We start from the raw sequence: 72,089 nt of genomic DNA on the forward strand, positions 1-72,089 counted from the left end.
TCAATAAAAGGGTGAAAACAGAGAAATCAGGGCAAAAGGCAGAAAACTGGACAAACCGGGGGGACCCACCATCTCCTTGCGATTTTGGGGTGCTCCCAAAATCGCAGGGGAAGGGGTGAGGGGTCGGGTGGCTATATAAAGGGGAGGGGATGGGTTATTTTCCATCCCCCCTCTCTCTCTCTCTCTCTCTCTCTTCATCCACACTTTCTCTCTCTTCCCTTTTTCAATTTTCCCTTTTATTTTTATTTGTTTTTCCTTTTTCTTTGCACTTGGTGGTAGCTGCTGCCCTTTTATTTAGCAATCACGCTTGGATTTAGCATTTTGACTTGGATTTTGCCTCTGCACTTGATTATAGCTTTCGTACTTGGGTTCAGCTTCTGCACTTGGCCTTAGCCTTTTCTTTTGGATTTTGTTAGTTGACTTCTTGGAGTGGTAGATGACGCGATGATGACATGCGAGAGGAGGCCGGACGTGATACGTGATCGCCCACAGCCGAGAGATGCAGATGCGAGTGCTGCGCCGTGGTACTGGGGTACGCTTCTTCATCGTACGCAGGTCCACTTATCATACTACTTTCTCAACCACATGGTGAGTTTTTACATTTTGCATTTGATTTGTTTATTGCTTTATTTGGAGTTTCTGAGGGATTCTTTCCTTGGAAGATATTCAAAAGGAATGCTCGGCGAGGCGCTTCTCAACCATTTGCATTTATTTATGGACTGTGATATTTGCGATCATATTTTGTAGTTGCGATTGCAAAGATTACGAGTGATCGAGGGTTTGCTATCATCTGATTTGCAAAGGATGGTTTATCCATCGGGATTTTGCGAACCATCTTTTTGTGAATAAGATGATCACAAGTCCACGATTACTAGGATCCGACACTCGAATTGATTTCATCACTTTTGCAGACTATGATAGTGGTGACAACACGTGGCTCAGTGAGAGGGGCTAAGAGAGTATGGGATTCTCTCTCTCGAGGCCCAGTCGATTATCACAGCTACGGGTCTCGGGTGCTTGCTTGACCTTGACCTACGACGTTGCAAGAGTGATATCGTACTAGCTCTGGTCGAGAGATGATGGGATAACACCCACAACTTTCATTTTTCGATTGGGGAGGTGGGTATGACTCCTCTTGCATTTTCTACACTCTTGGGGTTGCCAATGGGGGGACAGAGGATCACGCTTACTCCGATCTCCGAGGATGATTTGAGGCAGATATTGGGAGTGCCTTATGTTGACGCAGATAGAGAGCCCATTAAAAATGACTATGCTTCTGGACCTTAGATCAAGTTGTCCTGGTTAGAGAAATATCTTGATCGACCCACAGTTCCTGATGCCTTGCACCATCTATGTCTTGCGATTGGTTGTGTGATGTACCTGCGGCGGGAGACGATGTTCTCTTCGAATGGCAATTTGATTCGCCAAGACTTCTTGAGCATAGCACGCGGTGTTGAGACCCTTGACTGGTTTGATTGGGGCGGGGCTTGTTATGCTTAGCTTATCAGAGATATGAATCGGTTGTCCCGCGGCGACTGGAAGTCGATATGCAGCTTGTGGTACCTTTCGGGGGTATGTCACATTCCTTGTTCCAGTTACTTCATCTTATGCATTCGATTTTCTTTATGCTTATCATGATTCTTCTTTCTGATTTTTTTTCTTGTAGTGTTGGGCATATGAGTCCTTCCGACTATGTCACCCTCCTTTGGTTGATGCAGAGAGGGTTTTTTGGCCAGCTCATGTTCGGTGGGGAAAAGGGAATGCTGAGGCATCAAGGTGTCTCAGAGTATGGCTCGTCGGTCCATTGATCAGATCCGACATGAGGATATGAGTCTTATCCTTGTCTTTCCTGTCTTGCTTTAAATATGTTCTCTTGCTTGACGCAAAGTTTTGGACTTTCGTAGGTCAGGTGGAGTCCTTTTAGTGACCACATAGATATCCAGAGTCAACGATTTGAGTGCTCCCATTGGATCTTGAGGCGATTTGTGATTTTTCGATGTGTCGAGGGTCTATGCTTGTATTTGCCGGACAGGATTGGCCGACAGTCCCTTGGATATACTGCACCATGGATTCTCGTGCATCTAGGTGGGAGTCTCATCAGACCAGTAGATTGGATTAGAGCCTCGGAGTGAGATTTACTGGAGAGCACCGGGTATGAGGTGAGTGACAGGTTCTTCTCTCTTCGAGATTACGCTGAGTGGATGCTGCGAGTGCTTATGCCTCCTTTGACCACCAACGAGGTCTTCTTCCTTTCTTTGTCTTAGTTGGCTATTTTATTATTGTGTTTGCATGGATTTTGCTTATGACTCTCATGATTCCTAGGACAACATTGAGATGAGGTAGCAAGGGACATTGATGAGGAAATGGACGCTGATGCCGAGCCGGCGGATGGTGCAGACACTGCTTCCGGAGATCTTGGCGAGGAGGATCCACCTTCGACATCTACAGAGGCTCCCTCCAGATCTTCGAGGGATGAGCATGTTGATATGCCATGGATACTCCATCCATTCGGTAGTCCACCGATCAGGGAGCCTATCTTGACATACAGAGACCTTTGTCACATGGAGGAGAGCGGAGCCGATGTCAATTATCTCCTTGAGGATGGGGAGTAACAGAGCAGATCATCAGCTAGTTCTTGTCCTATATCACCTCTCTCTTTCAGACCTCCTTCATACTTTCCAGGTCCGCCCCAGCCATAGAGGTCAGTTCAAGACCCTTTAGCTCATCCCCTTTGATCAGGGCTCCCTGAGGATGACACAATCCATTCGTCGACTTCCACATCGGTGTCCATCTCAATCTGAGACTTGATCACCACATTCCATCGGATCGGGGTTTCCTTTGATTCTAGATCATCGTCCGATGCCCGGTTGGAATTTCTTTCTCACCTGTAGAGGAGTGCGGAAGGAGGTGATTTTGGAGGTGCCAGAGTTTGCGGTGGGGTACACTATTCCAGAGTCCTCGCTGGGAGTGAGTATCCTTTTCATAGATTTTATTCTTTTCATTTGTACTCTTGCTCTGTACTTGTAGGTTTATTTGACTGAAACTTCTTCTCCAGCTTTCTCGGAGTCAGGGGAATGACTTGCTATTGCAAGTCGGGTTCTTGGGGACTCTTGCGTACAAAGCGCTATCTGAGGTATAGGCTTTCTCACGGTTAGTTTCTTGTTTTGCCTATTTTATTGCAGATTCTTCTCACGTTGGTTTTCCTGGGTTTCATGTTCGGTTTTGAATTAGAGACGTTAAAAATGATGAATCGACGTCGACTATAACCCCTAGCCTTCCAAGCTAACGATGCGGGTTCGATTCCCGCTACCCGCTCCATATTAATTATTATTATTATTATACGTGCATCGTTAACTAATCGATTACGATAAATTGGATCGGATTTTTGGGATTGCCATAATAATACGAGTTGCTCTTCGCAGTCGTTTCCTTGTGTTCTGGTTGCTTTAGTCCAACCTGTTGTTTAAGCTCCGTCATGGCTCGTTCCCAAACCCTCTTTCTGCTTTTAAAATACTATTTTCCCCGCTTAATGGATAACCATTTGCTACCAATGGGGAATTGATTTTCATCTCAAATCGAGGTGATTGGATTTGCAAAGAGGTATGACGGGGATAAGATTTTCAGTGTTAGACTAGGTCCTGTTATGCCAAACAAACTGGCCTGTGGTGACTGCTCGATGGAGCCGTTGCCCCTTCCTTACATTACTGGATTTCTTGATTACTCAAACAATCATTCGATCGAGCAAGAGGCAGAATCGGTGGTACCGTACAACTAGCTAATCGCAACTCTTTCAACTCCTAGCTTAACCATGCCTGTCTAGCTTGCTACCAAATAGACAGATAACCGATCCGGAGTCACAAGCCTTGGGTTCGACACTAGTGGGCGAGTACAAGAAGATTTCGCAGAACGGAAAGATAGATTTCCACCATTCAAAAGCGATCCCTCATTCATCGCATCTACAACAACATGACCACATCCAGGTCTCAAAACAGAACAGCATTGGAATTTGACATAAGAAAGAAAGCTCAAAGTAGCCGGAGACTCAAAATGAGTTATCAGCCACGTTACAGGAGAATGGAAGGCAGGCAAAAGATGAAAAGCTCATCCCCTATCTAAAAATCGTTAGCGTGTCTTGCAGCGACAGGGGTTCTCGGATTTGTTCTCGGAGGCTCAGGCTAGAGTGGTTAAGCTTGAGCGGGAAGTTTCAGAGAAGGATTGTTCGAGAGCTTTGCAGCGCAAGGTTGCTAAGCGAGATATTCGAGTTGCGGATCTGGTAAGCTTTCACTTCACTTCCCGATTTTCTTCTCCATTGTTTGTGTTTTGCTTAGATCTTGAAATGCAATTTGCATGAGGAGTCCTTGAGAGAGAGAGAGAGAGAGAGAGAGAGAGAGAGAGAGAGAGAGAGAGAGAGAGAGAGAGAGAGAGAGAGAGTTCTCCACGACGCGTGCTGGTCCTTCTTTGTTGTTGGGCCATCGTACGAGGACCGTATCCAGAGGGAGGGCAATAGATGCATATATGATAGTTTAGGGCAGTGGCAGATCCTATGGGGTTGTTCAGACTATGAGCGGGCAAGCTTTTGTCTCAGGCAGAGCCGGCTCTTCTTCTAAGAAGAGGGGAAGGACAGAGTCTGGGGACCCTCGATTTTCTCTTAGCGACATCTTTGCTCCTGTGGAGATGACAGGTGAGTCTTGTGGGGGCTTTGATAGGCGCTTGGAGAGGATGGATACTTCAGTCGAGTATTCTTCCGTGAGGAATTTTCTCAGAGTTGAGCATGGACATGGGTTCCTTGGAGACGCCTTTTCGGGAGGAGAGACATCAGTTGTTGAGGCACTGACGGAGCCAGAGCTTCCGCCGATAGTGACCGACTCAATGATCCCTCCTGCTACGAGCGTAGAGTTTCCACATTTAGATGTAGCGGATCCACCAACAGATCCTTCAGCCATAGAGGCTTGATGTTTGCATTATATTTTTTTCTTGCTTCAGGAGTTTTATGTGACTATAAAATTCCTACCAAGTTGAAGGGAAAGTTTTATACGGCAGTAGTGAGGCCAGCCATGTTGTACGGCTCAAAATGTTGGGCCACCAAGAAGCAGCATGTGCAGAAGATGAGTGTAGCGGAGATGCGAATGCTTAGATGGATGTGCAGCCACACAAGGTTAGATAGAATTAAAAATGAAGACATTTGTAAAAAGGTGGGGGTGGCACCAATTGAGGAGAGACGAGAGAGCACCACTTAAGATGGTTTGGACATATCCAACGTAGGCCTTTGGATGCTCCAGTGAGAAGAGGCGACTTGTGCCAAGTTGATGGAGTAAAAAGAGGTAGGGGCAGACTAAAAACAACTTGGGTAGAAACAGTGAGGAAAGACTTGATAGCTAGGAACATAACAGAGAATATGACCTTGGGTAGGATAGAATGGAAGAAAATGATCCACGGAGAAGAACCCAACTAGATCCAGGATTAGAACCGGGTAGATTAATTTCACCTTCTTCATGAAAATTTCCTAAAGGATTCATTTAGCCGACCCCAACTAGTTTGGGACTGTGGGATCCAGTTTTTCCCGCCTGCTCACTTCTCTGGGAGTGAGGGATCACCATGTTGGGTTTTCTTTTGAAGAGTGGGGGTATTTGTTTGTCTGTGTTTCTTGTGAACTCGGGATCGGGGTCAGGATTTCACAAGAGAGTTTTATAGTCGCCACCTAGGTTAACATCTTAGGACCCGTGTGTGCTTTTCCGATGAAACGAGGATAGAGATCTGAATTTCATTGAAGGAGCAGTAACCATAGTTGTACTCTAGGTCGGGTGCCTAGAACCTGTAATTTTGCTCTGTTAGTTAAGGCTTGGTCCTTACGGAAATCTAAGTAAGGGTTATGTTTACATTCGGGGAAGGTGTTAGGCATCCCTCATGCCCAGTTAAATCCGGTCTCTTGACTTGATTTGGCATTTTTGAAGAAATTTATCAGAAATCTTTACTTTTTGTCCTTTATTACGGTTAGGCTTAATTCCTGTGCGTAAACGAAGTGGATTTGCAAAGAAAAGAAGAAAAATTGGTTTAGGTGTTATCCTGATTGAAGGCGTGTACTGCATATTTCGAGTCCTGGGATCTTGCAGTTGACCTTAATCAGGATAACTAAAAACAAACGGAAATGATAAGACATAAAGGAAAGAAAGCAGTGGGTTTCTGATTCCCTCCATTTGTTCAACGCCGTGGACTACCAGGGCTCTCGTCTCTGTCTCTTTTGGCTATGGTGGGACCAGAGACAGAGTGACAGGATAAGGAGAGAGAATGTACCGCTATTTATAAACAGAGGTGAGGGATTTACGTTACATGACCCAGGGCAATATGAGCCCTAGATCCCATAACTACCCTGCACTGGATTTTATAACAGAAGTGCAGAAAGCAGGGAAATAAATGTAATTTTACCAAAAGAGCGAGGACGCTTTCCAAAAATTCAGCAACATAACGACGCTAGTTGGATGATGTAGCTTCGCGTTCTCTGAAAATTCGGTAGAACATTGGCGCTATTCGGACGAAGGGCGTTCGGGTTCACTGAAAATTCAGCAAAACAACGGCGCTATTTGGACTAAGGGGCTTCGGGTTCTCCGAAAATTCGGCACTATTCGGACGAAGGGTTCTTCAAAAATTCGGCAGAACAACGACGCTATTTGGAGGATGTCGCTTGGAGTCTTCAGAAATTCAGCAGAATGCCGATGCCCAGTGTGAGCTCCCTAAGAGTTTCTCTATTTTCTCTCTCTCAGGTAAAGAAACTAGGGTTTTTGGGTAGAGTCTTCTTTGAAGAGGGTTTGAAAAGCAAAGAACTAGAGGTTTTATATCTAAAAACCAAATTCTAAACTAGTAAAAATGTAAAACCAAATTCTCTCTGGTTAAAATCTGATTTTTCATTTCCCCCCTATTTATAGGGTTCGAAGGGAATTTCGCAGATTGCGAATCCAATTTCACAATCAGCGAAATGGTAAAAACCAAATTGCAAAATTGGACCTGACACATCGGTGTCAGTGTCAGGTCAGCAAGAATTTCACAAACTGCGAAGAAATTCTATGTTGGCCAAGGAGGGTATTTTGGTCCAAAACTTGGTTTCTCGGGGTTTTTTTTGGAACTTTGAAAGACCGTCTCTTGTTTGTTTGGACTCCAAATCGTACGCGGTTAGATCCGTTGGATTCCTTATTTCAAGGAGAATCCAACGAGCCTAATCCCATGAGTTGGTTTGGGTGTGAAGTGTTTTTGGGTAAAAACGTAGGTTTTTTACTCAGACTTAACTTCGGGTTGAAATGCCGTGTAAAAACTAGCTTTCAGCAGTGCTGTAAAAGGTGGGTGCAGTGTATAGATGGGCTTTTTGTTGTAACTCTAGTACAAATTCGTTTTTGAGAAATCTTTCCTGTTTCGTGAACCAAAGAGACAGACCGAGAGAAAGAGAACAGGGGCTCTGGGATTCGTCATGAGACTCTTCCTCGCGACAACCTATCATTAGTACCACCTTGACAAAATTGGGTGTGGACAGATGCCCCTCTTTGGTAGAGGGTGCAAGGCAGATGAATGCCAAAGTAAGGAGACAATAAAAATTTGTCACCAGGGACTAATGATAGAGTTGTGAGACTCACGTCAGGTCATTAGGCGTGCAACCTTCACCGAGGAATCTTGCTGTCAGGTCCTTGAGTGGAAACCTCTCACTGACGGTTTTGAGTTTTGAAAGTACGGCTGTTAGAACAATTCTTGGGTGAATGTAGTTTTTAACAGCCAGGAGGATCATCTGAAGGTAGGTCTAATGCCTGACTTGGGGAGGGACCTCTAAGGATGTCGTTCTGACATCTAGTGCTGACACCAATAAAGGGGCTGCCTGTGCGGCATCCAGTTCTTCGATACGACGGATCGTACATGAGACTTGATTGAGTAGAGCAGATGCATGATCGTCATTTGTTCTTATTTTTGGATGGGTGGTTGGATTGGATGTAGTACCACGTTTTAATGGGCTTTTTGACTTGGGAAGATGCCTTATCAGTATCTAGGGTTGATTGTCTTGAGGGTTGGCCAAAAGACTAGTGTTCGAATGGATAATGTTAGCCCAAGGGTTTCCCATGGGTTCAACTAATCACCTTGTTTTGATGACTAACAAACCAAAATTGATTAATCCTTTATGGACTGACGAGTTGCCTTAAGTGTTGTGCTATAGACAGGTTTCACATGCTGAAATATGCTAGCACATCACCATACATGGCCTATGCTTGAGGATGAACTGAACACCAGTCAAAAGAGCTGGAAAAAATATGATTCATCATTCCTTGGAGGTACAACCAAGGAGGAGCTCTATCTCAACCATCCCAAGCATTTAATGAATTAAAGGAAGATCAATGAAGGCCAAAGTCGAGGATCAACATGCTTAAAGGACAAAGAAGCTTGAACACATTGGTGACATCATCCCACAAGAGAAGACCTTGAAGAATGGAAGATGTCAAGCAATCAAGCTCAAGATGAAGATCCCAAAGGCAAGCCATGCATTGAATGGAAGATCAAGCAATGGCTAGAACAAGAGTCATTCAAGAGAGTGAACAAAATGGTTGAATCTATTCCTCTCTCTTGGATTTATTCTAGATCAAGGCACACTAAAAAAATACCCCAAATATTTTCAAAAGTGACCCAATACCAAGTGGCCCAAAAGCCCAAGTGCTAAGTTAAGTTTTAAAATGGAAAGACATGAAATTAGCACTTGAAAAATGGATCCAACACATAAATTCTGTCATAACTGGTCCAAAACATTTTCAAATATTTTTGAAAATATTTTTACTAGAAATATCTCATCATTTCTATTCAAATCGAGTATAAGAACATCGAAATCCGATAAGAAACGAAGGAGATATGAATTTTACAAGATTCAAGCTAAAATCTGAAAATCCAGGTACGAAATTTCGAGGGATCCCACGGAGTTCCATGAAGTGCGAAGGAACTCTAAAAATATAGCCGTTAGAGGTCTAAAAGTTGCATAGTATTACGGTTTTGCCCCAGTAACGGGTAGTTTTGTTTTTAGCTATATATATGAGTTTAAATTTACATTTTAACAAAAGAAAAAGTTTTTCCAACATATCTAAGGCCTATACAAACACTTACAAACCTTCTTTGCCTTGAACATCTCTCTCCACCTCATTTGTGCCTTGATCTGGATTAAACCCTTTTGAGAGTGGATTAAGCTTTACTTGTAATCTTTTAGAGAGATTTTTTGTGTAAGCTTCAACTTGTAATCAAGCCTACATAGAGGCGATACATTCTTCTTATTTCTTCAAGATTCTAAAGAGGGTCTTCCATTTGGCCCACTAAGAAAGATGAATCAAGATTGTAAGAGGGTTTTACGCTTCAGCCCTTGAGAAAGGAGAAGCTTGCTTGTAAGAGGGTCTTACGCTTCAGCCCAAGAAATGTGAAGCGTGTTGATTGTAATTGACTCATTGATCCGTCCATTTGAAGGAGGATCGAGATAATGGATACTCTTGAGTATGACCTCAAGAAGAGTGTACGTAGGCCTTGGGTTTGAAGGCCAAACCACTTTAATCTTGTGTGCAATCTTCTTCTCCTTCTTGGTGCAATCTCTGTATCCCTACTCTTTTACGTATGTGATTATTGAAGATATCTCTTGGATTTGGCCAATCAATTAACTAGTGCGTATTTGGGTAATCAAATTACATTGATTAAGTTAACGAACTTAAAACTAGTGTTGAATACTTATTGATTACTAATCAATCTTCCATTATTTAAGCTACTAAAACCAATACTAGAAATCTAAATAGCAAAAGTTTTGAAATCCCAGGGTAGATGGCAACCCAAGAGGGGGGTTGAATTGGGTATTAAAAAATTCTTGCCAAAAACAAATGCGGAAGCGAAATCAAATGGCAAATAAACAATCAAGCCCACGAAGTAAAAATCCAATGCACAAAACAAATTAAAGAGCAAGAGTAAAGAGAGAGTGCACCAAGATACAAGATGTACAAATTGAAGCTCTAGATCTAATCCCTTTAGATATATTCCAAATAATGCACAAGGGTGTTAATCACTCTTCACAAAGATTAAAACATGTTTGGGAAAGTAAGAGTTGTTGCTTAAGAGGTCTTAAATGAGGTATATATAGCTCATTTAAAATATGATCGTTTGAGGGCAAAAGGGTAAAAAACTGGGTTGAAAAAGTCAAGCCCCGCAGGCTCCAATGGCTACATTGCCAGGCTGCGGCGGTCGATCGGGCTGTGGCGGTCGCCCGCCCTTATCGGGTTCACCTCTTTAATTTTAAATTTCAAACCACAGCGGTTGACCGAGCCATGACGGTCGTCCGGGGAGAGCAACTTGGACATATTTATTTTCGTCCAGAATTCTATCCGCGGTCGTCCGGCCCTATGGCGGTCGACCGGCCCGCTATTGAAACCCAAGTCTGGATTTCCAGACTTGCTTCCGCGGTCGTTCGGAAAACCCAAGTCAACTGGCCCTAATAAAAATTCCATTTTAACTTTAAAACTTCAGGGGCTTTTGGGCCAATGTCTTTGGGCTTTTCCCTATGCTTTCACATATATTTTCAAATACATTTTCAAGATTATTTCAAATATATTTTCAAGTTCATTTCAAATATATTTTCAAGTTAATTTTAAATACTTTTTAAGGCCTTTGAAACTCAATTACTTATGCCTCTAAAAGGGATGTCTAAGTGGGATTAGACTTACATTCTAACACAAGACAATTACAAACAAATCTTCAACTTTGAAGCTCTTCATGTCTTGGTCACTTCCATGAATTTTCTCTTGATTCTTTGGCTCTTCAAGATGTGTCATTGATTTATCCAAGCCTTCGAATTCCGTTGGCTTCCAATGAAATGTCTTCAATTGGTTCATGCCACGATCCATGCTTCATTGACTTTGGTGTTTGATTCTTTGATTTCCAATACATGCACTTTGAAACATCAAACACATTAGATAAACAAAACACATCAACTTGTGTTTAGAATCATCAAAACAAGAAGGTAATGCCAAGGTGGGAACCATTTGGCTTACATTCTCTCCCTTTTTGATGACGACAACACATAAGGTGATTGCCACATCTAAGCACAATAAACCTAAAACTTCTCCCCCTTCGTCATCAACCAAAAAGGATGGGGTGAGAGTTTAAGCATAAGGGTATAAGATATACAAATAAAAGTCCCCCTTTGTCAATGAAAGAAAGAATCTAAAACTCCCTTATTTGAGCAAAATTCAAAACAAGGAGGGTTTAGAAACATAAATGGGGTTTTAAAAAAAAACATATAATGCTCCCCCTAAATTAAATCTCCCCCTATTTGAAATACAAATAGAATATATGGGGATCATCAAAATACATTGCCAAGGTAAAGATACATCAATATAAACAAGAACCTTGGGCACATAATATCAAAATCATAAAGATATTCAAGTTAAACTACAAGCCCCTAATCTAATGCAAAGCATAGAAAACTATGTAGGGGCATTTGAAAGCCAAACCAACTTGGTTCCAATTGGTTTAGATTTACCTAAAATGTTCTTTTCAATCCATACCATTTTATTTTTAGGTAATAGTCTAAACATATATTCATTTTTAAAATGTCCAATTCTACCACAAAAATGACATTTTGCACAACATGTAGAAGGACATGTAAAATCACAAGAAGATTTATGATTTTCAAAAGTTTTCTTTTCTTCTTGTAAACCTTGGTTTTCAAAAACTAATTTTTCATTTTCTTTCTCAAATGAATTACATCTTTGAATCAAATCAAAATTAGCACTAATCAAGTTTTGATTCATTTGATTCAAAGCAACATTTTTTAGCGAAAAATTATCAATTTCCATTTTTAAAGAATCAATATCTTTTTGCATGTTGGAAATTAAATTGTTGAAATCCTTTTCAATATCAAAAGACTTTGAATGCACATTAGGATTCACAACACAATCATGTACATGAGATGCATTAGAATTTACAAATGCAAAATGACAATTATGAGATTTATAGATATTTTCAAGTTTAGTTCAAATTTCATGAGCATTTTTACATTTTGAAACTTTCTCAAATACATGAGGAGACAACGAGCAACAAATAATGATTAAAGCTTTAGCATTTAAATCAAGCCATTTGGAATCAATTTTCCCCTTTTCTTTTTAGAAAGAGATGAGTCATTTTCAAGCAAATCCAAAATCTCATAATCTAATTATTCTAAAAAGAAACTCATATGAATTTTTCATTTATCAAAATTATTTTCATCAAAAATAGGTGAATCCAAAATCGATTGACCAAGATGAAAATCCATGGGTTTTTTCCCACAAAGAAATCTTTCCTCTTTTAAATTTTTGAAAATTCAAAAATCCCTAAATAAGAGTCTTGTGCTTTGATACCAAGTGAAATCCCAGGGTAGATGGCAACCCAAGAAAGGGGGTGAATTGGGTATTAAAAATTTCTTACAAAAAATAAATGCGGAAGCGAAATCAAATGGAAAATAAACAATCAAGCCCACAAAGTAAAAATCCAATGCACAAAATAAATTAAAGAGCAAGAGTAAAGAGAGAGTGCACCGAGATTTTTTTGTGGTTCGGTCCCAACCTCGGACCTACTCCACTCCACCAACAAAACCGTTGATGGCTTCACTATGGATTCCTTTAATGGTGAGGAATCAACCCAATTACTACTTGGTTCGGCTACGGCTCGCAAGACTCGCCATGAACCGGAGAAAGCTCCATGTCTCCAACACTCGCTCTTGGGGTGGCTCTGCGTCCCTTCGCACTCGCCGAATATAAAAAATGAATGTAAAAAGAAAAAGAAAATACAAAACCCTCTTCAAGGGTGGATGAAGCTCTCAAGCTTTTACAAATAAAACTTGCTCACAAGATGTACAAATTGAAGCTCTAGACTAATCCCTTTAGATATATCCCAAATGAGGCACAAGGGTGTTAATCACTCTTCACAAAGATTAAAACATGTTTGGGAAAGTAAGAGTTGTTGCTTAAGAGGTCTTAAATGAGGTATATATAGCTCATTTGAAAATATGACCGTTTGAGGGCAAAATGGTAAAAAACTGGCTTGAAAAAGTCAAGCCCCGTAGGCTCCAACGGCTACATTGCCAGGTCACGGCGGTTGACCGGGCTGTTGCGGTCGCCCGCCCTTATCGGGTTCACATCTTTAATTTCAAATTTCAAAGCACAGCGGTCGACCGAGCCATGACGGTCGTTCGGGAAGAGCAACTTGGACATATTTATTTTCGTCCAGAATTCTATCCCCAGTCGTCAGGTCCTATGGTGGTTGACCGCCTCGACCTTACTGGAATGTTTCTGGATTTCCAGAAACACATCCGCGGTCGACCAAAACACCTCGGTAGACCGGCCCGCTATTGAAAGTCATGTCTGGATTTCCAGACTTGCTTCCGCGGTCACCCGGAAAACCCAGGTCGACCGCCCTAGTAAAAATTTTATTTTAACTTTAAAACTTCAGGGGCTTTTGGGCCTAAGTCTTTGGGTTTTTCCCTATGCTTTCAAATATATTTTCAAATACATTTTCAAGATTATTTCAAATATATTTTCAAGTTCATTTCAAATATATTTTCAAGTTAATTTTAAATACTTTTTAAGGCCTTTGAAACTCAATTACTACTTGTGCTTCTAAAAGGGATGTCTAAGTGGGATTAGACTTACATTCTAACATAAGACAATTACAAACAAATCTTCAACTTTGAAGCTTTTCATGTCTTGGTCACTTCCATGGATCTTCTCTTGATTCTTTTGCTCTCCAAGATGTCTCCTTGATTTATCCAAGCCTTCGAATTCCGTTGGCTTCCAATGAGATGTCTTCAATTGGTTCATGGCATGATCCATACTTCCTTGACTTTGGTGTTTGATTCTTTGATTTCCAATACATGCACTTTGAAACATCAAACACATTAGATAAACAAAACACATCAACTTGTGTTTGGAATCATCAAAACAAGAAGGTAATGCCAAGGTGGGAACTATTGGGCTTACACATTTTTTAAAGGTAAAATTTTATAAGACAACCAATTCACCCCCTCTTGGTTGCCTAACTGAGATTTCACTTGGTATCAGAGTTTGGGCTCTAGAACATGACGTGATGAGGCTGGACTCTTAACTCTAAGACACCCTAAAATCTAGAACACGACGTGACATAAGTGTTCCTAATCAGCTCTAATGGTTCATACGAGGTGATACCGTTATCCAATGTTCCAAAAGCATGGATCAAATGAATTTGATTTGTTAAGTTGCTGATTTTTTAGTTTTTAAAGGGGTTCTTAATATCTAAAATTTAAGAAAAACCTAAGGCTCTAAGGGCTGATATATTCTTATGCATAGGTTGCCTTCATGGAAGGGAATCGTGCTTTCCACTCTTATACAATTTAGCATATAAATTATAACACCTTGTTGCCTGGCATGTTCTCAGGATTTTCGTGGACAGAAGACCTCGGAGCCAACAACATGCTATAGTTTAGATGCCTAGACTATACAAAATGGATGCAATTAATAAATGATTATGAATTCAACCTTTGCACTTAGAATAACCTAACACTCTAAATTCCAAAGGAAACTACTAACATCTATGGCTTCTGTTTAAATGGTTTAAGAATTACATTCTTACTAAAACTTTTAGATGTTTTAGAAATTTTCATAATTTTTTGGAATTAAAATCAATTTTTAAAGGATTTTATCAATTTGAGGCCAGATTGGTGATTTACAAAGCAACACATAACAAATCTATTCCAATTAAGCTCAGATTTTTACCGTAACATGAGGATCATAAAATAAGCTTACTGTAAAAAATTTAATTAATTTTTATCATGATTTACTATTAATTTTCCAATTGTAATAGCTTGAGTCCAGGTTATTGATTTACAAAGCAACCTATAGCAATCGAATTTTAATCATGTTCAAATTTTTATGGAAACTTTCTCCTACCCAGAGAAGGTTACTGTAAAACTCTCACTAATTAATAAGGTGATTTACTATCATAATCTGATTTTATTAGATTTACTCCAGATTGTATGAATTACAAAACAACCCATAGCAAAAAAATTCCAAATTAATTCATAACTCTATAGTATCAAGATAATCATGACAGAAACTATTGTAAATATTTCATGACTTTTTATTGTAATTTGATATCAAATAAAAGTCACATAAAATCTGGATATTTTAGAAGAATCATTCAAAAGGCATACTTAATGACATCCTAAAATCAAAGAAAAATTAGAGTAGATATAATATATATCATGATATTTGTCTGCCAAATTTCAGAACTTGAAAATTGAAAATTCTCCAAGAAACTCAATTTTTAAAAAAAAGTTCCCTTGTTTCATAGAAAATCAAAACCTGCTTTATTAAAAAATATATAAAAAAATTATATTAAATCTTTATTAAAATTATGGGAATTTTTGTAAGACATACCAGTAATATATATTATTGGTTTGTAAAGACCAATTTCAGAATTAATCGATTTTATCATAAGAAATAATTATGGCACGTAAAACGAAGCTTGGGTTGGAAAATAATAAATAAAACTTATTTTTCGAAAATTTATTTCATGAAAAATTCTATTTATATATAAAACTAATATATGGAAAGTTTCATGAGTTTTCAAATTGGTTTGATATTTATTATAAATAGTCCAAATTTAAAATAATTTAAAATTGGATTAAAAATATTCTAAAAAATCTAAATTTTTTTGAGTGATCTGAAAATCTAAAAATCGGTTTACGAATATATTCGCATCTAATTTAGATTTGATTTGACTCATTTTTTATTTTATTTTTCGAGAAATAACCATTTTTTGGGTTATCTTTTGAAAACTAAAACGGAAAGTAAAACAATCAAACCGTGGTCAAAAATTATATTTTCCAGTAGTTTTTAATTTTATGTTAAACTCAGAGAATATTAGGTTTTGAAAAACACAATGATTTGGAGGACTTACTTTGAAAATCTCATTCAAAACACATATTGAAGAAAGATCGAAGGAAATCAATATTTTAATGAAGAAAAATCAATTTTCCAGCAAAAATCTGAAAATTAAAAGATCATAATTTATATTATATCATACTCAAATTTCATCCAAAAACTCCATCGTTTAGATCATATTTGAAAATTAAACCCTAAAACATCCTAAACATGATTTCTAAACAAAAAACTAAAAAGTGAAAGAACGCCTACCGTTGATCGCGAATCTTTGTCTCTAGGGCTGAAATTCTGAGATATACGCGTGGTCCAGCCCTTATAATCACAAAAGAAAACTCTGAAGACTGATTGTATAACCTCCAATATGTTGAATATATGAAGAAATATGGGAGCACTTCGTGTAGAACAAAGTGGAGGGTATGAGCACCAAAGCACCAAAAGAGGGGGAGCGAATTCCAAGGGGAGAGAGAGAGAGAGAGGGACGATTTTTAGGAGCCCCTCCGAGGGTTGGGTTGGTTGTTTATATAGAAAAAAGTTAGGTTTGGAAAATGAATAGTAATTTCTAATGTGAGAGCTCTTACCTTTAGCTAGCTTCCAATTTTTTTCTTTTGCTTTCTTTCTCTTTAGGTACTAAATTAGATTAGCTTCTAATTAGGATTACTTGCAAAGCAAGGCATGCCATTTTTCATAAGGTAGATCTTTCGAGACTCTTCTAGAAGCTCTCACACAATGGAAATAACATATATATATATATATATATATATATATATATATATATATATATATATGAAAGATTCCCATCCAAAAAAGACTGCCCAACGTTGGAGCTCATTTTCGACATATTTAGAGACAGAATTAGGAAACGTCGTAAACTAGAAAGTTGTAGATATTTTTGAGTCGTTTGAAACAAGTTAAATAGAAAAATTTTTAGATGAGAAGGTAAAAAGTTATGGCCATTTTAGTAACCTGGCCATACTAGCCCTTTCTAATTATAACTCTTCATTTATTTATTATTTTTTTCAAAACAAATATGATGTCACCAACCACCTCATCCAATGTTGGACGTTTTTGCATGTGGCCTCCCCATGTGGGGCGCCCACTTATGTGGCCGACCCACATGGGTGGGTCCACATGGACCACCACCTTGTGGGCTTTAGTCCAATGAGCCTTATGACATGTATTTTGGTTTTTTTCAATGAAAATTCAAAAAAATCCTTTAAATTCAATTTTTTATTGATGAACCAAACCCATATGATATTTATGGTGCACTTTCGACATATGGTCGAATCATCTCCTTTAGAAAAAATAAATTTTCAGACCAAAATGCCCCTGTTTGATCCTTACGCACCCAAAGGCGACTAAAATGACCTTAAATTGGATTGCCCCCAAAGGGGAAAGTTAAAATAAAAAGTCTTCATGGTCAAACCTTAAAAATAGAAAGTTTTTAAGTTTGCTTCTTTTGATGGGTGATATCAAACAGGATCACTTGGAATCCCCTGAAAATGCCCAAAATGCCCTCGACACACGAAATTTTCGAATTAAGTGAAACCCCTGAGAAATTCTAAATTTAGCAGGTTTTTCAAAATTCATGTAATGACTCAAGATTTCTCAGACACAACTCAGGGATCAAATGAGACACATTGGAAATGACTAAAATACCCTCGAGGTGTAAAATAGGCAAAAATGAGGGAAACCCTGAGAAACCAAAAAATAGCAGGTTTTCTTATTTGATTGGAAACTTGAATTTTCATCTTCCGAAGATCAATGACACCCCTGAGACTTTTAAGATTGCGAATCAACTTCAAAATTCATAAAAATGAGGTGAAATTTACCTTAAAATGCAAGAATACCTAATGTAGATGACTGACACAAACCAAACAAACCTTTTGCTTTTTAAAGCGTAGCAAAATGAGGGTGTCTACACGATGCTGAGGATAGGGATGATGCTTCTTTTCTTCCATTTGGAGGCGACTTTGCTGGCCTTCCACTGGGTGAACCCAACTAGTGGAGAAAATTGATAGAGGGGGCGACAAACTTCCTGCTTGGATCCATACTGGCACATGATGCGATCCGGAATATAGAAAGAAGTTCTTTCTAGCGCCCGAATTTTGACATGATTGGACTTATGGGTGGTTAGAGCAGCAGATGTGTATCCGTCTAACTTCTAAAATATGTCTCCTATAGTGCGGGTACCTAACCAAGCAATCCACTCGGACTCGGTGTCGAAACGATGACCAAAGGCCCAAGCGTTGAAGTTGAAAATGGAAATGTTTATCCTAGACTCGGGATAAAAACTCCAAGTTTGAGAGTAAGCAAAATGTATAACAGAACGGGACATCCTGGAAAAAGGAGACTCAAATCTACAGAAATCGCATCTAGGCCATTAAGGGTCTCCCCCAAAATAACAGAAACAGGATTGGCTCCATCTGGGATTTGATCAACAAGGTTGAGGATGCTAGGAGAAACTATCATAGAATTTTGAGCAGTAAGGTACTCAGCACATACACAAAACAGAAGGGTGTTGTATCGGTGCATCTGATAGATGGAATCTCCCAATTCTCCATCTGGGGAGAAGGCACGGATAAGGAAATTGGTTAACACGCCGTCATTATTTTGAAATGTGGAAGGGTCAAAATGACCCTAGCAGAACAATCGTATGACGGATGATCGGTATCGGCCCGTGATTGTAGGAGTGATCATAGGCCCATCAGGTGGCACTCTTAACAAATTATAAAATTCTTCATAAGTTGGACACATCTCTTCTGTACCAAAATGGGAAACATGATACTGAAGGTCCCAAAATGTGGCAGCTGCCTTAAGAAAATTCATGTCTACCAAGATGGTGGGTAAGAAAGGGATGAAGTTTTCACTGGGATCTATCATCCATCCAATGTGTCTAAGACTTTCGGGAGAGTAGAATCGCTGCATCCATTCAACCAGTTCTCCTGGGTCCATGATCTATTTACGCAGAAGACAGAGTACAAAACATGGCAGAAGACAGAGTACAAAACATGGTAATACAATTGTAAAATGCTCGGTAAAATATTAGTTTTTGTATTTTTCTTTTTTCTTTTTTTTTGTAATTTTTACAAATTGAGGAAGGATCGTGAACAGGCGAGGGGTTGAGAGAAAGGTCTACCCCTATGGCCTGTGACTTGGGAAGACACCCCTAGAAAGATTGTATTTGATCAGGGTTTAGATAAAGATCTAACCTTGATCTCGAAATGACAATTGGACAGAGGTCCGACACTTTGATTATGACAAAAGTTGAGTTGGGTATATCTTCTCGTGAGAGGATATATTCATTCGAACGGAGCCCTAATGCTTTGACGATATAAAGTGGCCGGAATAGGTTTGTCTCCAAAGGAGAAGACTAGTAGGGAGTTAAATTAGGAATGTTAAATAGCCAAAATAAATGGGAATCTGTAAGCCCAAGGGTCTACTCTCCTATCTTGTTTTGATGATTCTAAACATAATTGATTGTGTTTTTGAATACTAATCAATTTGCTTCGAAGTGTTGTGTTTGAGATAGGATTGATCATTGAAGAAACCAACACACAACATGGTCATGCTTGGAGATATCCCATACAAGAGTCAAAGGAGCTAAGTGAAGCTCACCTCATCTCTCAAGCAAGCATACACAAGATGGAAGATCAATTGAAGACCAAGACTAAAGAGAAGTTGAAGATTGCATAGGTATCATTGTACATCCTTTCTCTTTAGATTTCCAAGTCAAGGCAAAGTGTTTTCAACTTGTTTTTCAAAGAACACTTAAGAACTTAAAATGCATTAGTGAATGGTTATGTGGTGGACCAACATGTTGGGACCCTCATAAACATTCCAAAATAACCATAGGAGTTGAGTTCCAAAAGCTAAAAATCAAATTTGCAATAAAAATCAAAAAGTGCGGATTTTTAGGCTTCTCGGAACTCCGAGAATTTTTCTCGGAGCTCCGAGCTCGGAACTCCGAGAGTTCCCTCGGAACTCCGAGAAAAGGTCCAGTAGCATCTGGACACTTTCTCGGAACTCCGAGACAATTTCTCGGAACTCCGAGAAATGGTCCAGTAGAAATTTTATTTCTTCTGGCCGTTGTCTCGGAACTCCGAGAATATTTCTCGGAACTCCGAGAATGGTTCTCGGAACTCCGAGAACCTCGCGACAGACTAAAAAATAGCCGTTGGGATTCAAATTAATTGTTGGTTTTTGATATGTCCACCCCCAAACGGTCATATTCTTTGGTGTGGTTATATATACAACATGTAGAGAAGTTTTTCACTCTCTCTTGATCTTTGAAAAACATCCTTAAGCATCAAAAACATTTGCAATCCATTTTAGCTTGAGTTTTTGTTTTTCATCCCAAACTTGCCTTTCACTTGTGAATCTTTTGAGTTTGGATATAGTAGTGCTTTCACTTGCAAATCACCATCTTTGAAGAGCAATCAAGGGTCTACAAAGAGCATCAAGCTTTCAAGAAGAAGCCAAGCTATTCTCTTTCAAATCTAGTGTAGGTGGCTAGGGCATTCCCTTTTTAATTCCCTAGAGAGCAACCGCTTAGAACTCGGCGGAGAAGGAGAGTCTTTGTAAAGGTGTAAGGGCATCCTTGTTTAATATCCCTTGGATTTGTAACCGCCTCGGAGCCGGGCATCGTGGAGGTCTCCTATAGTGGAATCCCTCAAGTGCGACCTTGAGTAGAGTGGAGTAGGCCGTTGGCCGAACCACTATATATCGGTGTGTCAATTTCTCACTCTTGCATTTCCATTATTGTTTTGGTTTGGCATTTCACTTTGTTCTTTCAATTATATTTGCACTAACCAAATATTTATTTAAGTGAAGAAAAATTCCAATTAGGGTTTATAGATAATTTTCAAAAGGCCTAATATTGAGTTAAATTCAATTCACCCCCCCTCTTGAGTATTTCAGAATCTAATCAAAGACAGCCAGACAAAATTTAGAAAGAGGTAAATTTTGGCATTGGGCGTGATCTAAGAGGTACCACGATCCCCCCCAATTGAGATCAGCATGCACAACTCAAAAAAATTGAGTCGTGCATACTCCCCAAAATTTAGGTGGGTCCCATTTTCTTTTATTGAAAGCTAGTTAGAGGGAAAATCTCAATTTAAGATTCATTGAAACGTGTAGAAATGCTAACCTTCTTTATGGGAAGAGATAAGAATGAGAAACAACCAAAATAATGCAGCAAATAAAGGAGTACATGTTTGGAAATCATGCACCTAACTCAAAACCTCTTAACGCTCACCCAGTTCTAAGAAAGGAGGGAAAAGAATAGAAAAAAGAAGAAGAGAAGAAGACGAAGAAGAAAAAAAAAAGAGGAAGGAAGGAAAAGGCTTACACTTGGTTTTCTTAACCCTAAATCTTTGCCCAAGTAAGTACATCTATACCTTGTCTAAGAATTGATCCTATGCTATGGTCTTTATAATGATCCTTATAAGGAAAAAGGTGTTACAGTTATTTAATAAAATCATGGGATTCCACTTGTGTTAATATCTTGCAAATGCCATCAATGATTTTATTTAATAAAGCCATAAGGTTTCCGTTATAGTTAATTAAGCTTGGAATCACAATTAATTTTGATTAATAAGAATTATTGATTTTCAAGTATGTAATAAATAGTTGGATGTACAGTTGATTTAGATTAATAAAACGCAAATTTATGATTTTTTATTTATTTATAAAACTATGGGTTTTAATTGTATTCAGTAAATACACGAGTTATAGTTGAAAATCATGAGTTTCACTCGTATAAGTTAACAGTTGAATTAATGGTTGATTTCTTCACTTAATAAAAATCATAAGATTTTGCTTATACTATTATCACTCAAGGGTTTACAATTTTTTTTAGTAGTGAAATCATGGGTTTCATGGTGATATAATTATACGAGCCTTTCAGTTGTCTGTTTTTAAGAGCATATGTCTCACAAATTTTCTTTTACAATTGATAGTATTAAATAAACCATAGGGCTCACTTGTATTAGTAAATGCTCAAATTTGATCCGCTGATGGCATATTTATGAATGTACCCTTGAGTCTAAATCTGGGCTGACATGTTACTTAATTATATGGGCGTGTGGATTTCTCGATCTACTAGATATGTATTCTAGGTATTATCCTCCTCAAATCTTTACAAACTTCATTGCATCAATTAAATACTTGAATAACAGTTGACCCTAATTAATAATAATCAAAGGTTTCTTTTTTTTTATTGATTTTATACTCCGATCAACAGTAGGGTGTATCTTTAATAGAGATCAAAAACTTCATCTGTGGACTAATAAGTAAATTCGCATTTTAGATAACTTACAAATGCTGATCATATTTACATAGATGTAAGTATTTCTGTATGAAAGTTAAGACAGGAAGTGGCCATCTTTGTCGGACCTTTTGAGTGAAACTTTGATTATGCCAGCGAGATCTTAGTATATGTATCTCATCCTTGCCAAGTTATCAATCTTCCCACCTCCTCTAGGGGGCTCGTTAATTTCTTATCCACAAATCTAACTTGAAGGCAGGTGGCAGCTAGACCTTGGTTTATAATTGTATTCAATATAACTTGTCATATGTAATGTAATTCTACGTATGTAACTATGTCTCAATAATAACTGCTTAGATTATTATACTTGTTTATTTGAAATACATTGCGTAATAAACTGTTCTAACCCTTATGCAAAAGAATGCAGGAGAAGAAAAAGGCAAAGGTAATGTACCTCAAGACCCTCAATTGCATATCATACATGGGAGAGACTGAGGGGGAATTAAGGGTGTGGCGGTATCATCCTGGGACCTAAGGTCCAAAGGCCAACGCAAGAAGCATGTACAGCATTTCGTTGGCAAAACCATCCAAAGGGATAGTATCCCCGAAACGGCTCGGCATTAAATGCGAGACCGAAATCCGAGTCCATAACGCCACTACATTTGGACAGGGGTAGTGGATAGTCGTGCGGCAAGGACACCGGCAAAAAGGAGAAAGTCAGAAAAGAACTGACAGAAAAGTAAACTGGGGAAAAGCCGGATGTACCTGGGAAAAGTGCTCTCTCATTTTACATATTCGATGCACACATAACATATCATTCATTATTGTCATTCATTCCTGTTTATACTGATATAGATGGTGTAGTTTTATTCTCCAGTTATTTATTATTGCTTCTAGATGATTGCTAAGGATCTGAATTATTATTGCATGCCCTTTTATATTGTTCATTTTACTCCGCTCGGTCTCTGGAGGACCCTGCTCTAACGTTATTTTCTCCACCACAGGGGTTGAGGCGTTAGATGGCGGAGCGTTTGCAAACGAAGAAACCATGGGATAAGGGATCGTGTGATTGGAGAGTTCGCTTCATGGATTATTGCGCTATGACGTCTTGCGTCATTTTATATTTTTATTTTTTCGGGACTTTTTAGTTTGAACTTTAGTGATTAAAACTTTACTTTTTATTTGGAGTATGAGTATTGAAAGGACCTCTTTTTATGGTAGACTTATTTAGTTTGGAATAAGATTTTTGTCGTGGTTGTTGATTATCTATAAATAAATAAAAATTTCCATGATTTTTGCTTTGTTCTTTTGCTCGTAGTGACTTGACGGAATCGGGTCGTTATACCAAGACAGTTAAGACAAGTCTATCTTCGTACAAGGATGGATTTGGGTAGAGCTTCGCTGCTTTGACCATAACGATGGTCGGGATGAAAGATGAATGAGAGGTCAATGTTTCAAAGAGAATCAATGACCTTTATTTTTGAATGATGGAACCAGAATGAGGGTCATTTGGTGTAAGCGTGTTAACCGTAAGACGAACATTCTTCCAAGATACCATGGTTGTTTATCCAAGGAATGTGATGAAATGCTTTTGCAACCATGACTCTGTACAAAATGAAAGGTTTGGAATAACCCCTAGTTTTGGGTAAAAATGAGCAGCTACCGTTTGCGCATCTGGCTAGGGTAATGACATCACTAGCAAGAATTAAGGCAATCCGGGGACACCTTTCTAGACTCGCTCGACATGCCCTAAATGGGCCATAGGTTTAGTGTATTCCTAATTTGGAAGTATACTCACATCTCTCGAGAGTAACTGGTTTTGGCTTTGCCTAACTCTAAGCTCAGCATGCCCTATGTGGGCATGGTATACATCTACGTGCGTATGCTGGGCTTATGCATTGTGATGAAGGCTTGAAGGTCCCTCTTGCCGAAGTCCTCGAACGACCCTTGCCAGGTGGTCCCCAGTGCGGCGAGAAGTTCGATACATCAAATGGAGCCGTGACAAATAGCAATCTGGGTGATGAAATCCCAAACGCCACTCATCCGTCCCAAGTGCTAGTTACTCTCGAGGGTAATAGGTATGCAAAACATGGTGTGTGCAGTGTTTGCATAAAATAAAATGTGTAAGCCTAGGTGCCTCCTGGGGCATTTTCGCACAATTTGGCTGCAATTTAGAGCATTGGCTCAAGCAATCCCTGTAGAGCAAGCGCATGGTACTGGAAACTATATCTAACACTTGTTTTATTTCTTTCGTTAGGAGCATCCGTAACTTGCGAAGTGTTAGCAACTTACGGGTGCCCCTGAAAGCTACATCGGGTTAAAGATAACCCTAGTAAAGGCAGAAAAAGCTAAGTTAATTGATTGAATTTTTAAAAAATGCCAAGTCAAGTCAATATATAGCTATAACCTTTTGATTATCAATAAATAAGTCTGCTTAAAGAACAATTAGTTCCCAATAGAGTCATCAATCTATGGGAGCCGGTTTTTTTGGCGCGTCGGAGCGGCAGGGATCACCACATCGGGTTCTCTGGGAGTGTTAGTTGATCTGCGTTTCTTGCGAACTCGGGATCATGATCCGGACTTCTCAAGAAAGAGAAATTCAAAGTCGCCACCTAGGTTAGAGCTGTTAGAAAAGTTAAAAAAATCCTGAGCAAAATTGTGACACCTAGCGGAAAATTAAACCGTGTAGAACAAAACTTTTGCTCTAACCCAGGATTCCTAGGGACTAATTGATTTTATAGTGATTTAATAAACATAAATATAAATATCATATTTTGCTGATGAGAAGAAAAACGTCTGCGTGATCTAGTCCTCGAAAATCCGCCAACGATCTAATCGATTCGAAACCACAAGTTGAACCGATGGATTCCTTTCATTGCACAAAGGATCTTGTAAACAACTCTTTGTTTACTTTATAATATGAGAATATGTATTTAGATCAATGGAGCTTGGTTGTATGTTTGTCTTTGATCTAGAAAAGACAAAACTAGTTGACGGAATTGAAGGAGAAGAAGAAGAGAAAGACTTTGGAGTGTCTCTACCAATTTTAGGCACATGGAATTATGGAAGAGCTCATAAAAACACTAGCCATATGTATTGTATTTATAGAGTTATCAATTTCCATATGCACATTCCAAAGTTTCTAAAGAAATCACAAAATAATGGAAACTAGCCACAATTTGAAGCTCCAATTTGGAAACAAGCTAATTTGCTTTTTCAAAATAGAAACCAAACAATGTGGGAATGTTTTTATAAATTCTTGGACTTTTAGAAATCCCTAAATTGAGTTTTTTCAAGTAAAAAACGTGGGTTGCTTTATTGGATAAAGACAATCCCTAAAATATCTCCTACACTCTTTCCTTTTTCTACATTCCCGCCATAATGTTGTAGGTCAAATTTCAACCTCATTTTTGGACAAGTATATGGCCGAACTAGAAACAATCATAAACTACAAAGTTCTTCGAAACAAGTACTTATACATTATTTTTTGCTAAGAAATGAGTAAGTTATGACTGTTTTAGTAAAACCAGTCTATAAGCTAAACTTACAATTGTTTATTTAATTTTTTTAATTAAATAAACATATTTCCTCCAATCCAATGGGATAAAAGCTCCATCCATATTTTTCTATAATTCCCAAAATAACCTTTATGGTTAATACTTAATCATTTTGGTATTCCCAATGTATCCTATAGTGCAAATACACTATATGCATTATGTATATCTTTTCAATGCATCCAATGCCACGAAACTAATTCGGATATGCAGCCAAATAAATGCGAGACCTCTATCTAATAGATTATAATAGGCCAATCGAATAGTGAGTGGGATCGTAGTAGGGATTTAAAGGTAGATCCAGTAGAACCCATAAGTGGGCCCCACTGCGATTATTGCTCTGTAGCCAATGCTACAACCGCATTGAGTCAGTGGCCTCCATCGAGACGTCACTCTGAAGATAACCGTCAAATAATCATACCTCTAATCACATCAGATGTGCATGTCTTTTCTCCAAGTCCACATCTACCGAGTTGAGTCCTACGGGGGGTGGACATTAATTACCCCCTCGGCTCACTCATGGTATACCTTTCAGTCAAGTAGTGACGGATCGCAAATGCATTTGCTAAAATCATTTCAAAACTTATTTTGTTAAAACTTTTTGATAAACATTTTATCAAATCCACCTGGCCAGGTATTTTTGTAGGCCTACTGCTGTGACCAAAACCATAGATATTATCCTATAAAATAGGTGGAGAATTCCTTGTCGGGTATTACTATTGACTTTGAAGGTTTGTCCAACACTCCAGTACTACCCTCTGGTGACTCCAAGAGAATCACGGTTAGATAGACAAAAAATGAGAGACTTGCCAACAGACCAATATGACGCCTCAGGTCAAAGGACATGTAAAGGGTCCTGTATGGTAGAATAGCTCAATTATCTCTTGTCCATAAGCTTTTCTAATATGATCATGTTTACTACACAATCTCATTGTCGTACCCATTCTATCTTGCTTAGGGTCCACTACCCGAGTGATTGAGATAAATCACTCCACATCTCGTGCATGTAGACAAGATAGATGCTAGTGGTATACAGGAGGAGGTGTCCAATCCTCAATCCCAACTAGGAATTATTAAGGTCTACAAAGAACCAGAATCCCATATCTCCTTGCTCCCTAGGATCTGTGAATCCATGAGCATGTGTTTGCTACTTTGCTACCTAAGGACAAATACGTGTCAATAATAAGTAGCATGTCACACATATTTAACTTTTAGTACACATAAATTGCCATGAAAAGAAACTTTTATTGATTAACATGCGAAATATACTGGGTTTTAGGGAACCAACTCTAACAGTCTCCCACTTGCCCTCAAAGCCAGTTATGCATATATCTCACACCCATCCCCTCAACATGCCTGTCAAACATCTTTTGACTAAGGGGTTTGGTAAAAGGGTCCGCCACATTATTCGCTGAAGCAACCTTTGCAATAGCCACATCCCCTCTGTCAATGACTTCCCGTATCACATGATACTTTCGAAGTACATGCTTGGACTTCTGATGAGACCTTGGTTCCTTTGCTTGAGAAATCGCTCCGCTGTTATCACAGTACATCGTAATGGGTCTCTCAGCAGAGGGCACGACTCCAAGGTCGTCCAAAAACTTTCGCAGCCATACCTCTTCTTTCGCTGCTTTACTCACAGCGATGTACTCAGCCTCAGTCATGGAATCTATCGTAGTGTCTTGGTTGCAACTTCTCCATGACACTGCCCCATTTGCTAAGGTGAACACAAAAACCGATGATGATTTCATGTCATTAACGTCAGACTGAAAGTCTGTAAAACCAGAAACGACCAGCTCGTCTGCACCATAAACTAAATGATAATGTTTAGTTCTTCTAAGATACTTGAAAATATGTTTAACTGTTGTCTAATGCTCTAGATCTGGGTCTGATTGATCTTTGCTAACCACACTTATAAAGTGACAGGTATCTGGTCTTGTACATAAAATATCATACATAAAACTTCCCACAGCCGAAGAGTAGGGAATGTTGTTCATAACCCGCTTATCCACAGGTGTCTTGGGAGACATTTTTTGGATAGCTTGATTCCATGCTTGAAAAGAACTAATCTTTTCTTAGAATCCACCATGTTGTACCTTGTTAATATCTTATTTATGTAAGTTTCTTATGAAAGCCCAAGCTTCCTATTCTTACGGTCCTTAAAAAATTTAAGTCCTAGAATGTATGAAGCTTCTCCAAGATCTTTCTTAGCAAACATGCTTGAAAGCCACAACTTTGTACTTAATAACATTCCTACATCATTCCCAATGAGTAGGATTCCATCTATATAAGGAACCAATAATGTTACTGCGCTCCCACTGCTTTCTTGTAAACACAAGCTTCTTCCACGTTTTGACAGAAGCCAAACTCTTTGACTGCTTGATCAAAACAAAGCCTCCAGCAGCCTCAAAACCCTCCGGCTGGATTATATAAATATCTTCCTGAATGTTTCCATTCAAGAAGGCGGTTTTGACGTCCATTTGCCAGATTTTGTAATCATAATGTGCAGAGATAGCTAGTAAAATCCTAATGGACTTTATCATGGCTACTAGTGAGAAGGTTTCTTGATAGTCAATACCACCTTTTGACTATATCCCTTTGCACTGGCCTAGCCTTAAAGCTCTCCACCTTTCCATCAGAGCCCTTCTTCCTCTTAAAGATCTATTAGCATCCAATGGGTTTAATACCCTCAAGTGGATCAACCAGAGTCCAGACTTTGTCTTAAAGATCCATTTTGCCCACCAGGGTTATAAAACATATAACCCTTTGTTTCCTTAGGATATCCAATTAAGAGAAGCATATTGGTTCGTGCCTCCAACTTTTCAACACCTATTTTTTAACATGCGCAGGATAACCCCATATCCTCATATGATTCAATGCGGGTTTTCTACCCGTCCATATCTCATATGGAGTCCTTGGTACTGACTTAGTTGGTACTCGATTAAGGATGTAGAGTGTCGTTTCTTGGGCGAATCCCCATAGAAACAAAGGTGATTGTGCAAATCTCATCATAGATCGAACCATGTCTAACAGTGTTCGATTTCTCCTTTCTGACACACCGTTTAACTCTGGTGTTGCAGGTGGAGTCCATTGAGAAACTATTCCGTTTTCTTTTAAACAGTCCTTAAACTCATCCGAGAGGTACTCTCCTCCCCTATCAGAGCGAAGTGTCTTAATCTTCTTGTTTAACTGGTTTTCTACTTCACTCTTGAACTCTTTTAACTTTTCAAAGGTCTCAGACTTACGCCGCATTAGGTACAGGTAACTGTACCTTGAATGGTCATCCATGAAAGTCACGAAGTAGACAAACCCTCATCTCGCAGGATGAGAAAGATGACCACATACATCCATATGTATCAATTCTAATACACTTTCACTTCTTTCACTCTTGCCCTTGAAGGAAATTTTAGTCATTTTGCCTTGGAGACATTGCTCACAATTTGAAAAGGGTTGCACTTGGATTGAATCCAATGGACCATCTTTCACTAACCTTGTGATCCGCTCTAGGCCAATATGACCTAATCGAAGATGCCAAAGGTGTGTTGGAATTACCGTGTCCCTTGCCCTTTTGAGGTTAGGAACATTAACACTCGGAATATTCTCAACATTGCTTACATTCTCTAAGGCGTTAATTAAGTATAGGCCATGACTCATTGTATCTTCTACAATTAAGGAATTTTCCTTTTTAATAAAAATAGAACTTTTATTAAAACTAGTAGAATATCCATCTTCAATTAATTTTGAAACTGAAATTAAATTCTTTCTTGTTGAAGGTACATAGAGACAATCTTTTTATATTAGATAACTGCCTGAGAATGTCAAAACTTAATCTCATAGGGCTTAGATAACAACTGTTGCTTCAGTTCCAACCTGTAGGGTGAGCTCGCCCTCAGTCAACCTTTTTTATTTTCCTGAACCCCAATAAAATATTGAAGAAGTGTCAGGTCGCACATGTGTCAACCCACCAGGAAAATACTGAACCAATCATATTGGCTTCAGCAACAAACACTTGCAAGATGCATGAGGTACGCTTGTTGCCCTGCTTGGTAGCTAGATAGCTCTTGCAGTTCTACTTTCAATGTCCAGTCTTTCCACATTGGAAGCAACCATCGTTGCCCTTGGTTGACTTCTTCTTTTTAAAGTTCTTGTTCTTTACCACTGGCATGTTCTTCTTAGAGCCTTGGCCTTTTGCTCTTCCTTTTCTTTACCTTTCGACTTAGGTACTGAGGGTACATTACCCTCTGCTAAGAAGGCACTTTTCTTATTTAGCATTATATCCTAGGCCGCTACCATTCCAATATGTCGCTGCTGCAACACATTGGACATAGAGAGTCAAGGATGTAACACTTTGCCATCTCATTGTCCTCAAGCCACTTAGACTTTCTATCGTGGTCTGTTTGAGGCGCATCAGGACCAAGTAGTTCTGGCTCCTCAATGGTAAGAACTCAATAAACTTTAGCGGCTGTGAGCACTACCATTAGGTTCCTTTTCCAGTCGAGGTAATTTGGACCAGTTAACTTATTTTCGTCTAGGATCTTAGCTAATGGATTAAATGAAGCCATAGTATCTATGCGCAAAGGAAAGAGGCATAATTAGCAAAACTACCATTTTAGTTAATTTCATGACATCTCCATCGGATCTGTGATTTTGATCTATGATGGAACCACCCATTGTACGTCTCATTCACGGGCCCCTCAACCTCGTGAATCAAGAGAAATGTATAATTTCTCTAATGGGCATTGGAAATGTATTCAACAACTTTGAATAAGTGGATTCATCTAATCCTTTGATATCTTATTTATGTTTGGCCTCCAAGCATTGCAATATGTATATCCTTTGGACGTCAATACTCTTTGCGCGGTTAAGTTTTACCCACCGCCTGGGAAAACTATGCAATCTACAATGACTTCTGCTTTGGCATGTGACCAATGTATCATGCACATTCTTCTTATCCTAGTAGGAATCTAACAGTTTACTCTAATCAAGAAATAAGATCGGCTTCTGCTTTGGCATGTGACCGTTCTATTTCCTAGACTAGCCAACCGTTAGATGGCTATGGAAGGCCACGAGGTCTTGTCTTTTCGACTCAACCCCGTTTATCAACTTAATATTACTAAGAGGGTTATTTAATGTGGGAGTTATAATCATCATTGTGTATGTTTGATTAGGCATCCATTGCACAAAAGGAAAACATACATAGCAAATCAAACCACGCCATCCATCACATGAAAAGCAAACAAACAAACCATGAAAATAAAAACACACCATCCATGAAAATCCAATTTGGCATCTTGGATCATAGGGATTCTCCCACTAACCTTATTTGAATAAGGGAATCCTTACAACACCATCTTGTCAAATTGAGGGTGAATTATGGGCAACTTTGTGCAACAGCACAAGGGGAACTTCGCTGGCCTCAAAGCGAATTCACAAAGAAGTGTAATCTGATTTGCCTCATTATATGAAGCATATTATCATCAGCAACATCAGCAACTCCGTCCCTCTTTGGTTGGATCGAATCCGCCTCCATCTGCCAGTCAGTCTGGAGCATTCCTATGCCGCAGTATTCACGATCCATCTTCCGAGTTCGAGAATGATCTCATCCTCAAATGGTCTTGGAGAAACAAATATAAACTACCCTTGTGTCCTACACTAGCCTAGGTAATCTATACATCATAATCAATCTCATGCATGAAGTGAGGTCCAATCTCTTTTTTGCCCATCTTTCACCAATAGCGATCAATTCGTACAAAACCTGGTTAATTCAATTTTGATTAACACACAACCATCCTGATTTTAATTAGAAACATCATAAAATATTTTTATATGGTCTAATAAATCAGCGTACAAAATTTTGCGCGAAAACAAGATTGTTTGATTTGTGAAAAATAAAATTGTTCCCTATTGGGACACATTCCGATTAGCATGACCTTTTAAGTAATTTTGAGTGGCATATAGTTACTCAAATGCTTTCTCAAGGATTTGATCATGCTACATACACCCCAAGACATTATTTGAAAAGTCTATGCCTGGGTTATAGACTTTAAAAATCGTTTGGGGTGGAGAAACAAAAACCCAAATTTATTTTCGAAATTAATTTCCTGAATTCCAGCAACTTTTTCCAAACTTTGAAAATCATATCTCCTAAATCGCTAGTCGGATTTCGATGATTCTTGATGCGTTGGATTCGTATTTAAGTGCATTTTCCAACCATGTAAAGAGATCAGTCTAGAAATCCAACATGCATTCCAGTTTTGTTATTTTTCGACAAACAGTCCTGTGTTAATTAAAACACACAAAGACTAGGAACCTCAGATAGCCGGGATAAACGTCTGGACTCACAGCGGATCACCACATGATCTATCTTTGGTTCGTTAGCCTCCTAATCTATTCTCTAGTTAACCTTGATACCACTTATTAGAAAGGTTAGAAAAACCCCGAGCAAAATTGCTATACGTAGCGGAAAATTAAACCGTGTAGAACAAAAATTTTGCTCTAACCCAGGATTCCTAGGGACTAATTGATTTTATAGTGATTTAATAACATAAATATAAATACCTTATTTTGCGGATGAGAAGAAAAATATCTGTGTGATCTACTCCTCGAAAATCTGTCAACGATCTAATTGATGTGAAACTGCAAGTTGAACTGATGGATTCCTTTCGTTGCACAAAGGATCTTGTAAACAACTCTTTGTTTACTTTATAATATGATTTCTATCAGATTATAATATGAGAATATATATTTAGATCAATGGAGCTTGGTTGGATGTTTGTCTTTGATCTAGAAAAGACAAAACTAGCTGATAGAATTTAAGGAGAAGAAGAAGAGAAAGACTTTGGGGTGTCTCCACCAATTTTCAGCACATGGAATTATGGAAGAGTTCATAAAAACACCAGCCATATGGCTTATATTTATAGAGTTCTCAATTTTCATATGCACATTCCAAAGTTTCTAGAGAAATCTCAAAAATATTGAAAATTAGCTATAATTGGAAGCTCCAATTTGGAAACAAGCTACTTTGCTTTAGTGCAAATAGACTATATACATTGTGTATATCTTTTCAATGCATCCAATGCCACGAAACTAGTTCGTATATGCAACCAAATAAATGCGGGACCTCTATCTAATAGATTATAATAGGTCAATCGAGTAGTGAGTGGGATCGTAGCAGGGATTTAACAGTAGACCCTACAGAACCCATAAATGGGCCCCACTGCCATTATTGCTCTGTAGCCAACGCTACAACCGCATTGAGTCAGTGGCTTCCATCGAGACGTAACTCTGAAGATAACCGTCAAATAATCATACCATTAATCACATCAAATGTGCAAGTTCTTTCTCCAAGTCCACATCTACCGAGTTGAGTCCTACGGGAGGTGGACATTAATTACCCCCTCAGGTCACTCATGGTATACCTTTCAGTCAAGTAGTGATGGCTCGCAAATGCATTTGCTACAACCATTTCAAAACTTATTTTGTTAAAACTTTTTGATAAACATTTTATCAAATCCACCTGGCCAGGTATTTTTGTAGGCCTACTGTTGTGATCAAAATCGTAGATATTATCCTATAAAATAGATGGAGAATTCCATGTCGGGTATTACTATTGACTTTGAAGGTTTGTCCAACACTCTAGTACTATCCTTTGGTGACTCCAAGAGAATCACGGTTAGATAGACAAAAAATGAGAGACTCGCCAACAGACCAATATGACGCCTCAGGTCAAAGGACATGTAAAGGGTCCTGTATGGTAGAATAGCTCAATTATCTCTTGTCCATAAGCTTTTCTAATGTGATCCTGTTCAGTACACAATCTCATTGTCGTACCCATTCTATCTTGCTTAGGGTCCACTACCCGAGTGATTGAGATAAGTTACTCCACATCTCGTGCATGTAAACAAGATAGATGCTAGTGGTATACAGGAGGAGGTGTCCAATCCTCAACCCTAACTAGGAACTATTAAGGTCTGGAAAGAACCGAAATCCCATAACTTTTAGTATCCATAAATTGTCATGGAAAGAAACTTTTATTGATTAACATGAGAAATATACTGGGTTTTAGGGTACCAACTCTAACAAGGGCATAGGATTTGTGCCTGTTCTTCCGATGAAAAGGGGAGGAGTACCCGAGTTTCATTAGGAGATTAGTAACCAAAGGGGTTCTTTTGCTCTGGGTCTAGAACCTTATAATTTTTCTCTGTTTGTTAAGGTACGATCCTTACAGATATCTAGATAAGCGTTATAGTTACAATTGGGGAAGGTGGTAGGCACCCCTCTTGTCCAGATGAATCCGGTCTCTTGACTTGATTTGACATTTTTGAAGAATTTAATCAGGATAACTTATATTTTTATCCTTTATTTGGATTATGCTTAGTTCCAGAATGTAAATAAAATGAATTTACAAAAAGACCGAAAGTAAGCGGTAGTTATCCTGATTGAGATCGTATGCTGTTTATGAGTCCCGGAAGATCTCGCAGCTGATCACAATCAGGTTAACTTAAATCAAACGGAAAAGACAGCAGGAAGGAAAAGAAACTCTAGGTTTATGATTCCCTCCGTTTGCCCAACACCGTGGAGTGTCAGCGCTCTCGTCTCTGTCTCGTTTGTCTATGGTAGGACCCGAGGCAGAGTGGTGGGATAAGGAGAGGGAACGTAGTCCTATTTACAAAAAGGAGAGGAGTTTATGTTATAGGATTTAGGGCAAAAGAAGCCCTAAACCCCATAACTACCCTACATCGAATTTTTGTAATGTAAATACAGAAAGCCGGGAAATAAATGTAAATTTACCGATTATGCGAGAGGGCTTGTCGAGAAACCAGTGGCTTAACAATGCTAATTTGGTGAGGAGACTTCGATTTTGCTGAGATTTCGGCAGAGCAACGGCGCTTCTTGGATGAGGGAGCTATGGGTGTGCCGAGATTTCGGCAGAACAACGACCCTATTGAGACAATAGGGCCTTGTGTTCTCATAAATTCAGCAGCACAACGGCGCTATTATGGAAAAGTAGCTCGTAGTTCTGCAAAATTTAGAAGAGTAACGGCGCTATTTAGACGAAGAGGCTTCGAGTTTGCCTAGATTTCGGCAGAACGACGCTATTATGGAAAATAGCTAGTAATTCTACGAAATTTAGCAGAGTAACGGTGCTATTTTGAGAATGTCGCTCTGAGCTTTCACAAACTCGGCAGAGTGCCGACGCCCAGTATGAGCCACCTACGTGTTTCTCTACTTTCTCTCTTCTGGAGCAAAGAAACTATTGTTTTTTTTATTCTCAGAAGGGTTTTTGGACTGAAAAACCAAGGGAGGAAACCAGACGTTAAAATTAACCAGAAATAAGATTAAAAACCAAGTTAAAATCTGATTTTTACTCTTACCCCCTATTTATAGGGTTTGGACTAGGAATTTCGCAGGGTGCGAGCGAAATTCGCACCCTGCGGATTTTAGATAAATCCAAATTCGCAGGTTGTGAATTTGGCTGACACTTATATTAGTGTCAGGTCGACAAGGGTTGAAAATGTGATGTTCTTCTCTTTTGGTTTCGAAAAATGTGTCTTTTCTTCTCTTTTGACGAGTTTTCGGGAAGTTTTGGCGGTCCGTAATTCCTCCGTTTGGACTCCGAATCGCATGCGGTCAAATCCGTTGGATTCCTCGTTCCAAGGAGATTCCAATGAATCCAATATCGGTGGTTTTAGGAACACGAAGTGTTTTTGGGTAAACACGAATGTTTGCCCAAAAGTTAACTTCTCGATTGAAAGGCCGTGTGGAAATAGACTTTTTGGCCGTGCCGTGAAAGGCGGGATACAGTGTAAAGATGGGCTTTAGGCTCACCTCAGGGGTAAAGTTCACTTTTGAAAAATTGTCCTAGTTTCTTAACCTAGAGAGAGGTGAAGAGAAATACTACAGGTGGTCAAAGTGGGGTCAAGCATGCCACAATGGGGAAGGCCAATAATGAATAAAGTGGGTACAAGGTACCCAAGGCATAGATTATCACAAGTGCAATAATTGAGAAATAAAATCCATAAAGTGATGGCTCAAAATGTCACAACGAAGGGAGTCACAAGTCCTGAGGGTAACTGAAGGGAGTCCAAAGAGCGTGTTGTTGCTTACACCAACCGCCCACACTGTCGGAACTAGTCCCTAGGTTCACATACATGTCCACAGGTGTAGACACCCAATTTTGTCAAGGTGGAACTAATGATAGGTTGTCGCGAGGAAGAGTCTCATGACGAGTCCCAGGCGTTATTAAGTACTGTACTGAGCTTTCAGCTGACTGTGGTTTAACGATTTTCTGCTTTTGAATCCTCATGGAAATCTCAAGAGAGTGCAGTTCCAGTATTGTGTAATAATAAGACTTTGTTCTAAATTCATGTAAGACAGTATTATTTAGTTTATGTTATGAGTGGTTCTGATATGTTATGCGTGGTTCTGATATTGTTTTACTAGCCTTGTATACTTGTAGAGCTCGCTTTGCAGGTATACGGCGTTGTCGTGTCTCCAAGCCTTGTGTGTGTGTGTGTGTGTGTGGCTTGGGGGCGTGACAAAAGTGCTAACAAAGCGTCATTAGCGCGCTACAGCCCACTGCCCACGCCGCGGGTGCACGTTGCACCGTCACGCTGGTCCACCCAAAGGCTAAAACCCATTGTGCCATAAAGCAATAGAGAGAAATGTGTAAAGCTATATAAACCTCTCTCCTACTTTTTGCCTAACCAATGTGGGACGATCTTTCCAAAGCTTTTTCACACTCTTTACAAAAGCACCCACTTTTACAAAACAAAGGCACTCTTCTTTATAAAATCTTTTCAAACCCCATTTATTTTGAAAATACACTAACATTATCTATCAGACCAACAGTCTCGATTACAAAAACATATCACGTGTGAGACTCAAAGATTGATCGTTATGATTGACTAGATGGTGAGTGTCAGTCTAAAATTGAGTTATTTCACATATTCCATATTACAAAAGTATTTGTGGGAACTATAATTCTAGGGAAATGATATTCCCCCCTACAGCCTAACAGTTTTCATTAAATTTTAAAGGAAAAGAAAAACGATGGTGGGGCTGAATTTATCCGTGAACCATTCTCATGAAAATTGTTTTGGGTGGGGGGTGGGGGTGGGGGTGGGGGTGGGGATGGATTTTATCCGTTAAGGGGGATATTATTTCCCTAAGGGGTGGTTTGGATACGCGAGAATCCAGGTTTTTAGTTTGAAAACAGTGTAAAAGAAGGGTCATGATCAAGCTGTTGTATGCTGTCCTGACAGTAGGTTTTAAAAATCTCTCTAGCTTCCTGAGATTTCTTGAACCTGAAAATATGGGAGGATCTGCTACTCTCTTGTGATGGAAAGAAGGGCAAGAAGTCAACAACTAGTAAAAAACGACGGCTGGTCCGCTTCTTCTCTTGTCTCTTAGATACAATTTTGAAGAAATCCCAGATTCTAAAATCCGTGTATCTAAACAGCCCCTAATTCTATCCCACTCATGTATTCGGTGTAGGATCTTAGCCTAATTCCTTGCACTTAAATTTGTGTATGATAAAAATTCAACTCAACTCAAAGCCTTTGTCCCAAACTAGTTGGGGTCGGCTAAATGAATCCCTTAGAAAAAATTCATGAAGAAGGTAAAAGAATCTACCCGACTCTGATCCTGGTTCTAGTTAGGTTCTTCTACGTGGATCATTTTCTTCCATTCTATCCTATCCAGGGTCATGTTCTTTGTAATGTTCCTAGCTATCAAGTCTTTCCTCACTGTTTCTACCCAAGTTGTTTTCGGTCTGCCCCCTACCTCTTTTTACTCTATCAATTTGGCACGACCCTCTTCTCACTGGAGCATCCAAAGGCCTATGTTGGATATGTCAAAACCATCTTAAGCGGTGCTCTCTCATCTTCTCCTCAATTGGTGCCACCCCCACCTTTTTACGAATGTCTTCATTTTTAATTCTATCTAACCTTGTGTGGTCGCACATCCATCTAAGCATTCACATCTCTGCTACACTCATCTTATGCACATGCTGCTTCTTAGTAGCCCAACATTCTGATCTGTACAGCATGGCTTGCCTCACAACTGTTTTATAAAACTTTCCCTTCAACATGGTACGGATTTTACGGTCGCACAGAACTCCGGAGGCAAGCTTCCACTTCAACCAACCTGCTCTTATTTTATGGTTAACATCCTCTTCAATCTCTCCTTATGTAGAATTGGACAAAGATAACGAAATATCTCTCTCTTAGGTACCTCATGTCCAGTCATATTTACTACATCCTCGTCCCGCCTCTTTACATTACTAAAGTTGCATTCCATATATTCTGTCTTAGTCCTACTGAGTCTAAAATCTTTGGATTCCAAAGTAGTTCTCCATAACTCTAATTTAGCATTGACTCCTGCTTTGGTTTCGTCGATTAATACAATGTCATCTACAAATAACATACACCACGGCACCTCATCTTGGATACCCTCCGTAAGCTCATCCATAACTAGCGTAAAAAGATAAGGGCTTAGAGCTGATCCGTGGTGCAGTCCTATTGTAATTGGAAATTCACTAGACGTGCCATCTGTGGTTCTGATACTAGTTACTGTTCCGTCGTATATATCCTTAATCACATCAACATATTTAGTAGGCACTTTTTTTCCTTTCAAAGACCACCACATAACACTCCTGGAAACGGTATCATACGCTTTCTCCGAATCAATGAAAACTTATAAAAAATAACGCACATACACCAAAAGTGGCAAGGGTGAGATTACACACACACACTCTCTCTCTACCCCCTTTGCCTTTCCTACGGATACAAGGAATTTGATAAGCAACAATTACGTAAGGCAAATGTTATCAGCACTACGGTATTTTGATGAGGGCACTCCTCACTTTATTAAAAGTACGGTATGGCCCGCACCATAGGATGATCTGAGCCGTCCATTAGATGGGGCACAGCCTAAATAGGGTGTGCCTCAAAAATGATTTCCATAGGTTGATCCTAACACTTCGATCTGAATGTTAGAGGGTCGATCCTAACCCTCTATAGAACGGAGCGTTAGGATCAACCTATGGAAATAATTTTTGGGGCACAACCTATTTAGAATGTGGCCCATCTAATGGACGGTTTGGATGATCCTATGGTGCGTGCCATACCGTACTTTGAATAAAGTGTGGAGTGCCCTCATCAAAATACAGTAGTGCTGATAACATTTCCCTTAGTAATAAAAGGAAATTGATAAGCAACAATTACGTAATAAACTATTTCGTGGATAGTCAAAAGAATGAATGGTTTAGATCACCGAATAATGTGGGGGCCACCACACTTTTTTAAATACTTGCACAAAAGGTACTTTTGATTGTGGAGACGTATAAGAAATCGTTTGTTGTTAGCATTTTCTTATAAATTTCAATCGAGCATCATTTTTGCATTTCGTCAATATCACATGTGAACAGTTTTGTTTTATTAGTTACATTATTGACAGTGGGGTCCACCGATAAGTGGGCCCAACTTAAAGGTAACGTGTGCCGTGTTTAGGCGCTTCATTTGTCGAGTAAATAAAAGACAGAAGGGACAACAACAAAAACAACTACTAGTATTAAAAAAAAAAAAGGCAGTGGCCACGACAGTTGGTCGGGGAGACTGGTTTGGACGGTGCTGATGCGCCCACGTAGTGCCACGTGGGTAATCGGTGGTCTATTCTACTTCCACGTATTTATTTTGCATCCATGTTTTTATTCCTTTCTTTATACCTCTCAGTGGCTCTCTTTCTTCGCATTGGTCATTGAATTACGAATGATAGAGGCAGCCAATCATCGAGTGACAAATGGATAGCTAATCTTGGCATGGAGGCAAGGCCCCACCTTCGACGAATTCACCTGCCCTCACGTGTCTTTACCTCATTGCTAGGTTGCTCGAAGGCTCGAAGCCCAATTTTATGAGAAACTTTTGACTGAAATCTCGACACACCTACTTTTTCCACTACGAGGACCACCGAGCAACCAAGGACTACATACCACTATTTCATTGTTCTTCTAGTAAAATTAAATGCTTGTCTACTTCCTTTTAACTTCTTATTCTACTACTCTTCCGGCTAACCTGCGCAACCAAACATAGGTCAAATATATTATTTCGCTTTGATTTGGTATGAACCGAAGATGACCTAGGACACCCATGGACGGTCTATTTTGAAGTGGATAGTGACCATGACACTGAAAGTAGGATTTGGCCAATAAGTTTTTAAACGGATTGTTGTATAGGCATAGGATGACGATTGAAAATTGGGTAGGATTTGGCCAAATGCTTGTCTACTCCCTTTTTTCAAAAAGTATTGTGGGGCCCACTTCATCTCGTAAATAGGTTATACCCGATAACTAATCTCTATAAGATGATCCTAACCCTCCCATATGTAGGGACACTGCACATTATAGAAACAGTCCAATTCCTAACTAATCTCTATAAGATGATCCTAACCCTCCGATTTAGACATTTCTATAATGTGCAGTGTCCCTACAGATCAGAAGTTTAGGATCATCCTAGAGAAATAATTTCCGGGTGGGTACAGTCTATTTACGATGTGGCCTACCAAATGAGTAGTTTGGATCCTATGAAGTAGGCCCCACAGTACTTTTTGATAGTATTGGTCTTCAGTCTTCAGCCTTCACACCCATACACCATATAAGATCTCATTTTAAAACATGGTACTCTTTGCTCTTTATAAATTTAATTGAACAAAATCTGATGTAAGATTTCGCTGTAGATTAAAAAAGGGAAGTGATATATTTGCCCTTTTTTAACTTGGGACAGCCCCTCTAACGTATTTATGGCTACTCCTTTATACTAGAGGAGGCAATATCAAGCATGGTTTTAAATTTCGACTGAAACTGAAATTTTCCAAAATTCATTTTTTCGCCCCGATTTAATGGCATTATTTATTAAAAAAAAAGTGTTACAAAATTTTGGCCGAACTTTCGGAATTTCGGTTCGAAATTTCAAAATTTGGGTCCGGAATTTGGAACCAAATTACCAAATTTCGGATTTCGCTGAAATTTCGGTTTTCAGTGGGGTCCGAAACGGTTACCGAAACCGAAATTTTAAACCATGATCCCAAGTATAAAAAATAGGGCGAATATAACATTTCACTAAAAAAGATTATTTTACAATGCATTCATGTATAATATCAGAAGGTCCCAGATAGTACACGTTATAATTTCTTTAGTTTAACATAAGAGCCACGCTAACTAATTTGATTAGAGCAGTGTGGACCAGGCAATAACGTGACCGTGGTCGTTTTAAATTCTTAAGTTTGAATATTTATACCCCTTGAAAATGACAATTTTGCATGCGCCCTTTACCCATCTCAAATTCTCAATTGACCTACTAAAGAGTACCTCTAAAGAGAATCTAGTTTGGTATTTCTCCATAGTCAGTAAAGTCTATGTCTAGATTTCATTTTTATACTGTTACATGAAAAAAAGGAAGTGAGAATAAATTAGATGCAATTAGAGAAGAATAAAAAAGATTAGAAAATCCCATTAAATCTCTTTGTTTTCCTGTTTATCTCAATAAAATCAAAAACATTTACCACACCCAATTTTTCTATCTACACAAACAAAGATTATCCACTGATTGAACTGTTACAAAGCTTGATTCTCCTCTCCCAACTCAGTTACTTAGCTTGATTCTTTCACTAATTTCCTCATCCCCTCCAACTCTATGTGAGAGTTTGATTTTTTTTACTAATCTCTTCCTCCAACTTTGTTGCATAGTTTGATTTTTTACTAATCTCTTCCTCCAACTATTTTAGATAGCTTGATTTTTTTTACTAATCTCTTCCTCCATCTCTGTTAGAGAGCTTGATTCTTTTACTAATCTCCTCTTCCAACTCTGCATTGCCACCCACGTCCTCTAATTCCTGCAGCCCAACATCAAAATCAAATACTATTCCATAAAAACCTCATTTCTGTATTTTGAAGCAAAAACTGTTTTAAGTATAAATGATTAAATAAAAACGAGATTTTATATGGTGGACGGCCGTGCATGCACGGGCGGCCCAAAAACACAGTGGGGCCCCAATTGTTTGGGTTCTCCCAAACATTCAATTTGTTGGGCCCTGACATAGATAGGGTGCCAGCAAAATCTTCTCCGACGATCTTAACCCTCCAACCTGTGGAGGTTTCTATAATGTGCCGTCCATTTTAAACCTCCACAAATCGGAGGGTTAGGATCATCCTATGGAGAAGATTTTCTGGGCACCCCTATCCTAGCAAATGAATGGTTTCGTTCACAATATAATTTCTCAATAACAGCTTTTGGAGTAATGGTTGGTTGCTCAAAAGAACTGTCCATACGGCATCAAAATCAAATAATTTTGGTGTTTCATAACAAACCCATTTCTGCATTTGAATCAGAACCCCATTATAAAGAAAAAAAATTCACCTTTGGTCCCAAGAACAATCCATATGGCACTCCATTAAACTTGTCTAAATGGTGTATCTGTATTTCAAAGAAAAAAAAAATGGAAACCATCATGAAAATCATGCTGCAAGAGCACTGAAAACGAGATGAGAATTGTATAATATTTAGAAAAATAACACATAATTACTTGGTGAGCAGCAGCAACCCTTCGAAAATAAGGAACGTCCGCGATGGGGCCCACCGGAAATCTACGGTGGACAAGACCATCATGGACGAACATGTAAGCCATACCAAAAACTGTAATTCCCAGACCCTGTTAATCCATGGAGCAAACATATTCCATATTAAATTTCAATTTTCAAAAGCTCCATAATAAATATTAAAATAACCAAAATAGACCTACCTTATCAAAAAGAAGAAAGGGTTCCTGCTAACGTTAGCAGCTAGCGGAAGAATTACAATTTAACAGGCTCCAAAACTTTCTTTATAAAAAGCAGAAGAATCGTGGAAAATATATAAAATAACTAAAATACCCTTATCGTATCGTTAGGCCATGTTCGTTTAAGATTATTCCAACCGATTGTGAGTCCAAAACCAATTATCGGACTCAAATTTATGTTTAGTTTTGAGTCCAATAATTGGTTTTCGACTCACAATCAGCTGGCATAATCTTTTGAAAAATTAACCATTAACTAAGGGTATTTTGGTCATTTAAACTCTAACAGTCTTTATTTTTGGAATCTGATATTGGCACTACAATGTTTTCAGAATGACACAAACTCACCTTCTCTTTTATTATTTAAGCAGCTGTCAAAACTCAAAAGACAATTAAATAAGAAAAGACAAGGTGAGTTATGTGCCGTTATCAAAAAATAGTTTAAAATGAGAGAAAAAGAAACTCACGGCACCGAAACAGAGGCCGGGAACGAGGCCTTTGTTGAAGAAACCGTAGGAGAAAAGGGCAATGGCCGGAATGGCGTTAATGACGGCGAAAACGTCGTTAAGCTCAAAAGGACCGTCTCTTGGCCTGTGGTGTGACTACAAAACCAGAACCGTGCGAACGTTAAGTTCCTATCAACTCCCGGCGCACGTTAGCATCAACACTCAAAAACCACATAAATGATTTAAAAAAAAGAAAAGAAAATACCTCATGCATGTGCCACAAAGAAGCGTGCCAGAGCGCTCTGTGAGCCCACCTTGCCCAGAACTCCATTCCCACCTGAAAATTTTGATAACGACACCCCTTACATCAGAGATGAAATTACCGAAACACCCCTGGTTTTTAATCGGATTTAAAACTTACAGCAGCCCCAACGGAGAGTGCGAATGTTCCGAACATTTCCGAAAAGGGAAACTCTCCACCCTGTAACAAACACCGAAAATGAAAATTCATAGAAATTTATTAAAAAAGATGAAAATTGAAAATAAGAGAAAAAAATATGGACATGTTTTAATAATTGCACAAATTAAGCTTGTCTTTTCTATTTTAAATAGCTGCCAAAACTTATTACAGTGCCCGAAAAAGCCATTTGAAGGCAATTACAATGAAAAGACAAGTTCAGTTCGTGCGATTATTAAATCATGGTAGTGCCAATATCAGTATACTAAAATAAAAACCTTAAATTGCCATGAGAATCTATAATAAATGCTGTCAAAGGTTATTACAGTTCCAAGAAAAGCTCTTTTAAAGGCAATTAAAAAGAAAAGACAAATAGAGTTCGTGCAATTATTCAAACATGGTAGTTCCAATATCAATATAGTCTAAAAAAAACCTCAAATTGCCATGAGAATCTGTAATAAACAGCAGCTATGGCCATGGAGGTGATTCCGAAGCTGGACATTACTGCAGCAACGAGATAAGTAAACCGCTCAGATTTCTTCTCAGCAAATCTCTCTGCGGCTCGACCGGTCAAGATCCGGTTCGAACCGGGTTTTTCTTCCTCTTTATTTTCATCTCCTTTAATAAAACCCTCCTCTTTTTTGTCATGCATGACGAAACAAACAGTCAAGTTTTTTCTTTTCCTCATCCTTGGAGGGAAAATCCCATCCAAAGGACGAATAGGGTTGAAGAGAAAGTAGTTTTCGCATCCGGCGGAGGTGGGTTTTGGCCGGAGGAATGCGTTCCGGCCGAAACGGGAGACTCTGATGGTTGCAGCGGCAGAAATTCCAGCCGCCATGGGAATGGGTTTTGAAGCTTGGATGCAGAGTTTCAGAGGAAAGGGTGAATTTATCTTTGAATGGGTTGTCTAAAAATGGGGTTTTTCTATCAGGGAAAATCTATGAGATCCATTTTCTAGCCATTGCTTTTTAATTTCCTTGGATAGGGAAATGCCAATGAAGTTGGATAAATATACGAGATTGCCACTAAAGGATATTGAGGAGATCATTTTTTACAGAAATGGTGTTCACTCCATAGGCGGGTATTTTTGTAGTTTGGATGAAAGGAGGGTTTAAGTAGAAAGAAGGCGTGTAGTAAATAGAGGGGCACGTGGCAGAGAGTGGTAAGCTTGTGGTGGTGGACGTTGCTCCATAGTCGGAAAGGCAGATAAAAACGAGAGAGAAAGAGTATCCATTTTCCTTTGGAACGGCGCGCAAGGGGCACACGTTACCTCTTCCCTTCCTCTCGCCCCCACTCATGTTTCTCTCTTGGTCCCGTCAAAGACAGAGGGGCACTTATACGTCTACTAGTATTTCGGGCCTGCATGGGTGGAAAATAGTGGGCCTGTGGACCCCGATCCCGAGGACGGTTGGGCGTGGGACACTAGATCCCACGTCCGTCCTCTAAGATCTCCACAATGTGAAGGAGAGATCTACCAAGGAACTCTCGAAATGATGCCACTCACAGTATGGGTGGCGATATAAATGAGATACCTCTCGATTTAAGGACCAGCTCGGAACCAAGATGTACCTATAACAAAGAAGAGTCGCCATCCAAGGAAGTTGGCCCTGGATCCCATGAAATACTCTGTTGCAACGGATAACCAGAGATACAAAAGTCGGTGCCTGATGATGAATGGGGAAGGTATTAAGCGCCCCTAATTCGCCCAAGTGCAAGCACCTGGTCTCTTATGCCATTTTTAATTAATTTTAAAGAGTTTTGGACTAAAATCATGTGAAATGGGAACGAGCATCCCCGAAGAAACGTCTATCTAAGCATGCATGACCCGGGGATGGGCAAAAGAAAATAAACATCTAAATCCTAACTCACCGCATCTACTCCTAACCCATCACATCTAGGAAAGCAATAACATCCGCATGCACAGCTACAGCTAAGCAAGTAATAGCAGATATGATAAGCAGAAAAGCAGTAAATATCTACAGCTAAGCATGTGAAACTAAACGCACAAGGAATAAGCAAGCTGAAAGTAAACACACAAGAAACTAAAGACAAATACACGATAAACTAAAAGATGCGAGGGAAGAAAGGAATAAGAAAATAGACGGTATACGCAAACCCAAAATGCCAGGGAAAAGAAAATGGGACATACGATAGACTCAGGGAGCGATTCTAAGGGAATCGAGCTCAGTGATCCTGATCCGCTAAAGATCGGACAAGTCTCGCGATCGTCATAGCCTATCGTTGGGCTCAGCGAGGACAATCCCTGTAAAGGGGCCATGCTACGTCGTCGCTCATCCAAAAACCCGATAAAACGTCGGAAAACCGATAAAACCGGCAAACCACGATCAAAATCGGAAATGAAATGAAAAGAAGGCTCCGAGTGACCTGGCAATCACCATCCTTGCCCATTTTGGTTTTTGTATTTTTGAAAAAGCTTGAAAGATATTTTTGGATGCTGAAATGATTTTTTTTGAAGGGTTTAAATGATTTTATTGAAAAGTTTGACTGAACTTAGGACGAGAATCCCAAGCTGCCTGTACCCTGTGTAAAAGGGATCAAGCCAACGTAGTTCGAATTAGCTTTTCGAAAAACACTTTTGAGTGTTTGTTTTATGTTTTTTGGATTTTTGTTATTTGGTTTTTATGTATTTTTATCCCTTTTGATTGAAATGGGGTTTTGGCTCAGGAGGTTACCGTCCTTCGTCGCCTAAACCCGACAATGTGTTCCTGTAATCGATAGAATCCCGAAAAATTGAAAAGGATCCCGAGGAACGTGCAAACAGTAATCCCGAATAAATGAAGTAGATCATGAATGATAGAGATGATTCAGAAAGTCCCAATGGACGACGAGTAAATTAAGATAAAACCCTACAATGATCCCAAATGTCGAAGCAAAATCAACAGGAGAAACAAAAGAGAAGATAATGAGGGGTTTGCCCTTTCGACCAACTTTTCCTTACGAAACGACGCTAGGCTTGACCAAGATATATCAATCACTTCGACCGACTTGTTTCACGAGAGACTAAATTGATTCTGCCTTGGTAAAAGAGGTCAACTTGTTCCATATCAAACGAGGCCAACTCAATCAGAAAGCACAATCATTTCAACCCACTTGCCCCATGTGAAGCGAAGTCAGTTCGACCAAGGGAGAAAAGGAGGAGACCCCCCCCCCCCTTTTTTATCATGAAAAGGACAAGGATACATGACAGATGGAGATTCGAGCATTCATGAATGGACTCAACTTCAAATGAACACAAGACTATTTAGCCTATAGGAACAGATGAAGAATCAATTCTGCGAATGGAGTAGAATATTAAATGCTTTCTAGAAAGGTCCCATCTAAAAAAAAATCAAGGAAAATAGAGTGCAAGGAAAGTATAGAGGATCTTTTCTATCACTTACAGACACACTATCCATGATCCAAACCATTCAATCTCATAAACCATAAAAATGAAATGATAGAAATTGTGAGAATTACCTAAGATTGAAGATGATCGGCACGGATCGAATGATTTGCGGGAGTCGGTTGTACTCGAGAATTGACGGATCGAAGCTTGAAGATGGTGGTAGATAGAGGGTTTAAGGGATGATATAAGAAGAAGGCATGGGTTGATAGTGATGATTGTGGCTGAGTGGAGGGGGTGTAGAGGAGGTGAGAAGATGTGGCCGCCGGCAAGGAGCCCGGTGGTTGGTGGCGACAAGGGTGCTCGGACCCAACTCTTCCTCTATCTCCTTCGGCTCCCTCTTTCTCCTTCTATTCTCTGTTTTTTTTGGAAACTAAGAGCAGCCCCATCTTCTCTTTCCTTATGAAACCCTCTCTAAAATTCCATAAATCTCTTTTGTTTCTTCTCATTCTTATTTTCAGAAACCCTTGAGAGTCATTTCCCCAAATCAGTGAGAGAGAATGGGAGGGAGAAATGGACTTCGGTGGGATGGCCAGAGTTAACGGCGGGTGCCGGAGTAGGGTTTTGATGGTGAGGATTGAGGTAAAGATGGTGTAGAATGGAGGAAGAAGATGAGGGTTGTGGTGGATGATGGTGGTGGGAAAAGGCTATGGTGGTTTTGATATGGGTTTTGAAGTGGGGTTGGGGTGGAGATGGGTTTCGGTTTTTGGAAGTGGTGGTTGGAGAAGATGAGGGTGGAAGAGGATTTTTGAAGTGGGTTTGGGGTGGAGATGGGTTTCGGTTTTTGGAGGTGGTGGTTGGAGAAGATGAGGGTGGAAGAGGGTTTTCGAAGTGGGTTTGGGGTGGAGATGGGTTTCAGTTTTGGAGGTGGTGGTTGGAGAAGATGAGGGTGGAAGAGGGGGTTTCAATGGAGGTTTGGGTGGTCGGATTCCGATAAGCCTGCCGGAATCAATGGAGGTGGCTGGTGGTTCGATGGAGAGGAGATGAGGGTGGAAGAGGAAGAGGGTTTGGGGGTAGAAGAAAGTGGCTGTGGAAGAGGGTTTTTAAAAAAATCTGCAGGGGTGAGAAGGACGGTGGATAGGGGCGATGGTAGTGGTGGTTGGAGTTGTAGAGGTGGTGGAGGGGGTTTCAATGGAGGTTTTTGGGTGGTCGGATTCCGGCAAGCTTGCCGGAATCAATGGAGATGGTGGTCTCTCCCTCTCCCTCTCTCTCTCTCTTGGTGGCTGTTGTTGGTGGAGGTGGAGGTAAAAAGGGGGGTAAATGGGTTTGTGAAGGATGGTGTTGGTGGTAGGGGAATGGTGGAGGATGGTGGTCGGTGGCGGCGATCGGACGGAGATGGTGACTTGGTGGGTATGATGGTTCCCTTTTTTCTCTCTCCCTCTTTCTGCTCCTCCCTCTCTATCGCCCAAAGAGATGGAAATCCCCCCTTTGAAAACCCTCGTTCCATTCCTTTTGTTAGGGAAATGATATATTTGACCCCATTTCTTCTCCGGACAGCCCCATCTAGTGCAATTTCACTATTCTTTTTAATCTACAGGGGTGGTCTGGGTAGAAGGGGAATGTCATTTGAATCTTGGTTTCAATGCACATGGGTTGGTATAGGCACACATTTGAAATTTAAATTCACACATCTTTTTCTTGCAATTGATATTGGCTCAACCTAGCTTTGGAAATGGCACAAGCTCGGCTTGTCCTTTTTGGCAATTTTTCGCCCAGCTTATCTAAAAATTTGCAGGGGCCTCTTGGAAACATCAACAACCTCTTGGGAATTTCGCACCCAAGAATGGGCACAATGGGTAAGTAATCATTCGGGTTTTCTTCGCATTTGGTTCTTGGACTTTTCAGGAATCGGTTTCAGACACTTCGAGAACTTGAGACTGACTTTGATTCTTAGGGACTTCGAATTTGGTTCCGAGACTCTTTCTTCACCTCATTGATTCGCTCCTTGTGAGAAGTCACTGCCATTGACCAGATTGCCTTTCCAGGTTTTCAATCCGGCGGACCGCTTGCCCTATCTTTTGCCTGGACCGCCCTTTCAGGTTTTCGGTCCAGCGGGTTTGAGTGCCCTGACTTTTGCCTAAGCCGACTTTTTGGTTGTCAACTTAGCGGGTGAATGACCCTAACTTTTGCCTAGGCCGCCCTTTCGGGTTTTCAGCCTAGCGGGTCTTCAGACTCCATCATTTTTCTCTTTGCTTTCTGCTTTTGCCTCGAACCTTTCCTTGTTCACCAGAAGGACTTTCTAGGTGGGTGTGGGTTCAAAAGGGTTGGATATTTCTTTGGTTCAAACAATTTCGACCGAATTTGGTCTAACCAGATTGCTTACATACCCTTAAAATGGAGGATTAGGTCCGCGTAGTTCGCTTGGGGTTTGAAAAAGAATGATTTAGCTTTTAGCTCAAAGGTTGACCGAACCTGGAAGACCAGGTTGCCTACGTACCCTGAAGAACTGGGGATCAGGTCTGCGTAGTTCAGAGTTAAAATGCCCCTGGTTTGTGGGCGCTTGAAAAGAAGGTTTGATTTTGTTAAGGCCCAAAGGAGTTTGCAAAAGGATTTTTCGAATTTGGGATTTTTGGTTTTGAAGGTTCAAACAGCCAATGATGGCCTTCTTGTGTACAGGCTTCTGAAGTGATTGAGGTTCAATGGCTTTGAATCTTTTTCTTCCCTTTCTTTTTTCTTTTTTTAAGGAGTTTGACGGCATTTCCTGGCAAGACTTCATCTGTACTGCACAAACTTGACTGATTGAATTCCCACTTTGTCTTTGGGATATTGCACTGATGCTCAGTATTCTAAGACTAAGGGTCTTCTCTATACACTGAAGATGCTTTAAAACCGACTCCACTTCTTGGGATTCTGATATTTCTAAGGAGTTGACATAGGGGCACGTTCCCTTCTCCTTTTTGTTCTGGATTTATCTTCTTTTTCTTTTGGATGTTCTTTTTCTTCTGATTTTTTTTGCTTGGATGTGGGGAATGCCCCTACACCTTGAATGCTTTAACTTAAAATTCCATCGCAATGTACAGCCCAAGTGTTCTTTTGGGGCTCATGTTCTATGATTGTGACTTTGTTGTCAGAGAGTTTTCTCTCAATCTTTTCATTATCTTCACTTGATGTCTAATGTTCTTCCTTTGAAATTTTCGCTTCTCCGACCTGATGTCTAAAGTTGAGGGAGACTTACATTGAACAGTGCCAGGACAGGTTCCCAGTTTATCCTTGTAAGACCAAGCATGACTACTTTGAACCCTCTTAATAGGTTTATTAATTCTTCGCGCTCTTCAGGAGATAAAGTTTTGCCAATCCGTATTTTCCGAGTCTTGGATTTCAATATCACTATCCACAGTTTCGATTTCATCTTCAAGTGGCTTTGCTCGACGCTCTTCCTCTCGTTTGACCATCTTTCAGATCTCGAGGGGAATTTCATCGGCATCCTCGTCCGATGAGGGTGTCTTAGTTTGTTTATTAACATTAGATCCAAGAGCGAATACACAAGAATATTGACAACACTGGAATCATATGTTCAATTCATAGAAGATTTCAAGTACATCAGTGATATTTGACACGCCACGATGGGCTCTACACCAAACTCAACAGAGGACTGGACATTGACTCACAATAAGAAAGATCAACGGACACAACATACTCAGGCTTGACATTGACACAATTATTTAGACATACCCACTTTGACAAGAGAGTTGGTATGCAGTCGACAAAGAACGCATTTCAAAGATGTGAGACTTGTTTTTTTTTTTTGAGGCAATAGACTAGGGCTGGAAGTTCATGGACATCATGCCTTCCTCCATAATGGTGATGACTATGAAGTTCGACCCTGAAATAGGAATCTCGGAAGGGGTGGCCTCTTTGGTTTCTGTAGACCTGGCTCAAACTGATTTTCAACACCTGATAATGACAAGGCTTTCTCTGGCATGATGTTTTCAAGGAGCTCAAGCTCTGACATTTAAAATTTTTTTTTTTAATTTTCCCTTTGCAGTCAATCTACTTCCCAGCCCCAGAGTGGTATAGGTAAAGGTGGTAAGAACTGTGAAGGGTTGAATGAGTTGAATGGTTCCCATGGTGGGTGGAAGAGGTGCAACATGGTTAGGTGCAAGGTTCTCGGAAGCATTTGAGTTCGAGAAGAATGAGGGGATCCCCGTCTATCAGGTCCTGGATTTCATCATCACTTCCCTCATTTCGGCCAGGACTAGACACTCAGTAGACTCAACCATCTGAGCAAGGTGAGAGGAAATAGGTACAGCAGACTGGCTAGACCAAGAAAGTTTAGAGATGGAGAGGTTCTTTTGGGATATATGATAGGCAACTGGGCAAGTCTCTTGTCATGGACAACACAAACATTAGGCTTAGTGAGAAGTAATCACATGGCACTGTAATGTGCAAATTGAAACAAAAGGTAACACAAGCACATCTTTCTCTTGGTCAAAATCCGGCAGCATAACAACAGTACTAGAAGATATGGTACGGTAAGCACATGGTTTATCAATAACCCTAAAGGATAATGGTAACGCTTAAGGTTTTTAGAGAAAATCCGGCAGCATAACAACTGTACAAGGAGTGTCTCGGCAACCAAGCATAAAGAATACGTCGGCAAGGTCAAGATGAAATAGGGCTCTCAACAAGAACACACACTCTGGTAGTGATAATGGCAAAGTAGACTCATAATTGGCATGCGGAGCGATCTGATCAAGATCGATCAAAGGATCAAGCTCAGGGAAGATAGATCACGGCTATAAAGATAATGATGTGAAACCAATGATCTGATCATAATCCAAAAGACGGGTGGATGGGAAAAATGATTAGATTAGGAAAGAAAACCTAACTATTAAGGAAGCCCTAATCTAGTAATAAATATATATACATATATATACATCCTAACCAGGGGACTAGCCCTAAATATAATCCCGCAGAGTCAAGACACTTGACTCAAGACAGACATGTGAGTGTACTAGGACCGCGTCTGTAGCCACATAAAGTGAGCTACCCTAGTCTAAAAAATAGGATAAAGTCCCTAACTCTAGGCTCCACATGTGTAAGCAACACATATGTTCGTCTATAAATGCAGACAAAAGGACCATGCAATATATAAAGAGAGTAATGTCGTGAGGTCCACCTGGCTGGGTGCATAGTTACTTGTATGCTGTGACTATCGCCCAGCATACGAACTATGTCTGTTTTACACACAAGGTGTCCAGGTGTTGAGATACTACTGGTGCGGTGGCACTAGAAGGCGGGTATAGCCCTCACGGCTCCTACTTATAATATCTCTCCGAGAGTAACCTGATAGTATATCCACAACAGAAAAGTAACCACAAAACAGATAATATATGCAAGGGATGAAAGTGAGTGTGTGAGCCCATGTTTTATTTTGTATCTATTTGGTGCCTCTGGCATCTAACGGAAAAGGTTCCCATTTAAAATGATTTTAGTCCAAATTTCTTCCAAAATTAGTAAAATTCGCATTTTTACAGAGTTAGGCAATGTTCCAAGGTTTCCCCAGCAGAGTCGCCAGCCTGTGGACCCTGATCCCGAGGACGGTTGGGCGTGGGACACGAGATCCCACGTCCGTCCTCTAAGATCTCCACAATGTGAAGGAGAGCTCTACTAAGGAACTCTCGAAATGATGCCACTCACAGCATGGGTGGCAATATAAATGAGATACCTCTCGATTCAAGGACCAGCCTGGAACCAAGATGTACCTATAACAAAGAAGAGTCGCCATCCAAGGAAGTAGGCCCTGGATCCCATGAAATACTCTGTTGCAACGGATAACCAGAGATACAAAAGTCCGTGCCTGATGACGAATGAGGAAGGTATTAAGCGCCCCCAATTCGCCCAAGTGCAAGCACCTGGTCTCTTATGCCATTTTTAATTAATTTTGAAGAGTTTTGGGCTAAAATCATGTGAAATGGGAACGAGCACCCCCGAAGAAACGTCTATCTAAGCATGCATGACCCGGGGATGGGCAAAAGAAAATAAACATCTAAATCCTAACTCACCGCATCTACTCCTAACCCATCACATCTAGGAAAGCAATAACATCCGCATGCACAGCTACAGCTAAGCAAGTAATAACAGATATGATAAGCAGAAAAGCAGTAAATATCTACAGCTAAGCATGTGAAACTAAACGCACAAGGAATAAGCAAGCTGAAAGTAAACACACAAGGAACCAAAGACAAACACACGATAAACTAAAAGATGCGAGGGAATAAAGGAATAAGAAAATAGACGGTATGCGCAAACCCAAAATGCCAGGGAAAAGAAAATGGGACATACTGTAGACACCCCATTTTGACCGCTCCCTTATTAAATTTGTTTGATCGAAAGCTTGCCAAATCAGTTCATTAGGGTCCCAATCTTCATCCTAGGATAGGCTAAGGTCCCACCAGGGTCCCTGCAAAGTTTCGTCGAGGTTTGGGCGCTTGTACCTAGCAAGCGAACCAAATAAGAATGGAAATGTGAATGAAAAGGGGGGTGAACTATCTGCATAAGGGGGCTGTCCAGTTGAAATGGGAGGGTCGGAATATCATGTATGTATAAAGGAAAAAAAGGGGGGGTGCATTAGCCTTACTGGAGCCAAATCAAATTCGCGCGCCCATCACTTTTGGTGCGCCCATCAATTGGGGTGTGCCAATATCCGCAGCTTTCAAGTGGTATAAAAAAAAAACAACGAAAATAAAAGGAGGAAGGTCTCATTTTTTCATAAAAAGCAGGGAGAGAAAGAGGAGAAAGGAGAAAATACCCATTTCCCCTCTCCGATCGTCTTCTCCGATCGTTTCTTTTTCTCCGATCATCCTCCGATCATGTTCCGATCATCTCATCACCTCGAATCTCTATTCCGTCCAACCTCCAACCATATCTGATTGTCCTCCGATCTGAAGCAGAGAAATCTCAGATCTGAGAAGAGAGAAAGAAAAACAGAGAAAGAGAGAGAGATTTGAGAGAGAGAGAGAGATCCTAAAAATCAAAACCCTAGCTCCTTGATCTCTGCATTTTCTCCGGTTGCTTTCAAGGAGATCATCATTTTTGTTAAAGCATAGAGATCTGATAGAGAGAGATCTTAGAAAGAGAAACAGAGAGAGAGAGGGAGAAGGAGAGATTTCTGATCTTCTTCTCCGATGTGCTCGACCGGAGCTCCGGCCATGTCCTAATCTTCTTCCTAGATCATTTCTGCTGGAGATCCGGCAATCTTATCACCTTAAATCCATATTATCACCTTAAATCCATAAAAAAGAGGAAGAGAAATTGCAGAGAGAGAGAAGGGTGTGATAATTGTCTGAAATAATTTGTGGAATTGGAAAGTGCTAATTTGGAAGATTTGAATTGTCATAAGAAGAGAGCAGTTCATAAGTGAATGAATAGTGTAGTCGATTCAATAACTGACCTTGAATTTCTTAAAAGAGTCAATCATTAGTCTCATATCGTTGCAGCTTGACATCAGTAGAAATAAATGTCTTGAATGTGTAAACACCCATTTAAATGAAAAAGCAAGGTCTAATTCTCTGATAATGTGAGGTTTTGTATCGAAATGTTGTACAAGCCCATCATTAGAGGGACTTACCTGGTTGCGGTAATACCCTTTTCTCTCTTCTTCTCCTTTCAGGTATCTTTAAATCTTAGATGACCCTTTCTCTTGAAAGGGCAATGATGGCGATAGTCGGAGCCTCCCCTTTTGGAGACAAGCTATGTCTCGATAGAAAGGCCCATCCTTAGGGGACTTGCTCAGTTCAAGTGGAGCTCTCCTCCTTTGTATAGTAGACTTAGTCTTTTGAAGACCCTTAAACCTTAGGTTTCCTTCCTCTTTGTAAGGGCGATGAAGGCGCTAGCCCAAGCCCATTATTTTAGGGGACTTGCTTAGTCTGAGTAGCACTCTCCTCTTTCAACTAGGAGACTTGCTTAGTCTTTTAGATGCCCTTATTCATTAATCCCTACATTTTAGGAGACATGGTTTGTCTCGCTAGGCAGCTCTCCCCCGGGGACAAGCCTCGTTGCTTAGAGCCTCCCCCTTTAGGGAGTCAGCCTTCGTCTCATTAGAAGAGTCCCCCATAGGAGGCATGATTTGCCTCGTTAATGTTATATGTTTTCCCCATAGGAGGCATGCTTTGTCTCATTAAGGCGATCCTCCCTTGGAGACGAGCCTCGTAGTTTAGAACTTTGTATCTGAGAAAGTTTCCCCTAGTCTTATAGAGAGTAAGCTTGTAGGGGGGATACAGTGCCTCATTTATAGAGCCCTATTTGGAGACAAATCTTGTCTCATTTAGAGGATTTCCATTTTTAGAAGGCTTACCCAGCCTTATATTAGAGCAGCCCCTTTTAGAGAGTCTTTGACTCGTTCCTCCGTTAAGTTGTAGTATTAGAGAGCCTTTGGCTCATTTGTCTTCGTTAGTGGTTATTGTTAGAGAGTCGTTGACTCCCTCGTCCTTCAGGTAGTATTGTTAGAGAGTCTTTGACTCAGTTGTCTTTAGGTGGTTATTAGAGAGTCTCTGACTCATTTGTCCTTAGTAGGGAGTCTTTGACTCGGTTATCTTGCTTAGCAGTATTATCGGAAAAGTCTTTGACTCATTCATCTTTTCGTGGTGTTATTAAAGAGTCCCTGACTCATTTGCACCCCTCTTTAGTGTTATTAGTTAGGAGTTTCTCCTTTAGAGTTGTCATTATTCCACTTTGATTAGAGACTAACTCAGTCTTATTGGAGCTTTGCTTGTTTGAGATCTTAGATTTGTTTTCTCTGTTCTTGGGGCACTTCTTTACGTGTTGTGGTTCGCCTCTTTGAGACGCTTGTTGTTTGCTCGGGGTTTCCCCTTTTGATTTAGGGCTTTGCCCTAGTTTGTGGTTATGCTTGCGTGTCCCCTTGAAGGGTGAAAACATTTAAGAATCCAAAAGCATTGGAATATTTTAAAATCTAAAAACATCAGAAATTTGAAACTCAAAAATATTTGAAAACTTTAAAAATGTCAAAAACATTTGAAAAGCATTAAAAACCTTAAATCTTTTGAAGTGTTAGGTTTTAGTTAGGAGAGTTCGTTTCGAACTACGTTGGCTTGCTCCTCTTCCACGAGGTACGTAGTGCAGCTTGGGATCCATATCCCAAGTCCAGCCAAACTTTTTTGTAAATAATGTTTTAAACCTTCTTCAAAAACCTTTAAAATCTTGTTTTCAAAAGATCTTCCTCTAGAGTTAGGAGTTTCTCCTAGATAGAGAGTTTTAGAGTTAGGGTTTTTCTTTTGATAGGTTGTTTGATTGATTGTTTGTTGTGTGCTTGTTTTAGAGTTAGGGGTCTGTCCTAGAGTTATAGGAACGCCTCCGTCCGGTCAGTCGGCGATCCACATCGCCGAGTGATGACTAGAGTAGGATACGTTAGTCCACCCTTTGTTTTTCTTAGGAAACACAGCCTAGTTACACATAGGTTGTAGGAACCACCTGCATTAGATTAGGGCTAATCTGCATTTAGTTAGGGCATATAGGGTGTCGTAAAATCCACCATTTACTGGAATTTAAATAATCGTACAAGAAACTTTAATAACTAGTCCAGTCTTTTAGATAGGATAGAGGTCTAGGTTTCTTAGGCATCCTAGCTTAGAATAGGCGCGAAGAACTACGTGGCTCTGATTCTTGGGGAGGCGGGGATACGTAGGCTTCTTTGGATGAATACCAGACCATCCGAAGACTCGGGCTAATCATTTAGAGTCTTAGGATTTGTTGTGTAGTTATTGTATGATTTGATATGTTTTCTTACTTTTTTGTACTGATTCTATACCTTTAGCTATAGCTTGCATGTGTTTGTACATCAGAACTTAGACACCCATTAGGCTTGTCACTCATAACCTAGCTATGCTTAGGTGACACATCTTTCATTTTATTTTATATGTGTTTATTATCTTTATCCTCAGGAAATGTATGCTTAGGTAGACGATTCCTGAGGATTATTCCATTTCACATGATTTTTACCCAAACTTCTTTGGAGTTAATAATAAATGGCATAAGAGACCAAGTGCTTGCACTCGGACGAATTGGGGGTGCTCTCAGATCTTCTCCATTTGTAACCAGGCACGAACCCATATATATTTCTGGTTATCCATTGCACAGAGGATTTGATTTTAGTGTTCCATGGCATATCCATGGATGGCGACTCTGAGTTTATTTTAGGTATGTCTCGGTTTCGAGCCTTGGCTCCGGATCGAGACATATCTCTTTCTTTTTATATTGCCACTTGTGCTATGCTATGAGGGTGGCATCCATTTCGAGAGTTCCTTGGTAGAGCTCTCCTTCACACGTGGATGATCCAGAGAGGGTGTTAGGGACTCGTTCCCTCACCCCTATCTCGGATCGGGGTCCACAGGCTGGCGACTCTGCTGGGGAGTTCTTGAAACATTGCCTAACTCTATAAAAATGCCATTTTTCCTAACTTTGGAGAATTTTGAGCTAAAATCATTTTAAATGGGAACTCTATCGTTAGAATCCAGGGTCACCAGATAGGTGCATAGTTAAAACAAGGGATACACTGCACATCATATGTTATCATATTGTTTATTCTTTACTTTTTTCCATTGTTTTTCATTATTCTTGGCTCTATGAAAATAGATACAGTGCGTGCCAGACTGGGATATCAATACCCTGACGGGAGTGTTGTATCTATTTTCAAGTTATGCGCCGGTGCTGCAATCGTAGACATTGGGCGTACTTTTGTCTACAGCAGCCGATGAGCAATGAAGCATACTATGTATAACATGGGGCGTACTTGTGTTATACATGTTAAGTATGTTTCATACGCATAGTACCCATTAGATTGAGTCCGGAGCCCTACTTTGATTTATATATTATGTATATACTTATTGACCTAGTAAAACCCAACTAGGAAGTACCCGTGTTTATATAAAGTATATTGCATCCATATAGGGTCGAACATGTGTTGCTCACACATGTGGAGCCTAGAGTTAGGATCTTTGACCCATTTGTAGACTAGGGTAGCTCATTTTATATGGCTACAACACGGTCCTAGTACACTTATCAGTCTGTCTTGAGTCGAGATTTTCTTGACTCAGCTAGATTAGAATTAGGGCTGGTGCCCCTGGTTAGGATTTGTGTGTATGTGTATATACCTATATCGACTGATTATATATATTAGGGTTCTCCTCTTAGTTAGAGTTCCTTATTCGATTCAATTGGTTATATCCATTCCTTATTCAGATCTAGATCTAGTCAGTGGCTTTTTATCGCCATTACCTTGGCCATGATTTGTCATTTGATCTGTTGATTATAGGGTTTGACCCATTGTTGTATATTCTCACCTTTGGTCAGTCCTTTAGTTGATCACCTTTTTCTGGTAACCGTTATTCACATACCTTTGGTTGAGCTGTGGGAATCCTTTGTATAGCTGTTATGCTGCCAGATTTTATCCAGAATATTTTGAGCATGACCGCTATTTCTTAGAGTTAGGAAAACCATGAGTTTACCTTACCTTGACTTTCTTATTTAGCCGTTATGCTGCCGAATTTTTCGCAACATATTTTGACCATGACTGCTATTCTTTAGAGTCAGTTTACTTAGTCTGGACCTTGACTTCCTCGTATAGCAGTTATACTGCTGGATTTTATCCAAAAACATGTTAAGCATGATTGCTATCCTTTGGAGTCAGTCTACCTTGTCTTGATTCCCATGTATACATCATTCAGTAGGATTAGATCCTTATTTGTCAACCTGTTTTGTCTTGAGATCTGGCCGATAGCTCGTTTGCTGTCCTTATGACCACGGTCTATCATTTCTGATCATGTTGATCGTACAGTTGTTGATATCCATCATTCAGATTTTAGATCTGGTCCTTGACCCTATTTTTGTCATTCTTATGGCCATTGTCTATTATCTAAGCCATTGATTTTTCATTGATCCGTGTTTACCTATCATATATCTTTTACCCTTGGATCATATCGAAATCATTGATGCAAAAGTTTGATCTTACCTGTATTCTTTGAGTGCATGATCATTACTGAGATCGAAACTTATTTTGATTAGGGATGTTTATCGTTCCTGACTGTTTCATTCCCAAAAGAAGAGCAGTTATACTCAAATGAGACTTAAATGTGTGGATTGAGAATTCATTGAGACCCTGTTGATGTAGGTCATATTATCACTGTCTATTTTTCTTTAACCTTCATAGACAGTATTTCTTTCATTTTCAGAATAAAATACCATTTGGTGTGTTTCAAGATTACTCTTTTCTCTATTTGTTCAGAATCTTTATCCCATGACTATTGATATAGTGTGTGTGCTTCCAAGTCAAGAGTCTATGTTTAGCGAAAGACCATTCTTTTTAAAGACTGACCATTTCCAATCATACTTGATCCAGGCAGTCTATTATTTTACCCACATTGTCAACATAAGCCTTTTGTTGCCCCATTTAACCTAGACCTTGTGGAGTTGCATTTTCTGAGATTCCTACTCCGAGATTGAACTTTATAGTTATCATTATCATGAGGAAAGGTGTATCATCTATAAACTTTTAGTGTCAGTTCACTACCTTTGAAGAAGTGTCTTGTGTTTTTAGATTTGTCTTTCATTGAGTATACATCAACTTTCTTCTCTCTAAGTTGAAAAAGTTCAGTTATGTAGATGTAAAAAAAAAGAAGAAGAGAGAAGTGTCATATCTGTCAGTCTTTCTTATATAGAGTCAGCGTTCTGTTTTCTATCAGAACTGATGAAGAGCCCATTGAGGTGTGTAAAAAATCATCAATGTACTTACAATCTTCAATTCAATAAAATGGTTGATTTCGTATCTTTGATACCCTATGATTCACTCTTAGATCTAATGTTTAAATAATTAAAGACCCCCTTCTCGGATGAGAATGCAGACGAAATTCACCTCGAGATCTGAAAGATGGTCAAACGAGAGGAAGAACGTCGAGCATAGCCACTTAAGAAGAAATCAAAAGCCATTGATAGTGGTATCGAAATCTGAAACTTCAGAAAGATGGATTGGCAAAACTTTATCTCCCGAGGAGCGCAAAGTATTGATAAACCTATTTATAAGGGTTTGAGGTAGTCTTGCTTGATCCTATAAGGATAAACCAGGGGAATGCCCTGTCGTTGAGCAAAGCAAGACTTCATCTGCTTTAGACATCCAGTTGAAGAGTAACATCTTAAAGAGTTAAGCATCAGACATCCTGTGGAGCTGATGAGATATTGAGAGAAGATTTTCAGACAAGGAGTTGTAGAATCTTGAGTACCAATTCAAGATCTTTGAAATGAGTATAACTTTAAGTTGAACACTGTGGTTGAAGTCTTGTCCAAGAATACCGCCTGACTTCTTGATAAAATTATTCAAAGCCATTGAACCTTAGCATTCAAGAGCTTGTACATCTAATACACTGGAAGGCCATCATTGGGCGTTTGAACTTTTATAGCCAAAATCCTAATGTTTTAAAATTCATTTGTAAACCCTTTGGGCCAAAAAGTAAAATTAAACCATTTCTTTTCCAACACATTATAAACCCGGGGCATTATGCACCCGAACTACGTCAGACCTGATCCCCATTTCTTCAGGGGTACGTAGGCAACCTGATTAATTCAGGTTCGGTCAAACCTTGGAATAAAATCCCTTTCATCTTTTTTAAGCTAAATGCTAAATCATTCTTTGAAAAACCCCAAAGTGAACTACGCGGATCTGATCCTTCATTTTTGGGGTACGTAGGCAGTCTGGCTAGACCAGATTCGGTCCAAATCCTTAGAACCTTAGGTATTCAACCCTTTCGAACCCAAGCTCACCTAGAAAGTCCTTCTGGTGAAAAAAGCAAAGGTTCCAGGCGAATGAAAAGAAAAATAGAAAAAAAAAGAATGAGAGTCTGAAGACCCGCTAGGTTGAAAACCGGAAAGGACGGCCTAGAGAAAGGTTAAAGTCGTTTTTCTTGCTAAGTCAACAAGCAAAAGGATTGACTTATCAGAAAGTAAGGGTAGTGGTCTGTTGGATTGAAAACTTGAAGAGACAATCTAGTCAGAGGCAAATACTTCCCATGAAAAGTTGAGCTGAATAGAAGTAGAAGGAGTTCCTCAGTTACGTAGAATTCTCAAGTTTGAGTGCAAGCAAAAGTTGAGACAAGTAGTCTTTTAGACTGAAAACTTGGAAAGCAAAAGTTGAGACAAGTAGTCTTTTAGACTGAAAACTTGAAGAGAAAAAGTTGAGACAAGTGGTCTTATAGACCGAAACTAGAAGGCAATAGTTGTGACTTCTTTCGAAAAGAGAAATCAAGGAGACGGAGAAGCAACCACTACACAGGGCAAGATTCTGGAATCCGAGTAGTGTCGACAATACTTACTTTGATATCCTTTTAAACTAGGGGCATTAAAACCGAGCAACCTAAAGGGGGTAATAACCATGACGGATGTCCCGATGGAGGAAACTAGAGCCTCTTGACACAAGTGGTCTTTCAGACCGAAACTAGAAGGCAATAGTTGTGACTTCTTTCGAAAAGAGAAATCAAGGAGACGGAGAAACAACCACTACACAGGGCAAGATTCTGGAATCCGAGTAGTGTCGACAATACTTACTTTGATATCCTTTTAAACTAGGGGCATTAAAACCGAGCAACCTAAAGGGGGTAATAACCATGACGGATGTCCCGATGGAGGAAACTAGAGCCTCTTGACATGACTTTTGAGAGTACTCTAAGAGTGGCTAACCTTACCGTAACAAAATAACACATTTTATCTAAGGGTGAATCAAAATTTAGTCAAGTCCTTTGAATATTGTAAGTCTTCTTTGAAAGAGTCCTCAAGAGTCTATTCCTTGTTTATCATTGTTTTCTTTTAGAATCAAAAGTGTTTGGCACTGGAGAGAATGGGTGTACACCTTCCGAAATGTAAAGAAAAATCTAGAGTAGATCCTGGTTTAAGAATCAAAGAAGGGCAAGATATTTTTTATTCAGACCTGCCTGAAACATCAAAGCCTCAAGCGCTGAGCAAAATGAAGAATTCTTACGTTCAGCCTTTGTGGAGATGGTTTTACCACTATACCAAAGAAAGAACCCATGCAAACTCAAATTTTTCCTACTTACCTTGGTTCTGCTTTCTTAAGACCTTGTCATGGAAGCACATCATACTAGGGGCATCTTTTATGACTTGCGTCATAAAAGATATTACATAATGATAACTGGGATATCTATTCTCAGCAAATAGAAACCAGAGAAGCTCGAACATACTCTTGGAGTTGAATTCCTTGAATCAAAGTGTTTCTTTTGGAGTCAGTTTCAGAAACTTCAATTCCCAGTGGAGTATAGAATCTATTCCTGCATCCTTCAAACCTCATCAGAATGCTTTTCACCTGTTAAAGAGAGTCAGCACCTGAAAATCTCATCAATCTACTTAAGTTTTGCTTTCAGCAAAGATCATGCGCTCGTAGTTATTCTCGGGAAGAGATGACTGGCCCATTAGTGAAATAGATCAAAGATGGTAAATTCTTCATTCCTTTTGAAGGTTTTTAATAAGGATAGAAATTGATGGTTCCGTGTTCCACGGTTTGGTTTTTCTTCCATGGTTTTAGAAAGTTTTCAATAAAGGAAGAAATTACTATATTCTGTGTTACACGGTTTGATCTTTTCTTCCATCATTTAAAAAAAAAAAAAAACCTTTGGTTTACACTTGTTTCGACAAATTTTTTTAATACAGATATAAAAAAAAAAACTCTTTGAGTGATTAATTTGTACTTATCTGATTTGTACTCTTTGAGTGTTTAATTTTTTGTTTGCTTTGACAAAGTTTTAATACAAAAATAAAAGAAAAAGAAGGATGAGTTACCAAACCTGTGTTACACGGTTTGGTCTTTTTAAAAGGTTTTTAATGGAGAAGCTCGCTGAACCTGTGCTACACGGTTTAGTCTTTTCTTTGTTCGTTTTTTTTTTAAAAAGGGAAAAAATTATCAAACCTGTGTTGCACGGTTTGGAATTTTCTTTGATCATTTTGAGGGTTGTAATAAGGAAAATATTTCTGACCCAGCATTACGCGGATTGGTCTTTCCTTCCTTCGCCCGGGTATTTAGTACCCGATGATTAGTAATGTAATGTCAAGTAGTGACTTACCTAATCATCGTTCCGCAATGTGCAGCTTCCTAACGTGTTAGGAGTCATGCGTATCTGCGAAGAGGTTTGTATGGGACTGTTTAGCAGGACATACGAATTTGGGTTTATGTGGAACTGTTTAACAGAACCGCGTGATCCGGAGTGATTTGCTACCTTGAAAGAGAGGAGTCAGAGTTACTCGGATAGTTAAACAGATTTATTTTCAGCAATGATCTGTATATCTATCGCCAGGCTTGAGACTTAGTTTCGCCTCGGTATTAGATGTTTGAGTTTAGCTCAAATATTCGAGTACCCTAATAAGTGGTCGAGTAAGTTTTAGACCAATCGATGAAATATAAATTACCAAACTTGTGTATCACAGTTTGGTCCTTTTGAAAGATTTTAACAAAATTGGAAATTACCAAACCTGTGTTACACGGTTTGGTCTTTTTGAAAGATTTTAACAGAATTGGAAATTACCGAACTTGTGTAACACGGTTTGGTCCTTTTGAAAGATTTTGACAGAATTGGAAATTGCCAAACTTGTGTAACACGGTTTGGTCCTTTTGAAAGATGTTAACAGAATTGAAAATTACTAACCTGTGTTACACGGTTTGATCTTTTTTGAAAGATTTTAACAGAAATAGAAATTACTGAACTTGTGTAACACAGTTTGGTCCTTTTGAAAGATTTTAACAGAATTGGAAATTACCAAACTTGTGTAACACGGTTTGCTCATTTTGAAAGATGTTAACAGAATTGAAAATTACCAAACCTGTGTTACACGGTTTGGTCTTTTTTGAAAGATTTTAACAGAAATGGAAATTACCGAACTTGTGTTACACGGTTTGGTCTTTTTGAAAGATTTTAACAGAGAGAAATTACCGAACCTGTGTTACACGGTTTGGTCTTCCTTTTGAAAGATTTTTAACAGAAATGAAATTACCGAACCTGTGTTACACGGTTTGGTCTTTTTGAAAGATTTTTAACAGAAATGGAAACTACCGAACTTGTGTAACACGGTTTGGTCTTTTTGAAAGATTTTTAACAAAAATGGAAATTACTGAACTTGTGTTACACGGTTTGGTCTTTTTGAAAGGTTTTAACAAAGATGGAAATTACCAAACATGTGTTACACGGTTTGGTCTTTTTTTTGAAAGATTTCTAACAAAGATGAACATTACCGAACCTATGATACATGGTTTGGTCTTTTTAAAAAGTTTTAATAAGGAAAATATTTCCGATCCAACTTTACGCAGATTGGTCTTTTCTTCCTTCTCCCGGGTATTTAGTACCCAGATGATTAGTAATGTAATGTCAAGTTGTGACTTACCTAATCATCGTTCCGCAATGTACAGCTTCCTAACGTGTTAGGAGTCATGTGTATCTGCGAAGAGGTTTGTATGGGACTGTTTAGTAGGATATACGAATTTGGGTTTATGTGGAACTGTTTAACAGAACCGCGTGATCCGGAGTGATTCGGTACCTTGAAAGAGAGGAGTCAGAGTTACTCGGATAGTTAAACAGATTTATTTTCAGCAATGATCTGTATATCTATCGTCAGGCTTGAGACTTAGTTTCGCCTCGGTATTAGATATTTGAGTTTAGCTCAAATATTCGAGTACCCTAATAATTGGTCAAGTTTTAGACTGATCTGCATGATATAAAAAAAAACTCTTTGAGTGTTTGGTTTTGAATTTGTTTTGGACGAGTTTCACTATAGTGGTCTTTGGTCTATTTTTGCAGGTTTCTAAAAAGAAAAAAAACTCTTTGAGTGTTTGGAGTTATACTTGTCTTAGACAAATCGCAATATGGTTTCTAAAAAATAAAAAAAAAATGAAAACTCTTTGAGTGATTGAAATGATTTGTTTGTTTGTTTGGTTGGTGCTCTTTGAGCAATTGTTATGTTTACTTTGGCTTAGCCTGAAAAAATAATGTGTGTTTGTGTTTTATAACTGTTCGTTCATCTTTGCTAGCTAGTTTAAATAGCTGAGTCGTGAGCGTTAGAGAGAGGCTATCTCTTTGAGATGTCTTAGTTGCCGAGTTAAGAGTCGGTGAGAGACTATCTCCCTTTAGTTGGTAGAGTCTTTCCCCTGTGAATGTCGTTTTTAGAACCAAAAACCCAAAAATTTGCTTTGCTTTGTTTTTGGGTCGATCAAAATGTATTGTCTATTTAGCTTCGGCATTCCCGTGTTACACGCGCTCTGCCAAAGAGGGGCATCTGTAGACACCCCATTTTGACCGCTCCCTTATTAAATTTGTTTGATCGAAAGCTTGCCAAATCAGTTCATTAGGGGCCCAATCTTCATCCTAGCATAGGTTAAGGTCCCACCAGGGTCCCTGCAAAGTTTTGTCGAGGTCTGGGCGCTTGCACCTAGCAAACGAACCAAATAAGAATGGAAATGTGAATGAAAAGGGGGGTGAACTATTTGCATAAGGGGGCTGTCCAGTTGAAATGGGAGGGTCAGAATATCATGTATGTATAAAGGAAAAAAAGGGGGGTGCATTAGCCTTATTGGAGCCAAATCAAATTCGCGCGCCCATCACTTTTGGTGCGCCCATCAATTGGGGTGTGCCAATATCCGCAGCCTTCAAGTGGTATAAAAAAAAAACAACGAAAATAAAAGGAGGAAGGTCTCATTTTTTCGTAAAAAACAGGGAGAGAAAGAGGAGAAAGGAGAAAATACCCATTTCCCCTCTCCGCTCGTTTCTTTTTCTCCGATCATCCTCCGATCATGTTCCGATCATCTCATCACCTCGAATCTCTATTCCATCCAACCTCCAACCATATCTGATTGTCCTCCGATCCGAAGAAGAGAAATCTCAGAGATCTCAGATCTGAGAAGAGAGAAAGAAAAACAGAGAAAGAGAGAGAGATCTGAGAGAGAGAGAGAGAGAGAGATCCTAAAAATCAAAACCCTAGCTCCTTGATCTCTGCATTTTCTCCAGTTGCTTTCAAGGAGATCATCGTTTTTGTTAAAGCATAGAGATCTGATAGAGAGAGATCTTAGAAAGAGAAACAGAGAGAGAGAGGGAGAAGGAGAGATTTCTGATCTTCTTCTCCAATGTGCTCGACCGGAGCTCCGGCCATGTCCCAATCTTCTTCCTAGATCATTTCTGCTGGAGATCCGGCAATCTTATCACCTTAAATCCATATTATCACCTTAAATCCATAAAAAAGAGGAAGAGAAATTGCAGAGAGAGAGATTTTTCTCAAACCCTAAGCTATCTTCTTCCCCGGCGAGTCAATCGGTGCTCCGATCTAACCTGAAGAATCTTGGATTTAGCAGATCGATATCTCGTTACTCTAGAAATTCTATGTTTGATCTTTTATCTATGAAGATTTGGTGTGTTTCTCGGTGTTATTGAATAAGCCTTTTCAGATTTTCTTCATTCAAAGTTCAGGTAAGTACTTCCTCTCGAATACTCATTTATACTCTTGAGATGCTTATTTAAAGGACTGGATGTGAACAAGTAATAATTTGGTTATGTTGTGAATTGTTGTATTTGAGTAGATTGAAGGCTTATTTCTCATAAATATTGTTGTGATTTCCACGATGCATGTTACAACTGTAGATCGATGTGTAATGTTCCTGTGTATGTGCGTTATATTGTCCATGAGTTATGTTACAGATAGCATCCCTTAAGGATCAATTGAAGATGGGCGTGAATTGTGTCATCTAAAATCGTACAGTAGACGATTGAAGCATGATACTTGGATGATTTGGATTATTGACCTTCTGTGAAATCATTATGATTGAAAGTAATTCGTTTTGGATATTGAAAACATTGCATAAATTTAATGGATGTGATGGTGTGAACCAAAGAGCTAATTAGAAAAAGAAAAGGGTGTGATAATTGTCTGAAATAATTTGTGGAATTGGAAAGTGCTAATTTGGAAGATTTGAATTGTCATAAGAAGAGAGCAGTTCATAAGTGAATGAATAGTGTAGTCGATTCAATAACTGACCTTGAATTTCTTAAAAGAATCAATCATTAGTCTCATATCGTTGCAGCTTGACATCAGTAGAAATAAATGTCTTGAATGTGTAAACACCCATTTAAATGAAAAAGCAAGGTCTAACTCTCTGATAATGTGAGGTTTTGTATCGAAATGTTGTACAAGCCCATCATTAGAGGGACTTACCTGGTTGCGATAGTACCCTTTTCTCTCATCTTCTCCTTTCAGGTATCTTTAAATCTTAGATGACCCTTTCTCTTGAAAGGGCAATGATGGTGATAGTCGGAGCCTCCCCTTTTGGAGACAAGCTATGTCTCGATAGAAAGGCCCATCCTTAGGGGACTTGCTCAGTTCAAGTGGAGCTCTCCTCCTTTGTATAGTAGACTTAGTCTTTTGAAGACCCTTAAACCTTAGGTTTCCTTCCTCTTTGTAAGGGCGATGAAGGCGCTAGCCCAAGCCCATTATTTTAGGGACTTGCTTAGTCTGAGTAGCACTCCCCTCTTTTAACTAGTAGACTTGCTTAGTCTTTTAGACGCCCTTATTCATTAATCCCTACATTTTAGGAGACATGGTTTGTCTCGCTAGGCAGCTCTCCCCCGGGGACAAGCCTCGTTGCTTAGAGCCTCCCCCTTTAGGGAGTCAGCCTTCGTCTCATTAGAAGAGTCCCCCATAGGAGGCATGATTTGCCTCGTTAATGTTATATGTTTTCCCCATAGGAGACATGCTTTGTCTCATTAAGGCGATCCTCCCTTGGAGACGAGCCTCGTAGTTTAGAACTTTGTATCTGAGAAAGTTTCCCCTAGTCTTATAGAGAGTAAGCTTGTAGGGGGGATACAGTGCCTCATTTATAGAGCCCCATTTGGAGACAAATCTTGTCTCATTTAGAGGATTTCCATTTTTAGAAGGCTTACCCAGCCTTATATTAGAGCAGCCCCTTTTAGAGAGTCTTTGACTCGTTCCTCCGTTAAGTTGTAGTATTAGAGAGCCTTTGGCTCATTTGTCTTCGTTAGTGGTTATTGTTAGAGAGTCGTTGACTCCCTCGTCCTTCAGGTAGTGTTGTTAGAGAGTCTTTGACGCAGTTGTCTTTAGGTGGTTATTAGAGAGTCTGTGACTCATTTGTCCTTAGTAGGGAGTCTTTGACTCGGTTATCTTGCTTAGCAGTATTATCGGAAAAGTCTTTGACTCATTCATCTTTTCGTGGTGTTATTAAAGAGTCCCTGACTCATTTGCACCCCTCTTTAGTGTTATTAGTTAGGAGTTTCTCCTTTAGAGTTGTCATTATTCCACTTTGATTAGAGAGTAGCTCAGTCTTATTAGAGCTTTGCTTGTTTGAGATCTTAGATTTATTTTCTCTGTTCTTGGGGCACTTCTTTACGTGTTGTGGTTCGCCTCTTTGAGACGCTTGTTGTTTGCTCGGAGTTTCCCTTTTTGATTTAGGGCTTTGCCCTAGTTTGTGGTTATGCTTGCGTGTCCCCTTGAAGGGTGAAAACATTTAAGAATCCAAAAGCATTGGAATATTTTAAAATCCAAAAACATTAGAAATTCGAAACTCAAAAACATTTGAAAACTTTAAAAATGTCAAAAATATTTGAAAAACATTAAAAACCTTAAATCTTTTGAAGTGTTAGGTTTTAGTTAGGAAAGTTCGTTTCGAATTACGTTGGGTTGATCCTCTTCTACGAGGTACGTAGTGCAGCTTGGGATCCATATCCCAAGTCCTGCCAAACTTTTTTGTAAATAATGTTTTAAACCTTCTTCAAAAACCTTTAAAATCTTGTTTTCAAAAGATCTTCCTCTAGAGTTAGGAGTTTCTCCTAGATAGAGAGTTTTAGAGTTAGGGTTTTTCTTTTGATAGGTTGTTTGATTGATTGTTTGTTGTGTGCTTGTTTTAGAGTTAGGGGTCTGTCCTAGAGTTATAGGGGCCTCCGTCCAGTCAGTCGGCGATCAACATCTCCGAGTGATGACTAGAGTAGGATACGTTAGTCCACCCTTTGTTTTCCTTAGGAAACATAGCCTAGTTACACATAGGTTGTAGGAACCACCTGTATTAGCTTAGGGCTAATCTGCATTTAGTTAGGGCATATAGGGTGTCCTAAAATCCACCATTCACTGGAATTTAGATAATCGTACAAGAAAATTTAATAACTAGTCCGGTCTTTTAGATCGAGTCTAGGTTAGAGGTCTAGGTGTCTTAGGCATCCTAGCTTAGAATAGGCGCGAAGAACTACGTGGCTCTGATTCTTGCGGAGGCGGGGATACGTAGGCTTCTTTGGATGAATACCAGACCATCCGAAGACTCGGGCTAATCATTTAGAGTCTTAGGATTTGTTGTGTAGTTATTGTATGATTTGATATGTTTTCTTACTTTTTTGTACTGATCCTATACCTTTAGCTATAGCTTGCATGTGTTTGCACATCAGAACTTAGACACCCATTAGGCTTGTCACTCATAACCTAGCTATGCTTAGGTGACACATCTTTCATTTTATTTTATATGTGTTTATTATCTTTATCGTCAGGAAATATATGCTTAGGTAGACGATTCCTGAGGATTATTCCCATTTCACATGATTTTTACCTAAACTTCTTTGGAGTTAATAATAAATGGCATAAGAGACCAAGTGCTTGCACTCAGACGAATTGGGGGTGCTCTCAGACCTTCTCTATTTGTAACCAGGCACGAACCCATATATATTTCTGGTTATCCATTGCACAGAGGATTTGATTTTAGGGTTCCATGGCATATCCATGGATGGCGACTCTGAGTTTATTTTAGGTATGTCTCGGTTTCGAGCCTTGGCTCCGGATCGAGACATATCTCTTTCTTTTTATATCGCCACTCGTGCTATGCTATGAGGGTGGCATCCGTTTTGAGAGTTCCTTGGTAGAGCTTTCCTTCACACGTGGATGATCCAGAGAGGGTGTTAGGGACTCGTTCCCTCACCCCTATCTCGGATCGGGGTCAACACATACGATAGACTCAGGGAGCGATTCTAAGGGAATCGAGCTCAGTGATCCTGATCCGCTAAAGATCGGACAAGTCTCGCGATCGTCATAGCCTATCGTTGGGCTCAGCAAGGACAATCCCTGTAAAGGGGCCACGCTACGTCGTCGCCCATCCCAAAACCAGATAAAACGTCAGAAAACCGATAAAACCGGCAAACCACGATCAAAATCAGAAATGAAATGAAAAGAAGGCTCCGAGTGACCTGGCAATCACCATCCTTGCCCATTTTGGTTTTTGTATTTTTGGAAAAGCTTGAAAGATATTTCTGGATGTTGAAATGATTTTTTTTTGAAGGGTTTAAATGATTTTATTGAAAAGTTTGACTGAACTTGGGACGAGAATCCCAAGCTGCCTACGTACCCTGTGTAAAGGGATAAAGCCAACGTAGTTCGAATCAGCTTTTCGAAAAACACTTTTGAGTGTTTTTTTTTAATGTTTTTTGGATTGTTGTTATTTGGTTTTTATGTATTTTTATCCCTTTTGATTGAAAGGGGGTTTTGGCTCAGGAGGTTGCCGTCCGTCGTCGCCTAAACCCGACAATGTGTTCCTGTAATCGATGGAATCCCGAAAAATTGAAAAGGATCCCAAGGAACGTGCAAACAGTAATTCCGAATAAATGAAGTAGATCATGAATGATAGAGATGATTCAGAAAGTCCCAATGGATGACGAGTAAATTAAGATAAAACCCTGCAATGATCCCAAATGTCGAAGCAAAATCAACAGGAGAAACAAAAGAGAAGAGAATGAGGGGTTTGCCCTTTCGACCAACTTTTCCCTACGAAACGACGCTGGGCTTGACCAAGATATATCAATCACTTCCACCAACTTGTTTCACGAGAGACTAAATTGATTCTGCCTTGGTAAAAGAGGTCAACTTCTTCCATATCAAACGAGGCCAACTCAATCAGCAAGCACAATCATTTCAACCCACTTGCCCCATGTGAAGCGAAGTCAGTTCGACTAAGGGAGAAAAGGAGGAGACCCTCCCCCCCCTTTTTTTATCATGAAAAGGACAAGGATACATGACAGATGGAGATTCGAGCATTCATGAATGGACTCAACTTCAAATGAACACAAGACTATTTAGCCTATAGGAACAGATGAAGAATCAATTCTCCGAATGGAGTAGAATATTAAATGCTTTCTAGAAAGGTCCCATCTAAAAAAAATCACAGCATTTGGGGCAAGGAAAATAGAGTGCAAGGAAAGTATAGAGGATCTTTTCTATCACTTACAGACACACTATCCATGATCCAAACCATTCAATCCCATAAACCATAAAAATGAAATGATAGAAATTGTGAGAATTACCTAAGATTGAAGATGATCGGCACGGATCGAATGATTTGCGGGAGTCGGTTGTACTCGAGAATTGACGGATCGATGCTTGAAGATGGTGGTAGATAGAGGGTAAGGGATGACAGAAGAAGAAGGCATGGGTTGATAGCGATGATTGTGGCTGAGTGGAGGGGGTGTAGAGGAGGTGAGAAGATGTGGCCGCCGGCAAGGAGCCCGGTGGTTGGTGGCGACAAGGGTGCTCGGACCCAACTCCCCCTCTATCTCCTTCGGCTCCCTCTTTCTCTTCTATTCTCTGTTTTTTTTGGAAACTGAGAGCAGCCCCATCTTCTCTTTCCTTGTGAAACCCTCTCTAAAATTCCATAAATCTCTTTTGTTTCTTCTCATTCTTATTTTCAGAAACCCTAGAGAGTCATTTCCCCAAATCAGTGACAGAGAATGGGAGGGAGAAATGGACTTCGGTGGGATGGCCGGAGTTAACGGCGGGTGCCGGAGTAGGGTTTTGATGGTGGGGATTGAGGTCAAGATGGTGTAGAATGGAGGAAGAAGATGAGGGTTGTGGTGGATGATGGTGGTGGGAAAAGGCTATGGTGGTTTTGATATGGGTTTTGAAGTGGGGTTGGGGTGGAGATGGGTTTCGGTTTTTGGAGGTGGTGGTTGGAAAAGATGAGGGTGGAAGAGGATTTTCGAAGTGGGTTTGGGGTGGAGATGGGTTTTGGTTTTTGGAGGTGGTGGTTGGAGAAGATGAGGGTGGAAGAGGGTTTTCGAAGTGGGTTTGGGGTGGAGATGGGTTTCGATTTTGGAGGTGGTGGTTGGAGAAGATGAGGGTGGAAGAGGGGGTTTCAATGGAGGTTTGGGTGGTCGGATTCCGGCAAGCCT

The 72,089-nt window shown here is 39.6% G+C and overlaps 2 protein-coding genes across 2 annotated transcripts; one reads left to right on the forward strand and one right to left on the reverse strand.

Moving 5' to 3' along the window:
• The first annotated feature begins 2,326 nt into the window (after nucleotides 1–2,326).
• On the forward strand, nucleotides 2,327–23,345 carry LOC143883603 (uncharacterized). Its single transcript, XM_077386946.1, has 4 exons — nucleotides 2,327–2,967; nucleotides 3,056–3,133; nucleotides 4,139–4,273; nucleotides 23,211–23,345. Exons 1-4 carry the CDS (start codon nucleotides 2,860–2,862, stop codon nucleotides 23,223–23,225), a joined length of 336 nt encoding a protein of 111 aa, XP_077243061.1. The 5' UTR covers nucleotides 2,327–2,859; the 3' UTR covers nucleotides 23,226–23,345.
• Nucleotides 23,346–41,244: 17,899 nt separating this feature from the next.
• Nucleotides 41,245–44,760, reverse strand: LOC143885291 (beta-carotene 3-hydroxylase 2, chloroplastic-like). Its single transcript, XM_077389387.1, has 7 exons — nucleotides 43,924–44,760; nucleotides 43,455–43,514; nucleotides 43,299–43,370; nucleotides 43,055–43,189; nucleotides 42,339–42,464; nucleotides 42,173–42,229; nucleotides 41,245–41,648 (listed from the first exon to the last, which is right to left on the reverse strand). The coding sequence occupies exons 1-7, from the start codon at nucleotides 44,326–44,328 to the stop codon at nucleotides 41,559–41,561; spliced, it is 945 nt and encodes a 314-aa protein (XP_077245502.1). The 5' UTR covers nucleotides 44,329–44,760; the 3' UTR covers nucleotides 41,245–41,558.
• Nucleotides 44,761–72,089: the final 27,329 nt, after the last annotated feature.

Source organism: Tasmannia lanceolata, unplaced genomic scaffold, assembly GCF_043159265.1.
Source record: "Tasmannia lanceolata isolate RefF3 unplaced genomic scaffold, GAP_Taslan_0.1 ptg000008l, whole genome shotgun sequence".
Classification (NCBI taxonomy): Eukaryota; Viridiplantae; Streptophyta; class Magnoliopsida; order Canellales; family Winteraceae; genus Tasmannia; species Tasmannia lanceolata.

Excerpts from the sequence above, each read along its gene's own strand:
- LOC143883603 (XM_077386946.1), top strand. The coding sequence starts at position 2,860 with ATGCCCGGTTGGAATTTCTTTCTCACCTGTAGAGGAGTGCGGAAGGAG. Across the intron at positions 2,968-3,055 it reads TTCCAGAGTCCTCGCTGGGA|CTTTCTCGGAGTCAGGGGAA; the intron begins GTGAGTATCCTT and ends CTTCTTCTCCAG. Across the intron at positions 3,134-4,138 it reads CGTACAAAGCGCTATCTGAG|CGACAGGGGTTCTCGGATTT; the intron begins GTATAGGCTTTC and ends CGTGTCTTGCAG.
- LOC143885291 (XM_077389387.1), bottom strand. The coding sequence starts at position 44,328 with ATGGCGGCTGGAATTTCTGCCGCTGCAACCATCAGAGTCTCCCGTTTC. Across the intron at positions 43,371-43,454 it reads CACTCTCCGTTGGGGCTGCT|GTGGGAATGGAGTTCTGGGC; the intron begins GTAAGTTTTAAA and ends CAAAATTTTCAG. Across the intron at positions 41,649-42,172 it reads GATTGTTCTTGGGACCAAAG|GAATTAGAGGACGTGGGTGG; the intron begins GTGAATTTTTTT and ends GTTGGGCTGCAG.